This window comes from Phocoena phocoena, chromosome 6 (genome assembly GCF_963924675.1).
Source record: "Phocoena phocoena chromosome 6, mPhoPho1.1, whole genome shotgun sequence".
Classification (NCBI taxonomy): Eukaryota; Metazoa; Chordata; class Mammalia; order Artiodactyla; family Phocoenidae; genus Phocoena; species Phocoena phocoena.
Genome location: NC_089224.1, coordinates 13,729,222 through 13,801,310, shown reverse-complemented (window position 1 = coordinate 13,801,310; position 72,089 = coordinate 13,729,222). Strand labels below are relative to the sequence as shown.

Here is a 72,089-nt window from a genome sequence, read left to right as displayed (position 1 = left end):
TAACTACTGCAGAGCAGAATAAAGAAAAAAGAATGAAAAGAATTGAGGACAGTCTCACAGACCTCTGGGACAACGTTAAATGCACCAACATTCGAACTATAGGGGTCCCAGAAGAAGAAGAGAAAAAAAGGGACTGAGAAAATATTTGAAGAGATTATAGTTGAAAACTTCCATGATATGGGTAAGGAACTAGTCAATCAAGTCCAGGAAGTGCAGAGAGCCCCATACAGGATAAATCAAAGGAAAAACACACCAAGACACATATTAATCAAACTATCAAAAATTAAATACAAAGAAAAAATATTAAAAGCAGCAAGGGAAAAACAACAAACAACACACAAGGGAATCCCCATAAGGTTAACAGCTGATCTTTCAGCAGAAACTCTGCAAGCCAGAAGGGAGAGGCAGGACATATTTAAAGTGGTGAAAGGAGAAAACCTACAACCAAGATTACTCTACCCAGCAAGGTTCTCATTCAGATTCAACAGAGAAATTAAAACCTTTACAAACAAGCAAAAGCTAAGACAATTCAGCACCACCAAAGCAGCTCTACAACAAATGGTAAAGGAACTTCGCTAGGCAGGAAACACAAGACAAGGAAAAGACTTACAATAACAAACCCAAAACAATTAAGAAAAAGGTAATAGGAACATACATATGGAAAACTACCTTAAATGTAAATATATTAAATGCTCCAACCAAAAGACATAGACTGGCTGAATGGATACAAAAACAAGACCCGTGTATATGCTGCCTATAAGAGACCCACTTCAGACCTAGGGACACATACAGACTGAAAGAGAGGGGATGGAAAAAATATTCCATGCAAATGTAAATCAAAAGAAAGCTGGAATAGCAATTCTCATATCAGACAAAACAGACTTTAAAACAAAGACTATTACAAGAGACAAAGAAGGACACTGCATAATGATCAAGGGATCAATCCAATAAGAAGATATAACAATTGTGAATATGCACACAACATAGGAGCACCTCAATACATAAGGCAAATGCTAACAGCCACAAAAAGGGAAATCGACAGTAACACAATCATAGTAGGAGACTTTAACACCTCACTTTCACCAATGGACAGATCATCCAAAATGAAAATACATAAGGAAACACAAGCTTTAAATGATACATTAAACAAGATGGACTTAATTGATATTTATAGGACATTCCATCCAAAAACAGCAGATTACACTTTCTTCTCAAGTGCTCATGGAACATTCTCCAGGATAGATCATATCTTGGGTCACAAATCAAGCCTTGGTAAATTAAAGAAAATTGAAATCATATCAAGCATCTTTTCGAACCACAATGCTATGAGACTAGATATCAATTATAGGAAAAAACTATAAAAAATGCAAACACATGGAGGCTAAACAATACACTACTAAATAACCAAGAGATCACTGAAGAAATCAAAGAGGAAATCAAAAAATACCTAGAAACAAATGACAATGAAAACACGATGACCAAAAACCTACAAGATGTAGCAAAAGCAGTTCTAAGAGGGAACTTTATCGCAATACAATCCTACCTCAAGAAACAAGAAACATCTCAAATAAACAACCTAACCTTACACCTAAAACAATTAGAGAAAGAAGAATAAAAAAACCCAAAGTTAGCAGAAGGAAAGAAATCATAAAGATCTGACCTGAAATAAATGAAAAAGAAATGAAGGAAATGACAAATATCAATAAAACTAAAAGCTGGCTCTTTGAGATGATAAACAAAATTGATAAACCATTAGCCAGACTCATCAAGAAAAAAAGGAAGGAGACTCAAATCCACAGAATTAGAAATGAAAAAGGAGAAGTAACAACTGACACTGCAGAAATACAAAGGATCATGAGACATAACTACAAGCAACTACATGCCAATAAAATGGACAACCTGGAAGAAATGGACAAATTCTTAGAAAAGCACAACCTTCTGAGACTGAACCATGAAGAAACAGAAAATATAAAAAGACCAATCACAAGCAATGAAATTGAAACTGTGATTAAAAATCTTCCAACACACAAAAGCTCAGGACCAGATGGCTTCACAGGCGAATTCTATCAAGCATTTAGACAAGAGCTAACACCTAACCTTCTCAAACTCTTCCAAAATATAGCAGAGGGAGGAGCACTCCCAAACTCATTCCACAAGGCCACCATCACCCTGAAACCGAAACCAGACAAAGATGTCACAAAAAAAGAAAACTACAGGTTAATATCACTGATGAACATAGATGCAAAACTCCTCAACAAAATACTAGCAAACAGAATCCAACAGCACTTTAAAAGGATCATACACCATGATCCAGTGGGGTTTATCCCAGGAATGCTAAGATTCTTCAATATACTTATATCAATCAATGTGATACACCATAGTGACAAATTGGAGGATAAAAACCAAATGATAATCTCAGATGCAGAAAAAGCTTTTGACAAAATTCAACACCAATTTATGATTTGAAAAACCCTCCAGAAAGCAGGCATAGAGGGAACTTACCTCAACATAAGAAAGGCCATATATGACGACCCACAGCCAACGTCGTTCTCAATGGTGAAAAACTGAAAGCATTTCCACTAAGATCAGGAACAAGACAAGGTTGCCCACCCTCACCAGCATTATTCAACATAGTTTCGGAAGTTTTAGCCACAGCAATCAGAGAAGAAAAAGAAATAAAAGGCATACAAATCGGAAAAGAAGAAGTAAAGCTGTCACTGTTTGCAAATGGCATAATACTACATAGAGAGAGTCCTAAAGATGTTACCAGAAAACTCCTAGAGCTGATCAATGAATTTGGTAAAGTAGCAGGATACAAAATTAATGCACAGAAATCTCTTGCATTCCTATACACTAATGATGAAAAATCTGAAAGAGAAATTAAGGAAACACTCCCATTTAACACTGCAAAAAAAAGAATAAAATACCTAGGAATAAACCTACCTAAGGAGACAAAAGACCTGTATGGAGAAAATTGTAAGACACTGATGAAAGAAATTAAAGATGATGCAAACAGATGAAGAGATATACCATGTTGTTAGACTGGAAGAATCAACATTGTGAAAATGACTATACTACCCAAAGCAATCTACAGATTCAATGCAATCCTTGTCAAACTACCAAGGGCATTTTTCATAGAACTAGAACAAAAAATTTCACAGTTTGTGAAAACACAAAAGACCCTGAATAGCCAAAGCAATCTTGAGAAGAAAAACAGAGCTGTAGGAATCAGGCTCCAGGACTTCAGACTATACTACAAAGCTACAGTAATCAAGACAGTATGGTACTGGCACAAAAACAGAAATATAGATCAATGGAACAGGATAGAACCCACGCACATATGCTCATGTTATTTTTGATAAAGGAAGCAAGAATATAAATAGAGAAAAGACAGCCTCTTCAATAAATGGTGCTGGGAAAACTGGCCAGCTACATGTAAAAGAATGAAATTAGAACACTCCCTAACCCCATACACAAAAAAACACTCAAAATGGATTAAAGACTTAAATGTAAGGCCAAACACTATAAAACTCTTAGAGGAAAACATAGCAGAAGACTCTATGACATAAATCACAGCAAGATCCTTTTTGACCCACCTCCTAGAGAAATGGAAATAAAAACAAAAATAAACAAAAGGGACCTAATGAACTTAAAAGTTTTTGCACAGCAAAGGAAAACATAAACAAGACCGTAAGACAACCCTCAAAATTCGAGAAAACATTTGCAGATGAAGCAACTGACAAAGGATTAATCTCCAAATTATACAAGCAGCTCATGCAGCTCAATATCAAAAAACCAAACAACCCAATCCAAAAATGGGCAGAAGACCTAAATAGACATGTCTCCAAAGAAGATATACAGATTGCCAACAAACACATGAAAGAATGATCAACATCACTAATCATCAGAGAAATGCAAATCAAAGCTACAATGAGGTATCACCTCACACCAGTCAGAATGGTCATCATCAAAAAATCTACAAACAATAAATGCTGGAGAGGGTGTGGAGTAATGGGAACCCTCCTGCACTGTTGGTGTGAATGTAAATTGATACAGCCACTATGGAGAACAGTATGGAGGTTCCTTAAAAAACTAAAAGTAGAACTACCATATGACCCAGCAATCCCACTACTGGGCATATACCCTGAGAAAACCATAATTCAAAAAGAGACATGTACCAAAATGTTCATTGCAGCTCTCTTTACAATAGCCAGGACATGGAAGCAACCTACGTGTCCATCGGTAGATGAATGGATTAAGAAGATGTGGCACATATATACAATGGAATATTACTCAGCCATAAAAAGAAACGAAATTGAGTTATTTGTAGTGAGGTGGATGGACCTAGAGTCTGTCATACAGAGTGAAGTAAGTCAGAAAGAGAAAAACAAATACTGTATGCTAACACATATATATGGAATCTAAAAACAAAAAAAAAGGTTCTGAAGAACCTAGGGGCAGGACAGGAATAAAGACACAGATGTAGAGAATGGATCTGAGGACACGGGGAGAGGGAAGGGTAAGCTGGGACAAAGTGAGAGAGTGGTAGGGACATATATATAGTACCAAACGTAAAATAGATAGCTAGTGGGAAGCAGCTGCATAGCACAGGGAGATCAGCTCAGGGCTTTGTGATCACCTAGAAGGGTGGGATAGGGAAGGTGGGAGGGAGATGCAAGAGGGAGGAGATATGGATATGTATGTATATGTATAGCCGATTCACTTTGTTATTCAGCTGAAACTAACACACCATTGTAAAGCAATTATACTCCAGTAAGATGTTTTAAAAATAAATAAATAAAATAAAATGGCAAAAATCCAAAAAAAAAAAAAAAAGCTCACTAGGGCTGCTGTAAGGAGTGTGACTTGAGTGAAGGGTCATTATGAGGCGATTGCAGTGGTATAAAAGAGACAGACAAGATGGGGGTCTGGGTTGGTAGGCGGGGGGGGGGGGGGAACAAACAATCTAAACCTACTTCATTTGGTTCCATGGAAGGAAGGGAAGTGTATTCGTTTCCCAGGGCTGCCATGACAACAAATTGCCACAAACTTGATGGCTTAAAACAAGAAATTTGTTCTTTCACCATTCCGGAGGCTAGAAGTGCAAAATCAACATGTCAACAGGGCTATGCTCCCTCCAAAGGCTCTAGGAAAGGCTTTTTCCTCTTCTTAGCTTCTGATGGCTCCCAGCAGTCCTTGGCATTTCTCAGTTTGCAAATGCATCACTTCATTCTCTGTCTCTATTTTCACACGGCTTTCTTCCCTCTGTATCTCTTTTGTGTCTCTGTGTCCAAAGCTCCAGCTCTTTTCCCTTATAAAGACACCAGTTATTGGATTGAGGGCCACACTCATCCATTATGACCTCATCTTAACTTGGTTCCATCAGTAAAGAAGCTATTTCCAAAAAAAAGTCACTTCACAGGTACCAGGGGTTAGGACTTGAACATCTTTGCAGTGACAGAGTTCAACACACTACAGGAAGTAAAGACATCAAGCATACCTTCCAAGTTCCTATCAGGAGCAACTTAGTCAATGGAGACATTCAATTTACTAAATTGGGAAGAATGAAGGAGAAGCAGTTTGGGGTCCAGTCTGGGGCATGTTACATATGGAATACCAATGAATGTATATGTCAAATTGATAGTTAATATGAAAGTATTAAGCAAAGAAGAAAAGTCTGGGCTGGAGATAAATATTAAAATTCAAGGGAGTCAATGAGATTGTAAAGCAGAGTATCATAATGCAATACTATAAGCAAAAAATTTTTTCAACAGATTTTAATGCCATCAGAAAACATGCTTATTGACTGAAAGAAGAAATGCACAGAATTGTTACATTTGTGGCCAATTGTGTATGTGGCCAATTATGTTTTATGTAAAATATGACTATAAATATGCAAATACTTTTTTATATAGAAGAAGAAAGGAAATTGACAAATATTGATAGTGGCTGTCCTGGGTTTTTTTTCTTTTATTTATTTATTTATTTATTTATTTTTAGCTGCGTTGGGTTTTTGTTGCTGTGTGCGGGCTTTCTCTAGTTACCATGAGCAGGGGCTATACTTTGTTGCAGTGCCCGCCAGCTTCTCATTGAGGTGGCTTTTCTTGTTGAGGAGCAAGGGCTCTAGGCACACGGGCTTCAGTAGTTGTGGCACGAGGGCTCAGTAGTTGTGGCGCACAGGCTTAGTTGCTCTGCGGCATGTGGGATCTTCCCGGACCAGGGCTCGATCCCACGTCCCCTGCATTGGCAGGCGGATTCTTAACCACTGCGCCACCAGGGATGTCCCCTGATGGCTACTTTTGTTTTCTTATGCTTTGAAGAGTTTTTCAAATTTTCTACAATTGAGTATGTGTTTTTTTAATAAGGTTTTTTCAAAGACAAGCTGTATTCAGAAATTTAATGTGGCTGGAATATGGGGTGTGAAAAAAGAAAAGACTGAAGAAAGGTGAAGCTAAATGGTAGTTATTGAGCCTGGTCTAATTTGCTAAATAAAGCAATTTATTTTTCATCCTATATGCAACAGGGGATTCTAAAAGCCTTGAAAAATGGAAGCGGGATGATTATCTCATGGAATTTAGTTAGCTATTTTTCTGACTGTAGAAGTAATATATTCTCATTATAGACAATAAAAAATAGAGCTACAGGAAATTACACATCTACTGTTAACATTTTTTCAGTATTTCCTCCCAATATTCTTTTCTATACCTATTTTGCACAGATTAGATCAAATTCTAACCAGCTTCCTTTTTAAAATTCACCATAATATGATAAATCTTTCACAGTGAATTTGAAAATCCCTGAAAGTATAATTTTATTGACTATGTGGCCATACCATGGAGATAACATTATTTACTTACCTATCCTTCTACATTTGAATGTTTGTCATTTTTATTTTTAAATAAATTCCAAATAATGCTGCAATAAGCATCTTCATCCATAAATTTCTACCAGAACATTTATCGAGCACCAAATACGCATGGACACTGCAGGAAATATTAAGAAAGATAAGCTGAATGTCACCTCTCCCTTTCCACCTGGTCCTAGGGCTGCTCCTGGCTTCTGGCATGCAATAATGCCATCTGCCCATTAGAGGGAACTCTCTGCATATTTAAATCAGTCTCCTTGGCGCTGAGCTAAAAGAGCAAACTGGCCAAGCCAGCCATGAAAATGTTTTCTTAGCTGGGCAGTGCAGTTCAATCCCACTGTCTCACATTCCTGGCTGCTGATGCCCCTATAACTGGCGTCATTTTGCTAACCTAGTCACTAGCTCTTTTGACCCTAACCAGCCAAGCTCCACCTTGATGCTACAGCTTTAGGTGCTGAGATGCTCTGGAAGCCGGCCACAAGCACTCAGGTGCCCTCTGAAACATTCCATCCGTAAGACTTGAGCTTTCTGGAACCACAAGTTACCATCCATCTATTCTGCTCACCATTTCATCTTCAGTGTCTAGCTAGGTGCCAGGCAGATATTGGACATGTCATAAATATTATTGCGGGAATGACTGAACCAATCCTTTGGTAACTGGAATGACTTGACAAGAACAATGGCCTCCCTTGAGTTCCTGAAAGTTTGTCCTAGAAGTCAAGTCGGTCGAGTCTTCCTGCAGGATTCACTCTGTTGCTAGTTCTGCCCCTGACAAAGGACAGTTTTCCTCTCTGCAGCCTCATTTCCTCAGCTCTTATGATGGACAACTCTACCAGCTTTGAGCGCGAGGGCGTGTGAACAAACTCAGTCAGCTTGTTCATTAGTCATTGGGTACATCACATTCATACAACCTGAGAAGTATTTTTATAATGCAGAAGCCACGCAGTTAACAAAACCATCTAGAGATATTTTTTAATACAAATATCTATAACACACTCTTCTCCTCCTTCCCCACCCCTTCCTCTATCACATTCTAACAAAGATCTCTCTGATACACACAGGGAAGAGAGACTTGTTTAGAGTGTTTAAAAGTCCTGCAGGTGATTCTAATAGGCATGAATACACACACATTCACACACATGTACACTGGCATGCACCCCATGCCACCCCCATCCCCGGCATACTGAGAGCCATTACTATGGACTAGCTCTTCTACACCCTGGGTGCATATCAAAATCACCCAGAGATTTTTTTTTTTTAATTATGTTGATGCCCAAGCCAAACCTCAGAAAAATTAAATCAGAACCTCTCAGAAAGAGGCTTGGGCCTCAGGGTCTAGCCCCTGTCCACAGAACCTTCCAACCTAATGTGTACTACAAGGTGATTAGCACACAGTGACTACGCACAAAGCAGCCCAGAGCGCCGCCTAGTGAGGAAAGCACTGGCCCCAGTTTAGGAGAGAGTAGGCTTAGGTTTATACGTCACTTCTGGCCTCTGAGGTTTAGTCTCTTCATCTATGAGACAGCAATACTTTTACCGCAGAGAAGGTAGAGGGACCAAATAAAATGATGAGGCGGGTTATTTGTAAATTATAAATAGTTACACATTTGGAAAGGATTATTATGGGGAAATACCACATAAATATTTTAAAATAATTTTTAAAGTAATATTTTAAATTAGTTCAACCTTGAAATTGACTCAATATTTATCGTGGCGTCTGTAAGAAGATTCCTAATTTTTAGCGTTTCAAGCCTGTTGCCCGGTTTCCAAAGTCTTTTGTCACCTCTTTCTTCCCCAGCCAATGCATTCTCAACTCTGTTAAAACACTCACTGACATTATACCTCCAAAAAATCAGCGTATCTCCCACCGCCGTTTCATTCAGTTATTTTACATCATCACAAATTCCCATTATTTTCCTTTAATAATATTTTCTATTAAGATGCTAAAGCTAACTGAAGTCCTCTATTCCAGTAGCAGGCTTTTGAAGACCCAAAGTAAATAATCTTCCCTGAGGCTTTCCTGGTGGCGCAGTGGTTGAGAGTCCACCTGCCAATGCAGGGGACACGGGTTCGTGCCCCGATCCAGGAAGATCCCACATGCCGCGGAGCGGCTGGGCCCGTGAGCCATGGCCGTTGAGCCTGCACGTCCGGAGCCTGTGCTCCGCAACGGGAGAGGCCACAGCAGTGAGAGGCCCGCGTACCGCAAAAAAAAAAAAAAAAAAAGAGAAAGCTCAGTGTGAATGGAACGAGCCAAGATGTTGATGACAAGGAAAGGGAGCTCACTCCTTCATGCGTGGGACACAGTCCTACAATGAGGCAAGTAACCCCTCATCTCAATCCCAAAACCCCAACTCATGCTCTATCTACAAGGAAGAAAGAGCCAATGGATAGTTAAAGAATTATCTAAATTGGAGTGGGACAAGCAGATAAGGTTTTTGTTGTTGATTATGTTTAGGGTTTGATCTCCTCATAGTTTGGAGATGGTGGTTTTCGTGTGTTTGTTTGTTTGTAAGAATATATTCAGCCAGAGCCATCCAACGTTCCAATGTTATGATTAAATCAGAGAAAGTAAATCCACGTGGAAAACAGAAAAACTCTCTCTTTGAAATCTGAGTCTGCTGTTAAAACTGAGACAGAATACAGGCATATAGGTAAGCTCTAACTCAAATTTAAGAAATAATCAGCAATAAAATAAAAAGTTTCAACCCTACTGAATCAACTGGGAGATTAAAATACGAGTGGTCCTATTTTACATTAAGACATTTTATTTAGATTCATGGTGTAGGCAGTCTAGGTCAAGGGGATCTCCCTCCTCCCATAAGAATGGAGCCAGTAGAGGTCAAGCGATGTCTTATCCATCTTTATATACTTTACAACTCCTAGTACAATTGTGCTTCAGATAAGCTGCGTGTTAGAATTTCCTGGTGATTTTATTTAAATAAAATAAAAACTGTGTCCATGCCCACACCCAACTCTGCCTCAGGGCCCAGGTATAGGGTTTTGTTGCTGTTGTTGTTTTTGTTTGTTTGTTTTTTACTTTCCCATGTGATTCTCAGTTTCTGAGAACAACTATTCAGCTATTTTTCTCGGCTGAATTTAAGCAGAATGTGGTGGAAGAGTAGTGACAAGAAGCCAAGAAATCTGGATTCTAGTTTGGGCTCAAATACTAAGAAGCAAAGGACCTTTTGGAAGGCCAGAATTTTGCTCTGCCACATTTCCTTATCTCTGAATTTACAGGGTTGGTCTAAATAATATATAAGAAGACTGCTTCCAGCTCTCAATTTTCATTGCTCTGTTCAATAAATCAGGCTCTTAACAAATTCAGATTTGTCTTTTCTTAATAAGTCTGACTCAGGAGAATGTGGAATAATCTTTGAACTAGGACTGGCACTCGATTTTACTCAAGGCTGCCTCTCCAGTTCTTACCATGGTACCTGGCGCGGAGCTGATCCAATAAATATTTGATGGTATTTATTGCGATCAATAGAGTAGCTGGTATTTATCGCAAAAAGCAAACTGAGAATACCTGGCTCCTCCCCTTTTTTACAAATGAGCAGACTGGTATTAGAGGCTATATTTACATGGGCTATAGATGAATGGACATATAGATGAATGTGAATTCCAAACACTTAGCACCTGCTTTCTGCCTTTTACCCACCGCATACATGCAGACACTCTTCAGTCACATACTACACTTTGTGCGCCTCACATGGCAACTTAAAAGACAACAAAGTGGTGTGTAAAATAAGGTTCCACCTCTGGAACTAGAAAACAGTTATTCGGATGTTTAAAGTAACTGTTTTCTAGGTGAGTAACCTTGAACACATCATTCAAATTTTCCATCTTCTCGTGTATAAACTGATATCAGATTACCTTGAATCTACTTTTTTCTAGTGCCAAGAACCTACGATTGGGGGAATAAGCAAGATGAAGTTAACCACAGCTTTCTTTTCCAACATTTTTTATGTCCAGCGGCTAGGATTCTATGGCAATCAAATACGTAGATGGAAGAAGCCATGCTAAAATCAAGAAGAGTTTGTGGGTTTTTTTCCTAATAAACAACAAACTCTGCAAACATAAAAGAATGTCAGTAAGTTGATTACTCAGGCTGTCTTTTGCATGAGGAGACTAGAATTTGGCAAACGGTTCTCCGTCCTCCACAGATACTGTAGGGTGGACTGCCTTGTACACAGTGTGCTCGTCCCAAATCTGCCTTGATGCTGAGGAGATGTATATTAACTGACAGACATGTCTTTAGTGAGGTCCAGGAAGAAATCTTGCCTCTAGGACAGATTTTGTATTAGAAAAAATAGGAAGTGAAGCATCAAATACAACACTCAGATTTTAAGCAAGGGTGATTGAGGAAATGATGGTGACATGAGCAAATAAAGGAGCACTTTTGGTTTCAGTTATTTTAGAGTCACTGGCCAGAGATCATCCTAGAGGGATCTTAAGCAGCTGAAGGTCAAGATCAAGTACTGAGGGTCCATCCGTATATCTATAAAGATGTAAAAACTCTGTTACAACTCACTGTCTTTAGTTCACAGTCTCAAGCCAATAAAAGTAGGTTTTGAACTAATGAAGTGGGTTCCAGAATGGAAGCCAAGCTGTGTCCTCTATAAACCCAGGTATATCAAAGCATAGGTATATATTTGTCCTTACTCTGATTTACTCATTCTCCTCCCTCAACTCCTAATCCCTAGATTGAGAAAGGGAGAAGTCAAGCTGCACAAGGCTTGTAGTTTTCCAGGTTTACTCAAATCAAGTGACTGTTCAGCTTATTATTATTTTCAGATGATCTCCCAGCCTGGTGACTTTTAGGCAAATAGCATAAACCTGGAACAAGAGAAGCGGCAGATAAAAGACTGCACCACCAGATTTTCAGAACAAAACTAAGGGTACAAAGCAACATGAGGGTCTGGCCAGATTACATCACCCTTGCAGGCATAGGGTATTTCTTTTTTTTTTTTATTTAATTTTTAGTGGAGTATAGTTGATTTACAACGTTGTGTTAGTTTCTGCAGTACAGCAAAGTGAATCGGTTATACGTATACATATATCCACTCTTTTTTAGGCATAGGGTATTTCTACCCACCTACCTCAGCACAGAGACTGTAGAAGTGAAAAGGCAAAATGACCTCATCGAAAAACAAATACCGGATGCTAACGCACATATATGGACTCTAAAAAAACAGTATTGATAAACCTAACGTCAGGGCAGGAATAAAGACGCAGACATAGAGAACAGACTTGAGGACACAGTGGGGGAAGGGAAAGCTGGGATGAAGTGAGAGAATAGCATTGACATATATACTCTACCAAACGTAAAATAGATAGCTAGTGGGAAGCAGCCGCATAGCACAGGGAGATCAGCTCGGTGCTTTGTGACCACCTAGAGGGGTGGGATAGGGAGGGTGGGAGGGAGGCTCAAGAGGGAGAGGATATGGGGATATATGTGTACATATAGCTGATTCACTTTGTTGTACAGCAGAAACTAACACAACATTGTAAACAATTATACTCCAATAAAGATATAAAATTTTAATTAATTTTTTAAAAACCTACACTCCAAATGATAAAAATTTGCCACCTCTCCACAAAGTAACTCATCTCAACTAACAAAATTGGTTTGCCTTAGTAAAATTTGACATTTCAATGAAAAAAAAATGACCTCATCAGAAGAGGGAAGGACATTCTCCAATATATGAACAACTGAAGGTAGCAGTTCACAAACCAGGTAAAATCCCCACACACTTCTTCCCAGCCCACCCTCACATCCACTCCCCCAAACACGTATTCCCACATTTGATAACATAATTTGATTCAGACAGAAGGACTTAGAAAGAGGCTGCGGCTCCAGCCACATAAGAACGCACCTGGAAAATACCACCTTTATTTTATTTCTGCCGTACTAATTCTGTGGCACTACCCAGATTGGTGTGACCTGAGGAATCAGTATGAAAAACCATGTTTTCTGGAAAGAACATGTTTTTCAATTCCAGCTCTTTGGTTTACTAGCTGGAACACACTTTCTGGAACCTCATTTTTTTTAATCTATAAAATGAGAACGGGGTAGGGAGGTGGGATGAATTGGGAGATTGGGATTGACATATATACACTATTGATACAATGTATAAAATAGATAACTAATGAAAACCTACTGTATAGCACAGGGAATTCTACTCAGTGCTCTGTGGTGACCTAAATGGGAAGGAAATCCAAAAAAGAGGGGATATATGTATACATATAGCTGACTCACTTTGCTGTACAGTAGAAACTAACACAACACTGTAAAGCAAATATATGCCAACAAAAATTTTAAAATTAAAAAAGTAAAATGAGAACAATGCTGAGCTTACAGTGTCATTTGGGGGATTAAAACTAATGTACATAAATGTACATAATAGAAATGACCTTCCTGTGTGATTGCTCCCAGCTGCAGAATCTTCCACCCGCCATTATTTTAATGTCTGTCTCCACTGTGGTTTCTTCAGACACAAGCCTGGTCTTGTTTGTTTCTGATTTTCCAAGAAAGACCACAGAGTCTGGCACATTGTAAGTGGAAATGGGATAACAGTTGCTTTGAACTGTAGCAGGCTCTGTACCTAGTCAGTTTTACACTCTGAGGCCTATGGAGAAAGCTCACAGCTCTTAGCCCAGCATTTTAATCATTGTAGAACCCTAAGAATGATAACGAGCTAGGAGAATTATTATAGGAGAATTCTCTCTCTTATAGGAGAATTATTATTATAAGCTGTGTGGGAAATAGTGGGATAAATAACAAACAACTCATAATATTTCTGGACCTTTCATTAGATTCTGGAAAGAAAGGTATCAGTATTTCTGGGCATGACTTTTCTACATTGTGATTTTTAATGAGGTATGTAGCATCACCCCAAGAGATACTCCTGCATTTTTAGTAGCTTTTTATTCATCCACTTAAGGAAATACTTCATTTTAACTCAATGTGGATTCTCCCCTTGGTAGGGCTTTTTAGAGCAAGCTAATTTCCATCTACTTAAAATCATTTTGTCGCACTTATGCCTAGATTCAATTAATCTCTCAAAGAACTTTTCAAGTTCAGACTTTACCATTTAGTTCCATCAGTGAGATGGACCACTACAAATCAGGGGCTAACAAAAAGTAGAGTCTTAAAAAAATTGTTTTTAATTTAAAAAAAATGAAGCGTCTAGGAATGGATTCCAATTCCTTATTCACTAACACTTTAAAATACTGTTTAAAAATTCCCTGTCTCACTCTCCCAAAGTAGAGTTAAAATACTTTCACAAATACGGCTCATAAAAGCATTGTTGCTGACAAGGAATTTGAGTGCTTCCAAATCACTTTGGAAATATAAAATGTGACATAAATGCTTACTTGAAAAATGACATGTGACACAGTTGCTATTTTTACTACCTGTCTAACAAGAACCCACGCACACTTTTCTAAAATAGCTGAGTTAGAAGCCAAGAAGGAATTCAAGCCAAGATATTGAATGCCGCACTTTGATTTCAGAGGCAATGCATATTCGGACCCATTGCAATTGTTCTTGCCATCCAAGAATGGAGCAGATTCCTTGGGGGGGAAAAAAAAAAGCTCGCTAATCTGGAAGACCTCTCCCCTTAGACCTCCTTTGTTTTGTTTTTTTTTTTTTTTTGGTACGCGGGCCTCTCACTGTTGTGGCCTCTCCCATTGCAGAGCACAGGCTCTCGGGCACGCAGGCTCAGCGGCCATGGCTCACGCCCAGCCGCTCCGCGGCATGTGGGATCTTCCCAGACCGGGGCACGAACCCGCGTCCCCTGCATCGGCAGGCGGACTCTCAACCACTGCGCCACCAGGGAAGCCCTAGACCTCCTTTGAAAATAGAGGTTCCAACTCCAGACAGCTATCTCCAACAAGCATCATCACCAAAGGGCCTTTCTTCCCTTTTCTCCCCTGCTATGCAAATTCACTAAAAGTAGATATAATGCATGACTAACAAGTTCAGCAGCAAGCAAAGATCAAAAGGGCAATTGATGACATTAATGAGCACCTGTAGTGCCCTGCATGTGGTACAGACATCACCTCAAGGTAAGGATTTTCCTTTGGGATCCCAAAGGTCAAAATCAACAGTTTCTACATATTGATTAGAAGGGATCAATGGGAAAAAATTCTCTCATTTTTTCTCCCCTCACTTTTCCCCAAGTTTACCATCTGATCACCAAACATCAATTGGCCATTGACTCTGGATATAAAATGCTGGAACACATAAGCCTCCCTGTCACTATTCCCAATTAAAATTTACTTTATACAGTTGTAGCTGTATACTGTCTTCATAAATACGGGAGATAAGCGGAAGTGTGGAGAGAAGCCAGGAGTTCCATTGCCGCCAGTTGTCATTAGTGCAATCCAGACACCTGAAATGACCATGATTCCTGGTTGTTGGTTTTGACTTTGCTTGACCTACACTCTGGACCTGAGGAAGACACTCCCAAGTGAATGTCACAGAAGGATTCTCCCCAGAAGATCAGGGGGCTAAAACCTAAACTAAAGAAACCTAACCAAGTTGCCAATCAAAAGGCAAGGAAAAGACAAGGGTCAAAACCCTGTTTCCTCTGAGTTTAGGAAATCATAACTCTGATGCTTTCTTTGATTTCGTTTAAATCAATGTGTCTACTTATAAAGCACATACTGTTACTTGCTATTGTTCTACACACTGAGCGGCTGGAAGTGGGGGAAGATAAAGTAGCATTAAGAAGTAGTCTTTGACTTTAGAAGCTGAAAGTTTCCCTGCAGGAACAGGATTTATCCACGTGTTTGATATAAAACGATAGGAGCCAGGATAATCACTAAATCCCTCCATACCAACTGTAGTGCTGGAGGAACTTAGAGAAGAGAAGAGGGGAGGAATCAAAGTCTTCACAAGGAGGTAGAGACTGCACTGTGGTCCAGCAGATAGAACTTGGATAGGAGCTGAGTCATGGATGAAACATTCGGGAAGAACAAAATGCCATCACAGAAGAATTCTAAGCATGGCGCCCTCTGGTTCCACCCTCACCCCCAGCACCAGTTCATTAAAATCTCACTTTTGGAGCCATGATGTGGTAGAGAGCACCTTGCTTTGGCATCAGATAGGTGTATTTCCAACCCCAGCTCTGCCACTACGAGCCCTTTGAACTCTACTAAATTGTGAAACATCTATGAAGCTCTATTTTCTTATGTGCGATAATGGTATCTATTTTGCAGAGCTACTGAGATAATAAAACAAAGTGGGTACCAAGCTAGCTCTTAGACGTTCAAATAGTACTAGTTTACTTTCACCGTCGGAGCACACGAACAGTCATATCTGTGGTAGAGAGTGTTATTTATCCACCAATGTCTCTCCTTCTTCCACAGTAACAGAGTGGTGGCAGAGCCTGTGCATACCCAGCCAGAGACTGCACTTGCCAGCAACCTTGGCAGCTACTTGATCTGTGTGACTTTGTTCCTGCCAGTGGCACAGAAGCAGAAGGGATGTGCATCTCTTCCAGGCCTGGGCTTGAAAAGAGCCTGTCACTCTGTCCTCTTCCTGTGAGTTAGGAGATGATTTGCCTTGAAACGCAATTCTGACCATGCAGATGAGTAGTACCTTATCATGCAGCAAAGAAACAAGTTGCAAGGAACCTAGAACCACTCCCCCACTCCCCACAAAGTGACTATGCAGAGAACAGTCCACCTACCCTCCAGGATCAGTACAGAAAAGAGGAATAAACTTCTTTGCTCTTTTAGTCACTCTCCTCTTGGGTCTCTTGATATCTCCACTTAGACTTTTCACCTAAGTAGTACAAGATCTCATTTATCCTTTAAAAAGTGGTCTCTTTTTAGGTAGGTCAGATATTATCCCCCATTTGACAGATGAACAACCTAAAGCCAAGGGAAATCTAAGTCTATCTGCCATGTCAATGCTATCCTGTCACTGATTCCCAGAGCCTCAGTCTTTGCACGTGACAACTTTGTCCCTTCTTATGCCTGAGACTGCGAACAGAAGAAGCATTTAGATTTAGGTGTTGATGAAAGTTTGACAGGGTTGAATATTACATTTCAAATATAGTACCAGGAAACTAGATTTTAAATTAAGCAGCACATTGCAAGTGGTTTCGTAATTATCGCTATTATACATGTGTTGCTACTGAAAAATTTCAAGAAGCACCAGAAGATGTAATTGCAACACAGAGTTCTGGAATCCAGGGCAGAAATGTTTGGCATTGGGGGTAATTTACACCCGTAATGTAATTAAATAGGAGGCAATTTGCATTCAGATTTGCATGTTACAGTATTTTTTTCTGATTACAAATTTTTTTTTTAAAAAAGCTTTGGCAAGCTAGGAGGTTTCTGAGTGTTCTGACAATTAGTATTTTAGACAAATGACATTGGGAAAAAGGACTTTCTAATCTTTTTCTGGAGTCTTAGAGTTTGCCAAGGAAATAAGCTGTCTGTCAGATATTTTAATATGAAACATGCTGTGATAAATAACTGTTTTCACTCCCACATTATTTTTGTTCAAATGTATTTATAAAGATATCTCGAGGCTTCCGGGAAGATGGCGGAAGTGTAAGGCACGGAGATCACCTTCCTCTCCACAGATACACCAGAAATACATGTACACGTGGAACAACTCCTACAGAACACCTACTGAACGCTGGCAGAAGACCTCAGACCTCCCAAAACGCAAGAAACCCCCCACGTACCTAAGTAGGGCAAAAGAAAAAAGAATAAACAGAGACAAAAGGATAGGGACGGGACCTGCACCAGTGGGAGGGAGCTGTGAAGGAGGAAAGGTTTCTACACACTAGGAAGCCCCTTCGCGGGCGGAGACTGCGGGTGGTGGAGGGGAAAAGCTTCAGAGCCGCGGAGAGCACAGCAACAGGGGTGCGGGGGACAAAGCGGTGAGATTCCCACACAGAGGATCAGGGCCGACCGACACTCACCAGTCCGAGAGGCTTGTCTGCTCCCCCGCCGGGGCGGGCGGGGCTGCGAGCTGAGGCGCCGGCTTCGGTTGGAGCGCCGGGAGAGGACTGGGGTTGGCGGCGTGAACACAGCCTGCAGGGGGTTAGTGCGCCACGGCTAGCCGGGAGGGAGTCCGGGGAAAAGTCTGGACCAGCCGAAGAGGCAAGAGACTTTTTCTTCCCTCTTTGTTTCCTGATGCGCGAGGAGAGGGGATTAAGAACGCTGCTTAAAGGAGCTCCAGAGACGGGCGCGAGCCGCGGCTAAAAGCGCGGACCCCAGAGACAGGCATGAGACGCTAAGGCTGCTGCTGCTGCCACCAAGAAGCCTGTGTGCGAGCACAGGTAACTCTCCACACCCCCATTCCGGGGAGCCTGTGCAGCCCGCCACTGCCAGGGTCCCGGGATCCAGGGACAGCTACCCCGGAAGAATGCACGGCGCGCCTCAGGCTGGTGCAACGTCACGCCGACCTCTGCTGCCGCAGGCCCGCCCCGCCCTCAGTGCCCCGCCCTCCCCACCACCACCACCACCACCATCGGCCTGAGTGAGCCAGAGTCGCCGAATCAGCGGCTCCTTTAACCCCGTCCTGTCTGAGCGAAGAACAGACGCCCTCCTGTGACCTACACGCAGAGGCGGGGCCAAATCCAAAGCTGAGCCCCGGGAGCTGTGAGAACAAAGAAGAGAAAGGGAAATCTCTCCCAGCAGCCTCAGAAGCAGCGGATTAAACCTCCACAATCAACTTGATGTACGCTGCATCTGTGGAATACATGAATAGACAACGAATCATCCCAAATTGAGGAGGTGGACTTTCAGAGCAAGATTTATTATTTTTTCCTGTTTTTGTGAGTGTGTATGTGTATGCCTCTGTTGTGAGATTTTGTCTGTATAGCTTTGCTTCCACCATTTGTCCTAGGGTTCTACCCTTCCTTTTTTTTTTTTTAATTTTTTTTCTTAATAATTATTTTTTATTTTGATAAATTTATTTTATTTTACTTAATATTCTTTTTCTCTCTTTCTTTATTTCCTTCTTTCCTTCCTCCCTCCCTCCCTTCTTTCTTTCTTTCTTTCTTTCTTTCTTTCTTTCTTTCCTCTTCTACTAATTCTTTCTTTCTACTTTTTCTCCCTTTCATTCTGAGCCGTGTGGATGAAAGGCTCTTGGTGCTGCAGCCAGGAGTCAGTGCTGTGCCTCTGAGGTGGGAGAACCAACTTCAGGACACTGGTCCACAAGAAACCTCCCAGCTCCACGTAATATCAAATGGCGAAAATCTCCCAGAGATCTCCATCTCAACACCAGCAACCAGCTTCACTCAACGACCAGCAAGCTACAGTGCTGGACATCCTATGCCAAACAACTAGTAAGACAGGAACACAACCCCACACATTAGCAGAGAGGCTGCCTAAAATCAAAATAAGTCCACAGACACCCCAAAACACACCACCAGACATGGACCTGCCCACCAGAAAGACAAGATCCAGCCTCATCCACCAGAACACAGGCACTAGTCCCCTCCACCAGGAAGCCTACACAACCCACTGAACCAAACTTAGCCACTGGGGACAGACACCAAAAACAACGGGAACTACAAACCTGCAGCCTGCAAAAAAGAGACCCAAAACACAGTAAGATAAGCAAAATGAGAAGACAGAAAAACACACAGCAGATGAAGGAGCAACATAAAAACCCACCAGACCTAATGAATGAAGAGGAAATAGGCAGTCTACCTGAAAAAGAATTCAGACTAATGATAGTAAACATGATCCAAAATCTTGGAAATAGAATGGACAAAATGCAAGAAACATTTAACAAGGAACTAGAATAACTAAAGGTGAAACAAACAATGATGAACAACACAATAAATGACATTAAAAATACTCTAGATGGGATCAATAGCAGAATAACTGAGGCAGAAGAACGGATAAGTGACCTGGAAGATAAAATAGTGGAAATAACTACTGCAGAGCAGAATAAAGAAAAAAGAATGAAAAGAACTGAGGACAGTCTCAGAGACCTCTGGGACATTAAATGCACCAACATTCGAATTATAGGGGTTCCAGAAGAAGAAGAGAAAAAGAAAGGGACTGAGAAAATATTTGAAGAGATTATAATTGAAAACTTCCCTAATATGGGAAAGGAAATAGTTAACCAAATCCAGGAAGCGCAGAAAGTCCCATACAGGATAAATCCAAGGAGAAATACGCCAAGACACATATTAATCAAACTGTCAAAAATTAAATACAAAGAAAACATATTAAAAGCAGCAAGGGAAAAACAACAAATAACACACAAGGGAATCCCCATAAGGTTAACAGCTGATCTTTCAGCAGAAACTCTGCAAGCCACATGGGACTGGCAGGACTTATTTAAAATGATGAAGGAGAAAAACCTGCAACCAAGATTACTCTACCCAGCAAGGATCTCATTCAGATTTGATGGAGAAATTAAAACCTTTACAGACAAGCAAAAGCTGAGAGAGTTCAGCACCACCAAACCAGCTTTACAACAAATGCTAAAGGAACTTCTCTAGGCAAGAAACACAAGAGAAGGAAATGACCTACAACAACAAACCCAAAACAATTAAGAAAATGGGAATAGGAAGATACATATTAATAATTACCTTAAATGTAAATGGACTAAATGCTCCCACCAAAAGACACAGATTGGCTGAATGGGTACAAAAACAAGACCCATATATTTGCTGTCTACAAGAGACCCACTTCAGACCTAGAGACACATACAGACTGAAAGTAAGGGGATGGAAAAAGATATTTCATGAAATGCAAACCAAAAGAAAGCTGGAGTAGCAATTCTCATATCAGACAAAATAGACTTCAAAATAAAGACTATTAGAAGAGACAAAGAAGGACACTACATAATGATCAAGGGATCGATCCAAGAAGAAGATATAAATATTGTAAATATTTATGCACCCAACATAGGAGCACCTCAATACATAAGGCAAATACTAACATCCATAAAAGGGGAAATCGACAGTAACACACATACAGTTGGGGACCTTAACACCCCACTTTCACCCATGGACAGATCATCCAAAATGAAAATAAATAAGGAAACACAAGCTTTAAATAATACATTAAACAAGATGGACTTAATTGATATTTATAGGACATTCCATCCAAAAACAAGAGAATACACATTTTTCTCAAGTGCTCATGGAGCATTCTCCAGGACAGATCATATCTTGGGTCACAAGTCAAGCCTTGGTAAATTTAAGAAAATTGAAATTGTTTCAAGTATCTTTTCCGACCACAACACTATGAGATGAGATATCAATTACAGGAAAAGATCTGTAAAAATACAAACACATGGAGGCTAAACAATACACAATAACGAAGCGATCACTAAAGAAATCAAAGAGGAAATTAAAAAAATACCTAGAAACAAATGACAATGGAGACATGATGACCCAAAATCTATGGGATGCAGCAAAAGCAGTTCTAAGAGGGAAGTTTATAGCAATACAATCCTACCTTAAGAAACAGGAGGGCTTCCCTGGTGGCGCGGTGGTTGAGAGTCTGCCTGCCAATGCAGGGGACACGGGTTCGAGCCCTGGTCCGGGAAGATCCCACGTGCTGCAGAGCAACGAGTAGCCCCCGGCTCGCTGCAACTATAGAAAGCCAGCGCGCAGCAATGAAGACCCAAAGCAGCCAAAAATAAATGAATAAATAAATTAAAAAAAAAAAAAAAAAGAAACAGGAAACATCTCGAATAAACAACCTAACCTTACACCTAAAGCAATTAGAGAAAGAAGAAAAAAAAAACCCAAGGTTAGCAGAAGGAAAGAAATCATAAAAATCAGATCAGAAATAAATGAAAAAGAAATGAAGGAAATGATAGCAAAGATCAATAAAACTAAAAGCTGGTTCTTTGAGAAGATAAACAAAATTGATAAACCATTAGCCAGACTCATCAAGAAAAAAAGGGAGAAGACTCAAATCAATAGAATTGGAAATGAAAAAGGAGAAGTAACAACTGACACTGCAGAAATACAAAAGATCATGAGAGATTACTACAAGCAACTCTATGCCAATAACATGGACAAATTATTATACATGCACAACCTGCCAAGACTGAATCAGGAAGAAATAGAAAATATGAACAGACCAATCACAAGCACTGAAATTGAAACTGTGATTAAAATTTTCCAACAAACAAAAGCCCAGGACCAGATGACTTCACAGGCGAATTCTATCAAACATTTAGAGAAGACTAACACCTATCCTTCTCAAACTCTTCCAAAATATAGCAGAGGGAGGAACACTCCCAAACTCATTCTACGAGGCCACCATCACCTTGATACCAAAACCAGACAAGGATGTCACAAAGAAAGAAAACTACAGGCCAATATCACTGATGAACATACATGCAAAAATCCTCAACAAAATACTAGCAAACAGAATCCAACAGCATATTAAAAGGATCATACACCATGATCAGTGGGGTTTATTCCAGGAATGCAAGGATTCTTCAATATATGCAAAACAATGTGATTAACCATATTAACAAACTGAAGGAGAAAAATCATATGATCATCTCAATAGATGCAGAGAAAGCTTTCGACAAAATTCAACAGCCATTTATGATAAAAACCCTGCAGAAAGTAGGCATAGAGGGAACTTTCCTCGACATAATAAAGGCCATATATGAAAAACCCACAGCCAACATTGTACTCAATGGTGAAAAACTGAAACCATTTCCACTAAGATCAGGAACAGGACAAGGTTGCCCGCTCTCACCACACTTATTCAACATGGTTTTGGAAGTTTTAGCCACAGCAATCAGAGAAGAAAGGGAAATAAAAGGAATCCAAATCAGAAAAGAAGTAAAGCTGTCACTGTTTGCAGATGACATGATACTATACATAGAGAATCCTAAAGATGCTACCAGAAAACTCCTAGAGCTAATCAATGAATCTGGCAAAGTAGCAGGATACAAAATTAATGCACAGAAATCGCTGACATTCCTATACACTAATGATGAAAAATCTGAAAGTGAAATCAAGAAAACATTCCCATTTACCATTGCAACAAAAAGAATAAAATATCTAGGAATAAACCTACCTAAGGAGACAAAAGACCTGTATGCAGAAAATTATAAGACACTGATGAAAGAAATTAAAGATGATACAAATAGATGGAGAGATATACCATGTTCTTGGATTGGAAGAATCAACATTGTGAAAATAACTCTACTATCCAAAGCAATCTACAGATTCAATGCAATCCCTATCAATCTACCACTGGTATTTTTCACAGAACTAGAACAAAAAATTTCACAATTTGTATGGAAACACAAAAGACCCCGAATAGCCAAAGTAATCTTGAGAATTAAAAACGGAGCTGGAGGAATCAGGCTCCCTGACTTCAGACTATACTACAGAGCTACAGTAATCAAGACAGTATGGTACTGGCACAAAAACAGAAAGATAGATCAATGGAACAGGATAGAAATCCCAGAGATAAACCCACGCACATACAGTCACATTATCTTTGATAAAGGAGGCAGGAATATACAGTAGAGAAAGGACAGCCTCTTCAATAAGTGGTGCTGGGAAAACTGGACTGGTACATGTAAAATTATGAGATTCGATCACTCCCTAACACCACACACAAAAATAAGTTCAAAATGGATTAAAGGCCTAAATGTAAGGCCAGAAACTATCAAACTCTTAGAGGAAAACATAGGCAGAACACTCTATGACATAAATCACAGCAAGATCCTTTTTGACCCACCTTCTAGAGAAATGGAAATAAAAACAAAAAGAAACAAATGGGACCTAATGAAACTTCAAAGCTTTTGCACAGCAAAGGAAACCATAAACAAGACCTAAAGACAACCCTCAGAATGGGAGAAAATATTTGCAAATGAAGCAACTGACAAAGGATTAATTTCCAAAATTTATAAGCAGCTCATGCAGCTCAATAACAAACAAACAACCCAATCCAAAAATGGGTAGAAGACCTAAGTAGACATTTCTCCAAAGAAGATATACAGACTACCAACAAATACCTGAAAGAATGCTCAACTTCATTAATCATTAGAGAAATGCAAATCAAAACTAAAATCAGATATCATCTCACACCAGTCAGGATGGCCATCATCAAAAAATCTAGAAACAGTAAATTCTGGAGAGGGTGTGGAGAAAAGGGAACCCTCTTGCACTGTTGGTGGGAATGTAAATTGATACAGCCACTATGGAAAACAGTATGGAGTTTCCTTAAAAAACTACAAGTAGAACTACCATATGACCCAGCAATCCCACTACAGGACATATACCCTGAGAAAACCATAATTCAAAAAGAGTCATGTGCCAAAATGTTCATTGCAGATCTATTTACAACAGCCCAGAGATGGAAACAACCTAAGTGTCCATCATCGTATGAATGGATAAAGAAGATGTGGCACATATATACAATGGAATATTACTCAGCCATAAAAAGAAACGAAATTGAGCTATTTGTAATGAGGTGGATAGACCTAGAGTCTGTCATACAGAGTAAAGTAAATCAGAAAGAGAAAGACAAATACCGTATCCTAACACATATATATGGAATTTGGGAGGGGGGCAAATGTCATGAAGAACCTAGGGGTAAGACAGGAATAAAGACACAGACCTAGTAGAGAATGGACTTGAGGATACGGGGAGGGGGAAGGGTAAGCTGTGACAAAGTGAGAGAGTGGCATGGACATTTATACACTACCAAATGTAAAATAGATAACTAGTGGGAAGCAGCCGCATAGCACAGGGAGATCAGCTTGGTGCTTTGTGACCGCCTGGAGGGGTGGGATAGGGAGGATGGGAGGGAGGGAGACGCAAGAGGAAGAGATATGGGAACATATGTATATGTATAACTGATTCACTTTGTTATAAAGCAGAAACTAGCACACCATTTTAAAGCAATTATACTGCAGTAAAGATGTAAAAAAAAAAAAGAAAAAGAAAATAAACAATAAAAATAAAGTAATAATAATGTTTGATTTTAATATTAGGAAAGCTAAGAAATATATTTTGTCTCCAGATTGTCAAAGATTAAAATGAAGTGTATTATTTAGTGTCATTTTTGGCTCATTCTAATATAGAATTATCTGAACACACTGTATAATTTTATATAAAAAATAAAAACCATAGATTATAAAGATTTCTCTGATTCCCACCTATTGATAGTATCTGCCTATAAGTAAAAGATTTGAAGGGCATAAGCCTAAACACTCAGAGCAGATAAGAATCCAAGTGTTATGCTGACAAAGAAATTAGGATTTAGGGTGATTTTAAAAATATATATTGATTGTATCAAAAACCTGTATTGTATTTGAAAAGGGCTCTAGACATGGGATGATGCCCTTTTCACTGCAAAAAAGAAATACCTCAAATACCTCAGTCAGGTATTCCAGTTCAGTGTGTCTTAGTCTCCTGTTAAAAAAAAAAAAATAAGGAAGGAAGAAAGAAAGTAGAAAGAAAAGTGTAGTATCATCTCACTTGGTTGATGTGAATATGAAGTAGGATATTTACAGAAGTGTGCCGAGCATACAATAGGAGCTCAATAAATACTTGCTAAGTCGTTAAAACCTAAGTATAGGGAAAGGGTTAGTTTAACAGTAACTAACATTTATTGAGCACAGCTGGAAGTCAACTCCATGAGAGGGTACTAATATTGTCACCACAGTACTACAGATGAAGACACTGATGAATTGAAGGAATTGGTGGCTCTGTCTGAATTCACAGTGCTGGGAAGTACTGAAGGTCAGATTTGAACTCGGGGATCCAGACTTTCTAGGTTTTGTACGTAACTCTCAGGCTGTATTACATCATCCCATAAAGAGGCTTCCACTCCTGAACTGAAGTGGATGGAACTTCTGATTTGTGCTTTGCCAGATATATCATTGGTGGCCATGAGACAAAAGATTTGGTCTCTAGTAAGGTTGAATGTTTATACATAAAGTTACATGTTCTGTTCATTTGATTTGTCAACATGTAGCTCCTCAAACTGGTAACAAGAGAAGGAATGGAGATCAAAAAGAAAACAAAATGGAAGTAATCTAGAGCTATCATACGATCCTGCAATCCCACTCCTAGGCATATATCCAGAGAAAAACCTGGTCTGAAAAGATATATGCACCCCAATACTCATTGCAGTACTGTTTACAATAGCCAAGACATGGAAGCAACCTAAATGTCCATCGACAGAGGAATGGATAAAGAAATTGTGGTACATAAATACAATGAAATATTAGCCATTAATAAGAATGAAATAATGCCATTTGCAGCAACATGGAAGGACCTAGAGATTGTCATACCGAGTGAAGTAAGTCAGAGAGAGAAAGAGAAATATCGTATGATATCACTTATATGCAGAATCTAAAAAAAATGATAAAAATGAACTTATTTACAAAACAGAAACAGACTCAGAGAACAAACTTACGGTTACAGGGGGGAAGGGTGCTGGGGAGGGATAGTTAGGGAGTTTGGGATTGACAAAGAAAAAAAAAGTATATCACTATGTTGTACACCTGTAACTTACATAATATTGTACATCAACTATACATCAATAAAAAAATAGATTGAGTATTAAAAAATTCTTAATAAAATTAATTAATAAATAAAAAATTTTAAATGGAAGTAATCTGCCCTGTATGATCCATTATATGTGTTACCCTCAAACAGGAAACTTTCTCTGTCTGCTATATCTGTATGCAAGAAATTTAGGGGGGAAAGGGAAGGGTGTCCTGTTAAATACATCCACATACTCGGTCATTTGAGAAAATAAATGTTTCTGTTATCTTGACATTGAACTATATGCCTGAGATCAAGCACCCAACAGCATTCTGATTGAATCCGTTTATAATCATCTTAGTCCTTTTTACTGCCAAAGCCGGTGAGCTAAAGCACATCAGTTTACTTCTCTTCTACCCAGGGAAAATTCTTGTCTCTCTGACAAGTCTTTAAACTCCTACTGGAAGGGTTATGTGACACACTTGTCTTTAACCTTTCCTAGTACATGGGGAACCCCTACCCCATGCCCAGCACTGTGCCAAGCACTGCGGAGGTGAGGTTAGTCATCATCGTCATGGTAGTAGGAATAACCATCGCTGACTGAGCGCTGCCAAAGGCACTAAGCATTTCACATACGCTATTTCACTTAATCCTCGAAACCATGTTATGAAATAGGTACCATTATTATTGCTGTTTTACAAATAAAGAAAGTGAGACATAGCTTGGACTACTTGTCCTATGGAGAGTGGGGCTTTCCTTCCTAGACAAGGAAGTTCAAACACCTGGAAGGTTCTTCACGTGGTTGCCTCACAGACACTCCGCATTCAGCATGTACAGCAGGAGGGTCAGAGTGTGAGGGGAAGAAATTGTGAGGTGGAACAGAGATCAGAGAGGAGAAAGATGTGCCAATGCTGTCTCTGAAAAAAAGAGGAAGGGGCCGTGAACTCAGGAACGTAGCATCCTCTAGAAGCTGGAAACGGCAAGGAAATAGATTCTCCCTAGAGCTTCCAGAAGGAACACTGTCCCATCAACCCGTTGATTTTAATCCACTGAGACTGATTTTAGACTTTTGACCTCCGGAACCGTAAGATAATAAATTTGTGTTCTTTTCGGCCACCAAATTTGTGGCAGTTTGTGACATCAACCATCGGAGATGAATACAGAGGAGGACGCCACCATTCATCTGTTCCTCCAAATCCTGTCCTCGTTATCATAATCCCTGGCTCTCCTCACCCACCCTTCTGAATTGACATCTTCCTCCAATCTCATCTGGATGATTGCAATAGCTTGCAAACATATTTCCCTGCTTCCAGTCCCCTTTCACCATCCAAAATGTTCTGCCCCCTTTTGCCAATGTGATTTTTCTAAAGTTCGTCTTACATATATACACTATTATATGTAAAATAGATAACTAATAAGGACCTACTGTATAGCACAGGGAACTCTACTCAGTACTCTGTAATGACTTATATGGGAAAAGAATCTAAAAAAGAGTGGATAGGGACTTCCCTGGTGGTCCAGCAGTTAAGGCTCGCACTTCCACTGCAGGGGGTGTGGGTTCAATCCCTGGTGGGGGAACTAGGAGCCCACATGCAGCCCAGTGCAGCCAAAAAAAAAAAAATTAATTAAATAAAATAAAGTAAAATGAATGGATCTATGTATATGTATAACGGATTCACTTTGCTATACAGCAAAAACTAACAAACACAACATTATAAATCAACTATACTCCAATACAAATTTTTAACAATAAATAAATAAAATAAAATTTGTCTTAAATGCTTTGCCAATTCTCATTAGCTTTAAGATAAATGCAAAAGTCTTGCCACGACATAGGAAGCCTTCCATGGTCTCTTCCCTGCTTCTGCCTCCAGCCTGGGCTGCATGTCCCTCATCCTGCCCACCTCACCTAATATCTTCTTTCTATCCTGGGCTATGTGATCCCCCTCTCTCCAGCCTGGAATGTGTTTGCCTTTCTCCAGGCTGTGCTACATGACCCCATCTCTGTATCCCCGGCTACATACTCTCCGCTCCAGCCAAAGCTGCATGCTCCCCCTTATTCTGTTCACTTACAGTCCTTTGGGTGCACTGTGTCTACCCTCGCCTCAGTGCCTGTGGTTGCCTGTCTCCCCTTCTACATCTAGGCACTTCCTACTTATAACTCAAAAGTCACATCAGGTGTCACCCCCTCCAGAAAACTCTCCCTGAGGCTCTTCCACCTTTATCACCAATTGGTGAAGCACTTTGTTTATCTCTAGCTTAGCTAAAGGTAGTGGCTCCACAGTTCCCCCGTGGTAACTAGGTTTTTACGTGCCTGAATCCTCCATTAGAATGTGTTCAAACTGGAATTCCCTGCCGGGGAGTCGTTAGGACTCTGCGCTTCCATTGCAGGGGGCACAAGTTCCATCCCTAGTCAGGGAAATAAGATCCTGCATGTGGAGTGGCCAAAACAAAAAAAAAAAAAAAGGAAAAATACAAAAACCAAAAAACAAAAAAGAGTGTGTTCATCCAAGCTACGATTGTGTCTTTCATATCACTCCCCAATGTCCAGCACAGTGTCTGGTATTGAACAGACTGGTGTTTGTTGAAAGAAAGAAAAAAGGTAGAACTTCATTTACTCATTAATACAACAAACATTGGTCGGGCACCTACTATCGGTAAAATACTGTAGGATGCGCAAATACGTACAAGACTTGGTATCTGCTACTTGGAATTTTAAGTTTAGTGAGAGAGTTGAGATATTATTTAAATGTCCAGCAGGTGGTAGTACCTAACTAGACCACAAACACTGAGCTTTAGGGACGGAGAGGAAGAATTCCTCCCTGGAAAAAACGGAAAAGATTTGGAGAAGTAGAAGTTTCTGAGAGCCAAGTCATAGGAGTACAAACGAAACCAGAAACCCAGAAGCAGAAGGCTATCATTGATGTGGGATCTTCCATAAACACCTAAAGGCTTGATCACGACATGCACATGTCCCTTGTTCAAGAAGGCGCACGTGTCACTCTTAGGAGTTTCCGAGAAGGCAACAGATTGCTAAGGTATATTGACCTGACAGGAGGGAAGGACCACATAGACTAACAGGAAGCATAGCAAATTGTATTAAATGAGTCACAGTGGTTAATGAAGAATTTCATCACTAGGCATTCAGTTCCTAATAATTTTATGTAATCCAAATCCAGAAGCTCATTGCTATCATAACTAATACAAGATACATGTTGTTTCTTTTCAAGGTCAACTTTTATTCAGGAAAAATGGGAACAAGTTCTCTTCCTTGACCGTATCTGATAAAGCAGAAGCCAAAGCAGATTTATACAAATGAAAATAAGGGTGAGTCAGAGCACTTTATCCCATAAATAACAAAAATGGATTAAGGCTGACTTGTCTCTAGGCAACCTATATAAACACAGACACATAACCCTGATTTTAATATATAAGATAGATGATCAAGAGATTCACTTAAAATTATTCATGGCTGTCTCTTCAGTGTTCTAATAGATTTATAAAGCTGCTTCCTTGCCAGCCGTTCCACTGTAAGCCTTCCCTGATGAAGACTGGGGGACCAAGCTATTTCTTCTGCCGAGATTCAAATGCGTATTATTAGATCTCTCAAAGTAGATTTAGTTTCAAGAGTTTCACATCTACAAAAAACTGTGAACACATGTGATTAAAAGATTTTCTTTTTAATTTAAGTGAGTATAAATATATAGATATATTAGCAAATGAATATGATAAATCAATGTATAGTACAAATTAAAGCCTCCTAAAAACTAAGCCAAAAGTGCATGTAAACATGAATGAAAGATACCAGTTAAATTAATAGATAAATGATTAAGGATACTAACTATATTAAGGAACTAGAATGAATGAGTTAGATGTCCTTCAAATTACATAGAAAATTAATTTAGGATAAAGAAAAAAAAACAAAGACAAGTAATTCAAAGTTTTCATTTTTAATAGTTTTAATATCACAAACCAAGAAATAATGTTATCTGAAAAAATATTAAAATGTTTCATATTTATATAAATGCAGAAAAACGGCAGCAAAAGAATTCACAGCATATGTCCTGGATTTTTAAAAATATGATCTAACAGTTAAACAATTAGCTTTTAAGTGAAAATTTTAAGACGGACTGCATGGTCTTTGAAGCAGTGTTACACCGCAGTGAGGGTCATCTTCCCTCCAAAGTTGGACATTCAGAGATTCACATCTCATCCCCACCATGTCCTAGCTGTGTGTGGTACTTAGCCTCTCTGTGCCTGCATGTTCAATTGTATTTTCCTACAAAATGGGGATAATAATGGTGTCACCTCAAAGGGTTTTTGTGATGGTTAAGTAATTCAGTAAAATCTTGGCACAGTGCTGGGCACCTAGTAAGCACTTAATTAATACCAGTTATTGTTACTAATATTACTAATATCTGCCTACCTTTATTTTTTTTTTCATGCTGGTGGAGACAGGATTTGATGCCCTACTAAAGGAATTTGTTGTTGTTGTTTTTAGCAGTACTATCAGAAGATCTGAGTTCTGGCATTGGCTCCACCACTTACCAGATATGTGGCCTTGGACAAACCTCTTCAACAATTTTACCAAATGTAAAATGGAAATAATAATTTGTGTTCTACCCTGTCTACCCCTGGTACTCAGGCCAGATGAGATAACAGGGTTATGTTTTGCTTCTTTGACGTAGCGTGTTATTCACATGTAAAACCTCATGGTGGTGATGATGATGGCTTTGGGGTTCAGGGTACCATTAAGTGTAAAGGAATATACAGTATTCAGGCCTGACGAGTTCACCACTTCTGACTGTCACATCACCGCCTTCCACTCCACAACGACACTCCTCTCAGCAAACAGGAGAGAGAGAGGCAGTCAGAGAGAGAAAGGAATTAATACTCAGACCCAATTAGACTTTCCTGATCTATTATTATTACCCTTATATTATTAATTGTTATTATTATGTTATCATTCTTGATCTAAAGGGCCCTTAAAAATCCTCCTTTAAAGAGGACAATGAAAGTCAGTCTTTGGCTAGAACCCAGGTCTCATGGTGTACAGAACCGCATTCCTTCCTCTAACATAGCAAATTACATATTCAGATACATTTATTTTACAAAACGGGGTATGGAATTACATAAACAGAAAGATTCCCCTCTATATTTGAAGTACAGAGGAAAAGCTAGAAGAAAATACTTCGATTATTGTTTCTCTGAATTTTGTAAATTTCTACAAGTATATGTGAACTGTCACCAAAAAAAAGTGAGTAAAAATATTCTAAAATATATGATGTTCTTGGCAATCTGAACGAAAAGAGATGGCTATGACAGGGAGCCCATTTTCTGAGGTTAATGAAAGAATACTACTTTTCAGAATCGCTGAGATTATGGAGAAAGAATCCAGTCCTGGGACAATAAGACTTGTTAGGTAGGGCTTCTTTTTTCCTTTGTTTTATGTCCTGGGTTTAGCTCCTCTCAGAAATTTGTTCCAAAGATAACAGATCATTGATCTGCTCTAATTTTACAAGGTTCATTTTAATTAAGAGTTTCTAATAAAAGAATTATGTCTCTTGCTAAGTCAAGCCTTGGTAAGCTAGGGATTAAAATATGCCATAAATATGACACGGCTGCACTGGTGCAAAGTGATGTGCAGTGGGGGGTTTTAAAAGTTCAAGTGCGTATTATCAAGATCTGCCGCTTTATAGGTAAAGCCAACATGTCCGATTAAAAACATGCTAAAAATCAATACGACAGTGCTGTTTTATTAGGCATCTACTTAACTTTATTTTAAGACTCACTTTTAGCAAGGCTATCTCAAATACTTTTTAAGAATTCTAAGTCCTTCTCCTCTGGCTTTCGCAGAACTGATTCCCGGCAGTGAGGTGAAGGCATTACACAGCAAAAAAAAAAAAAAAAAAATAAGCAAGCTATGTTAAAGCTGAAAAATAAGTCTTTCCCCCCAGAAAACATGACATTTTCTGGTATAGAATTTCAAAACTGATTAAGTTTGTATTTGGAACAATATAAAGCCATAAAATGTTCTTAATTTCATAAATACTTCAATTAACTTTTCATAAAAAACAGTCACTCACAGGACTATAAGGCAATGTTCAACAACAACAAAAAATATTTGGCAAGGGAAACAAAGACCATTTCAGTGCTTATTATTAGAAAAAGGATCCTGTGTTTCAGACAGACTTGTTTTAATTGAAGACAATAGGGATATATACATCCCGATTTCCTGGCAAGAAACAGCCTCTTCCTGCGAGGATATTTTTATTTTGCTTTCAACATCTCAAATCAAAAAAGACCAAAAGCCAAGGCTTCTTTTAAACTTTGACATCCCGAAGCTCAAGTAGAAATAAGTATTACAGTGTTCATTTTCTCATGTCCCCATTCCAGGAGACTCAGTCCCGAGCTTCCTACATCGACAATCCCTTAAAAAAATCAGCAAGGGACAATTTATTTAAAAATTACTTATCATGAGTTCTAGAATATCTGATCCCAGGCAAAAGGATCAAGTTCAAGACATCACAGCAGATTGAGACAATGTACAGATCATCAAATCTGGGAGAGATTCAGCCCACCAATTTGACAGTGGTGTCTTCCATATGGAGCAGCTTGTTTGCTGCCCAGTTCTCACATCCTCCTTGCATTATTGTATATCAAAAAAGTATTCTTTAAAATGGAAGGAAATATGGAAAGGAGGAAGGAAATGCCCAGCTCCTTATTTTTCTAAACTTACTTTGATGCAAAGAATAAACCCCTTATGCAAAGAATACTTTCCCATTATCATTAGATAAGGCCTCACAATAGCTATCTCTTAACTACAAAGTTAATGTTTGCACTTCACCTACTGAAGGAACACACAGCATGCTGTGTATTTCCCTATGGAAATAAATCGATTCAAAACACACTGTAGCTTATGGTACAACACCCAGAGACAATTTCATTTAAAATGTCTTTCATTTAAATCATGTGTAACTTCCTTATTTAGAATAAATTATAAAAGTATCATAGTCAGACTCAACCGTGTTGTAAATTCAGAAAATTCCTCATGCTTATTTTCTCTCTTGGTAATATTTTCAGAAGATTCTGTAGCCTTAATGTCATTAAGGTAAAAAATACAAAAGCTTACATTTCTTTCTATGTAAAATATTAGGGTAGTAAATGTTCTTCAAAAATATGAGACAAAGAAGGAAAAAGGAATGTTATAACTTTTTTAAAAAGTTTGTATACTAAATTCACTGACCAGCATAACCTTCAAGTCACCTTCAGAAAGAGTGATTAAAGTGAAAAGTCTAATGTAAAATAAAATATTTTACTAAATGTGGAACTGGATCAGTCTTTTTTTATTTTTAATTAATTTATTTTTTATTGAAGTATGGTTGATTTACAATGTTGTGTTAGTTTCAGGTGTACAGCAAAGTGATTCAGTTATACATACATATACATCTATTTTTTTTTCAGATTCTTTTCCCTTACAGGTTATTACAAAATATTGAGTATAGTTTCCTGTGCTACACAGTAGGTCCTTGGAGCAATCATTTTTTACGCCATGTGAACTTTTTTCCTTCATAAGGTGACAGTTATAATTCTCTGCATTATCTTGTTGTGGCCAGAATGAACAATACTTCATGCGACATTGAAGTTATAATTTTAAGCTGTAGGCACTAACTGGATTTAGCCTCAGTATTTAGCCATTATTTCATTTGTCCGCAATGCTTTCTTCCTTCCCTGACCAGTTAAAAGCTGAACAATTTCTAAACCAGCTTAGATACAAGGCAAAACTAATTGTGAAGTTGGACATGTGATTCCTTGTAAATGTCTCTCTGCAGAGTCATCTCATTTTCAAAGCCCTGAAGAAAACTCACAGCAAATGGCAAGCACTACATAACAACTCCTGTTTTTATGCGGAGTTTTACACTAAAAAAATGCAAAACATTTTTTACTTGCAACAAACAGCTCCCAGGAAAATTTAAACTTGCTTTATGGTATTTCCTTTGTATAGTGTTAAGCATGAAATAATTTTAGATCAAGAATTTCTTTGAGTTGAGTAAAACAAAAGAAAACAATGTTGTATGTGTTCAAGGAAAACATGCACACAAATACATATGTGGGTGTGTCCCTCCTCTTCCAATGTGTTTTCTAAATCTTGGCTTATATAACCTGTACATATTTGTGTGTGGGGTAGTGGGAGTTGTGTGTTGATTTCCAATTAGCCTGGTTGTAGACTCCTCAGAGGTGTAGCATATCGAGTTTTCTGTCATTGTGCTGTTTCTGTTGAAGACCAATTTGTTGCAGTATTTTGGTATGCATTCTGATAAATGGTGATCTTCTATTAAAATATGGCATTTTTTTCTAAAAAAATAAATAACTCACAGCAGCAGCCTGCTCCTTAACCGTTTGCTCTCAGGGGCAGAAAGTGCCTTCAGTGCACGTGCAACCGGAAACTGACAAGGGTTTGTATATTTTTTAATAAAAGCAGAAAGTACTAAGTAACTAAGGCACAATTACTGCATAATTAGCCCTTGGCCTTATCTGATGATATCTTTCACAGTCCAACCTGGAGACTGGCAGTACTTAACAGAAGAACAGGAGATTTTCTTTTTTTTTCTTTTTTTTAAATGTATCCCTCTGAAACCAGAAAATCCTGTTTTTGCAATATGCACAAGTTAATCCCCTCACTCTGTCACCTGTCTCTCCCAACAACTTGAGACATGGACTCTGCATGCCTGAAAGATAACCTGTCTCTTAGCAAACTAGAACTTCCTTTCCCCACAGAGCCTGCAATGCTGCAGTTTCACATTAATAAGCCAAAAGGAACTCCCTAAATTAACCCGTTTTGTTTTAAAATACAAAAGGGCCAAGAGATTTTATAAAAATAAATACCTCTAGAAACCAAGCCTTTTTGATTACTTACTGATTGATAGGACCTCGTCATTTAATAAAACAAGGAGAAAGCTGTGAAGAAAAAAAGTCTGGGGTCTCTACTTTTCACAAGCAATCGTTTGTTCTCAGCCATAACAAGCATTTTGCATGCAATCACTTGTGCCTGTGGTCCTAGCAAACGTGGTCATTAGTTAGGCAATCTACTCTTCACTTTGTCTTGCAGTATTCTGAACTTTTTTACCCTGAATTGTCCCCAAAGCACAATGCAAAATAAAGGGACATTTTAACAGTTAGCAGTGCACCAGACAGCAAGAAGTCTGTGTAGGTTCCTTATTTAAATACACATGTTTAAAGATATAGAAAATCTATTCTAACTCAGTCATTAAAATCTCAGTGGAAGAAAAAAAAATATCTGGTTTTATTCAAAGTTATGGTGAGTAACTTGGCAACTTTTAAATTAATTTGAAATTAATTCAGGTGCTTTTCAGTCATCGCAGTCACAAACAGGGAGTACTGAACAGAAAGATGACAAGGCAATTGTTTTTGTTCAGACTTGTCACAAACTATATTTCCCTGGACTTTTCATCTCTGCAGATTTCGAATTCCCCTTTCCAAGGAATATTTGACCTTCAGATTTCAGTCCCTGTATCTCTTGATTTCCTACATCCATCATATGTTAGAAAACTGAAACTGGGCTACAAGTATATCATCTCTGTTACCTGACTTTAATTAATTTTATTTGTTTTCAAAATCTGCATTGTGCCCACCCTGCATTGCAGAGGAATCTTAGCATGAGATCCCACCTTGGCTCCTTCAGAGTCACTGCAAACTGGCTTTAATTGTATTTACTCGGGTAGAAGGGGGGAAGGAAACCCCCGCCAACCTAACCAGACAAGCAATGCTGGGCGACAAGCCCCCAGGGCGGCTGAATCTTCCAGCAAACCAGCCTGGGCGCTGTCCTTGGTGCTGCCGGCGCCATAGCGAGCACAAGCGCCTTACCTTCTGCCCCTGCGGAAACTGCGGACGTCCCCCAAACGTTAAGCAGAAAGCAGCGACATATCCCACTTTTAATACAAATAAATACCCCGGCCCAGCCTCTCTGTCCCCTTCTCGAAGACTTCAGGCTGACCGTTCTTCAAAGTCTTTTTGTTTTTTTCTTCTAGGTCCAACTCGGGGCCTGCGCTCGTCTCGGGCTGCTTTAAGACCGGGAGTGGGGGGAGGGGAGGAAGGCAAAGGGAGATGAGGATGGGGGAGGGGCGGGAGGAAGGGGGAGGGGAGGAAGGAGAAAGAGAAAAGACAAGACTGGGAAGAAAAAGGTCCAGGAGGAAGGGGCTCAGAGAGAAGGGAGGAGTGAGTGGGACTAAAGAAGTTTTAAAGTGGGAAGGCGAAGAGATGCCAAACAGAGGGGGTTAGTGATTAAGCACAGAAGATGGGTAAAGGAAAAAGTAATGGAGAAAGGGCAAAAGAAGAGAAAAACGTGAAGAGTGCAGAGGGCTTACAAACACACACACACACACACACACACACACACAAAAACAAAAGAACAAGAACTAAGTGGCTAGGGGGTCGCTAGAAAAGCGGCCCGAACGGTGGGAGAGTGATTGAACAAAGAAAGGGCGTTGGGTGAATGCTCCCACTGGGGGTGTAAAATGCAATCCGAAGGTGAAGAGAAATGGAGAGAGGGGGCTTGGGAGGGGACAGGTGGTCTGGCACCGAAAGAAGAGCTGGGGGGGAGGGGTCGGGGCCAAGGTAGCAAAGTCCGGGGTCCGATGCGGCGCGGGCCCACGTGGAGCGGGCGCTGAATCACTGCTGGGCTGTCTTCACCACCACCCCCCATCCCCATGGCCCGGTACCCGCAGTCCCCGCCTCCTCGGCCGCCGCCTCCACTGGGCGGGGCCCTGGCCCAGGACCAGCCGCCGCGGCTATAAAGGGGCTGCGGCGAGGGCAGCAGAACGCTGTGCCAGCCACACGCCCCGAAGCCTCCAAGATGAGCTACACGCTGGACTCGCTGGGCAACCCGTCCGCCTACCGGCGGGTAACCGACACCCGCTCGAGCTTCAGCCGCGTCGGCGGCTCCCCGTCCAGCGGCTTCCGCTCGCAGTCATGGTCCCGCGGCTCTCCCAGCACCGTGTCCTCCTCCTACAAGCGCAGCGCGCTGGCCCCGCGCCTCACCTACAGCTCGGCCATGCTCAGCTCCGCCGAGAGCAGCCTCGACTTCAGCCAGTCCTCGTCCCTGCTTAACGGCGGCTCTGGGCCGGGCGGCGACTACAAGCTGTCCCGCTCCAATGAGAAGGAGCAGCTGCAGGGGCTGAACGACCGCTTCGCGGGCTACATCGAGAAAGTGCACTACCTGGAGCAGCAGAACAAGGAGATCGAGGCGGAGATCCAGGCGCTACGGCAGAAGCAGGCCTCGCACGCCCAGCTGGGCGACGCGTACGACCAGGAGATCCGCGAGCTGCGCGCCACCCTGGAGCTGGTGAACCACGAGAAGGCTCAGGTACAGCTGGACTCGGACCACCTGGAAGAGGACATCCACCGGCTCAAGGAGCGCTTCGAGGAGGAGGCACGGCTGCGCGACGACACCGAGGCGGCCATCCGCGCGCTGCGCAAAGACATCGAAGAGTCGTCGCTGGTCAAGGTGGAGCTGGACAAGAAGGTGCAGTCGCTGCAGGATGAGGTGGCCTTCCTGCGGAGCAATCACGAGGAGGAGGTGGCCGACCTGCTGGCCCAGATCCAGGCGTCACACATCACCGTGGAGCGCAAAGACTACCTGAAGACAGACATCTCGTCGGCGCTGAAGGAGATCCGCTCCCAGCTCGAATGCCACTCGGACCAGAACATGCACCAGGCCGAAGAATGGTTTAAGTGCCGCTACGCCAAGCTCACCGAGGCAGCCGAGCAGAACAAGGAGGCCATCCGTTCCGCCAAGGAAGAGATCGCCGAGTACCGGCGCCAACTGCAGTCCAAGAGCATCGAGCTCGAGTCGGTGCGCGGCACCAAGGAATCCCTCGAGCGGCAGCTCAGCGACATCGAGGAGCGGCACAACCACGACCTTAGCAGCTACCAGGTAGGAACAGCGGCTGCGCGGCCAGCCTGCGCCAGCGCCAGCGCCGCGCGCCCCCGACACTCAGGCCCGCGCCCCGCAGCGCTCTCAGCCGCGCTCCCTAGCGGCCGCTGGCCGGCGCGCGCGCGCGCGCGCGCGACGCAGACCCAAATTGGAGGCTCAAAGCGTCCTCGCCCTCCCCATCCCCTCCACACGCCTCCCCCACGCACCATCCCCCGCTCGAAGACCCCTGACCATTTTCAAAACGTGCTTCTTTTCCTTAGGAGTTCTAGTTTTGCAAGCTTGCGCGTTTAAAGTAGGAGGTATACATTCGGGTAGTTGGTAAAGCAGCAACTTTAGGATAGCTGTGCAGAAACTCATGTATTCTCAACTTTTCCAGACGTGATCGGAAGAACTCCCAAAACTGGCTTCAGCCCAAAGGGCTCAGATGGGAAGGGCCAGGTCAGCCGTGGGGTTTCCCCATGCATGTGTGTTTCCTGCTGAGACCTGTTCTAGATCCGCTGGTCCCAGTGCGTGGTGTGCCCAGGAAATGTCTACTTGTCTTATTGATTCTGTTTGTTCGTTTGTTTGTGAACTCCTTAGATTTTTATTTTAAGGGGGGACGGGGTCTGGGAGCGGTACCCGAGGTTTGCAAAGCTGGAGGGAGTCGAGGGAGGGGAGGAAGAAGGAGGAGGTAGCAAGTGGTGCGCTAAAGAAGTGGCTGTTTGGAAGGGTAAGTCTGTGGCTGTGTCTCTTTCAGGACACCATCCAGCAGTTGGAAAATGAGCTTCGGGGCACAAAGTGGGAAATGGCTCGTCATTTGAGAGAATACCAAGATCTCCTCAACGTCAAGATGGCTCTAGATATCGAGATAGCAGCATACAGGTACCGTGCTCGCGGCGGACGTGGCCGAAATGGTAGCCGCACTGTAGAGGCCGTTTAGGCAGGAACCTTCACCACTTAAGTTAAAGCAAGCAGGTTGCAGGAGTCTTAAATCAGTGCCTGGTTTTCTTCTTAATTAAAAAGTAATTAAAGAATCGCAACTTTTTATGCAGCTTTAAAAGAGTAAACAGTAGTTAAAGTGTTTGAATAAAGTGTTTAGAGGAAGAGCGCCGATTAATTTCAGTGCTTATGCCTAAACTTTTTTATTTTAGTGAAACAATTGTTTTCAAATATTTGAAACAAAAACAGACTTTTAGTTTTTAATATTTCATCTAGTGCTTTCAGCTTTTCAACTGTGTAATGTCAAGGACAAACACCAGGACGTCCCATTTCTCGTTCAGTTACAGCTTACTATTGCCATCATCTGGCTGAGAATAAATATGATTGATACAATATGCATTTTTTAATTTAGATTTATGTTATAGATCTAGCTATACATCCAGAGAAAGAGAAGAGATTATAAATATATTAACTGATGTCACCTTGCTGTTGACTAAGTTCATAGGTGAAAATCCTTGACGAAATAGTTATTTTTTGGGGGGGGAGGGGCTGTTTTTATTTTTGTTTTTTTACCAGTAAGATCATTCATATTACAAGAATAAATTGCACTCAGCTCAGAGCCATCTGTCTTTTCCGGGAAGCTGAATAGTTATATAAAATAGACACTTTATGATTAAAATCGCAGACCAATTTATAACTCGATATGCACTTATTAGTACCTAGCTGTGATATATTAGCTCGAATTCTAATATATTCTAAATAGCTTTGTAAAATTTTTGAATGTTCGCTAAAAGACATTTAGTATACATCTTGAAAGTCCAAATGCTCAAGAACGTCACTTAAGGCCTTTTTGGCCTCTAGGGAGCTTCTCAGCACATTCATGTTGCACCAAATGGATTGCGGCAGAGCTGAGATTTGGTAGCTGGGTGTAGTGAGTGGACTGTTGGGCGTGGTTAGTTACTGCATTGGGTGACTGGCGGATTGTCCCTGAGCATCTGTTTCTGTCATTGAATATGACACAATATACTAGTGAAAGGATAGCCAAGTGTTACTTCAAGTGATTCTATTTATCCAAAGGTACCTACCACGTTACACATACTGGAATGAAGTTCAGAAGACCCGATGAGATTTTAATTACGTCTTGCCTTCTTTGATTCTCTCCTTAGGAAACTCCTGGAGGGTGAAGAGACCAGATTTAGCACATTTGCAGGAAGCATCACTGGGCCGCTGTATACACACCGACAGCCCTCCATCACAATATCCAGTAAGATTCAGAAAACCAAGGTAGAGGCTCCCAAGCTAAAGGTCCAACACAAATTTGTCGAGGAGATCATAGAGGAAACCAAGGTGGAAGATGAGAAATCAGAAATGGAAGAAGCCCTGACGGCCATTGCAGAGGAATTGACAGTTTCCATGAAAGAAGAGGTCAAGGAAGAAGAGGCTGAAGAAAAGAAAGAGAAAAAAGAAGCCGAAGAAGAAGTTGTAGCCGCCAAAAGGTCTCCAGTGAAAGCTACTGCACCTGAACTTAAAGGAGAGGAGGAAGAGGCCAAAGAGGAAGAGGAGGAAGAGGAAGGAGCTAAATCAGACCAAGCTGAGGAAGGAGGATCTGAGAAGGAAGTTTCTAGTGAAAAAGAGGAAGGTGAGCAGGAAGAGGAAGGAGAAACAGAGGCTGAAGGTGAAGGAGAGGAAGCCGCCGAAGCTAAGGAGGAAAAGAAAATGGAGGCCAAGGGTGAAGAAGTGGCTCCCAAGGAGGAGCTCGTGGCAGAAGCCAAGGTGGAGAAGCCGGAGCAAGCCAAGTCCCCGGTGCCAAAGTCACCAGTGGAAGAGGTGAAGCCCAAAGCAGAAGCTGCAGCCGACAAAGGAGAACAGAAGGAGGAGGAAGGGAAAGTGGAGGAAGCAAAGAAGGAAGAAGCAAAGGAAGCTCCCAAGGAAGAGAAGGGAGAGAAAAAGGAGGAGAAGCCAAAGGACATGCCAGAGAAGAAGAAGGCTGAATCCCCAGTGAAGGAGGAAGTCGTGGAGGAGGTGGTCGCCAAATCAGTAAAGGTGAGCTTGGAGAAGGATGCCAAAGAGGAGGAAAAGCCACAGCAGCAGGAGAAGGAGAAAGAGAAGGAGAAGGAGAAGGAGAAAGCGGAAGAGGTGGGGAAGAAGGAGGAGGGAGCTTTGAAGGATTCCAGGAAGGAAGACATAGCCATCAACGGGGAGGTGGAAGGAAAAGACGAGGTAGAGCCGGAAGCTAAGGAGAAGGGCAGTGGGGGAGAAGAGAAGAAAGGGGTTGTCACCAATGGGCTAGACTTGAGCCCAGCAGATGAAAAGAAGGGTGGTGATAGAGGTGAGGAGAAAGCGGTGGTGGCCAAAATGGTAGAAAAAACCACCAGTGAGGGGGGAGATGGTGCTACCAAGTATATCACCAAATCTGTAACCGTCACTCAAAAGGTCGAAGAGCACGAAGAGACCTTTGAGGAGAAGTTAGTGTCTACTAAAAAGGTAGAGAAGGTCACTTCACACGCCGTAGTAAAGGAAGTCACCCAGAGTGACTAATAGACGAGTCCATCGCAAAAGGTTAAGCCATATGACAATTTCAAAATGCATGTGATTGGCAGCTTCAAAGCAGAACGGGTTCTCCCATGGGGGCTCCAGACATTGTATTTTACTTTGTGCAATATGAGGGACCTGCATGCAAGCTCAGGGGGCTCCCTCCCCAGTGTTTGGGCGATTCGAATGCATGACATTGTATGTACCTGGGGAAGTGGCCAATTTCCTAAGCTGTTGGAAGGGGGGCACTTGGGGGGATGTCTTGAGGTATATTATGCAAAGAACCAACTGAGCCAAAAATAATAAATGAAACACAGAACTCTCTTAGCCTTAAGAAAGCTATATATGAATAATTATGTTTACCTCACTGGTGCATTTAAAAAGGACTTTTGTTCATGGGAGAACCTCGTTGACATGCAGTTTGCAACTTTTCATTGATTGATGTTAAGCGTCACAGCAGTAGTTGCTCAATAAAGGTCATATTGGAAACATAGTCAGTTGCTTGGTGTCATGTCATTTCAAAGTGAATTCTCCACCACTTGACCCTTTCTTTCCCCAGAGCAGATTATTTGGGGGATTATAAGCAACTTGCATTTCTTATCACTATTTCCCTGAGAGCGGTTACTGGGAAAACATAATTGACAAAAACATTTTCAGGTGTCAAAATCTTTACTTAGCCCAACCTTCATCCCAAAATTTTTAAATTATATTTTTGAAATAAAAATAAAAGCATCTGGGCTTCCCTGGTGGCACAGTGCTTGAGAGTCCGCCTGCTGATGCAGGGGACGCGGGTTCGTGCCCCGGTCCGGGAAGATCCCACATGCCGCGGAGCGACTAGGCCCGTGAGCCACGGCTGCTGAGCCTGCGCGTCCGGAGCCTGTGCTCCACAACGGGAGAGGCCACAACAGTGAGAGGCCCGCGTACCTCAAAAAAAAAAAAAAAAGGCATCTGATAAAAAGGGGGGGGGGGGCATGGAAGTCTTCAACCTCCAGGTGTTTAGATCCCAAACTGGAACTCAGAGAACCTCAAGGTGAGAGGGGGCAATAAAGGAGCCTTAACTTGCTCCTATGGGGTTGGGACACAAAGGACCTCATGGCATTTCTATCAATGTGTCCAGAAGAAGCAGGACTGGAACCTCTAACAGTCTTAACAAGAAACCTCCAGCCTCAGATGCATGGTTCTGGTACACACACACACACACACACACACACACACACCACAGCACACATGCACACAGGCTTATCTGCTGCACTGAGTCTTGATTTGGTCGATGGAGGTTTAGACTTTCAGTGTTCTACTAATTGGGGGAAATAATTTAAAAATAAAATATTCTACTTAGAAAAAGAAAAACAGGATTCTGTGATATAAGCAGTAAGTGTTTTTAGATTTTTTTTTTTAAAGGCCTGGGAAAAAGTTTTTTTAATTTTTTAAATTTTTAAATTTTTTTTAAAATTTAAAATTAAAAAAAAAATTTTAAAGGCCTGATCTTGACCAAGGAAATAATACAATGCCCTTTTCAAAATGTATCTGTTCTAAATCTTTAAAACCACTAATAGTATATTTGTTCCAAATATACTATTTCTTTTAACAATAAGGATCATCCCAATAATACAATCTTGGATGCTCTTTTTAATGAATTTTCAAGATATTCCAATTTTAATCCCTAAATATGCCCAGGAAGTTTGTTGCTAACGTCAATAACTGTAATGAGGTTTCCCTATCATTAGCCCTTTGCCAATCCTCACAGTTTTTGCTAGATCAGTATATCATTTATACAAACTCTTGGTTACATTTTTTTCTTTAAAACAACCATGTTTTATGTTAATACAATGATTTTTCTAAAGCAATAATATCCATAACATCCAAAGTGAAACAAAAATTTTAAATATAATCAGCAAAAACTTACTCTAGTTATGTAGGATTTAAAAATCTGAAAAGAGCATATTGGAAAGATACAGCATAAATTCTAGGATGGAGGGGTCAGCCAAAGAGGCACTGGTGGGAGAGACAGTCCCAGGAACAAAGAAAACAGAAATCCTCATGCAGTCACAGGGCTGACTGAATTTGAAACTTTGTATCACTTCATCGACCGTTCAGAAAAAGAGCATACATTTGCCTCACTCTGTAGCCCTCAGAGGAAGAAGCACTTTGATTGACAGTCCCACCAAGACTGATACCACTGATACAGCAGCATTTCCCCAAAGAAAAGTCTGGGAGCTATTGCCTGAAGTAGGAATAGAGGCTGGATCTATAGGATAGGCTACTTGAATTTTAAAATACCTACTAAATATATAGCCATTACTATAAAAATACTCACCTGTCTACACCTAAAACTCATTATCAGTGCTGGCTCCTGAGTGTAGAAACCCCTTTTTGTAACATACAGTGTCTAAAAATGACAGGATCAATCAGCAACCACCCCGACCCCCAAAGGCCAGCACTAGAGACTTATCCCTTCAGCTCCTAATTTTATTTTCAATCATCTCATTTTCTTTCCTGGGAAGGAAAGAATTTAGTAATATTTCTAAATACTCCAAAAGACAGACCATTGTTTTGCCCTCTGTAAAAATAATAGAACAGCATGCCTTTGATAAGCCAAGCAGACATTTGTAAATATCAAATTGCTTGATTGGTTCATAAACTTAAGAAATATTTACTGTGAACTATGGCTTGGGTATACAAGGATCTTCTCTTCCAGAATTCACTGATTCTATTGTCAATGCCAATTATTGCACTACTATTTAAAGAGAGAGCAATTTGCAGTTCATGTTTCCAAATATGTTGACAGGGAGAGACTAGGCACAAACCTCCAAGTGTTTAGGAAATTAGAATACCTTTTCTCTGCCTACAGTCAGCCCCTGGCTGCCGTGACGTTAAGCCATTGAAAAATAGTATTTCTACTTTTCCAGTAAATTGTCTTCAAGATACTATTTTGTTTCAAATCTTGTAAGAAGTGCTAAAGCTAATTAGTTCTCACTCTTCAAACATAAGGAAACTGAGTCATAGAATTTTTTTAACTTTCTCTAGGTCACACAGCTAGTAGATAAAACCCACATAGTCCAGATCCAGAGCACATATTCTTAACCCCCTGCACTACATTGCCCCTTAAATCCATCCATCACTGGCCACCTCAATTTATAAGGAGGTTCTGCTGCATTCACTTTTTTTCTTTCCAGATTGAAAGAAAGAAAATAGATCTATGCCATGCATCTTTCATTTAATATGCTTACAAATCTCCTCACGAAAAAAAAAAATGATGCAATGGCAGTTTGCATCATGAGAAGAATAAAACATCCAGATATAACATAAGTGGTGGTTCCTTCTACCACGACAGCTTGCAGTGTACAAAAATGTGGCAACCACTTTCCCGTGGTAACTTTAATATTCAATGGAAAAGGAAAGTGTTATTTCTAGCACCGCCTTCTATTGCCAGTCAGTGCAGAGACAGTATTCAAACATTGGGATATTCATTTCCACAACAAATAGGTTGGTCGTTCCAGTTTGGAGCAAGTTATTTTTTCTTGGTGGTTTATGTAATTTGTCCAAAGGAAAAGAGGAGCTATTTTTAAGTGAATTATTTTACCGAGTCTACACAACATTCTTCTACCTCCAGGGCTCCTCTGCCCTTAGAAGTGTAAAGCTTTGGCAAAAGCACTGAATCTGAGTTCAAATCCCAGGTCTATAGACAGTAAAATTGTGTTGTTGGTTCATTATATGTAGCTTCTGCTACAGACTGAAGTTTGTGTCCCTTAACTTTGTATGTTAAATCTTAATGCCCAATGTGATGTTATTTGGATGTGGGGCCTTTATGAGATGATTAGATCATGAGAGTGAGGCCCTCATGAATGAGATTAGTGCCCTTGTAAAAGAGACCCCAGAGAGCTCCCTTGCCCCTTCCACCACATAGGAACATTGAGAAGACAGCCATCTATGAACCAGGATGCAGGCTTTCACCAGACAGAGAATCATGGTACATTGATCTTGGACTTCCCAGCCTCCAGAGCTGTGAGAAATAAATTTCTGTTGTCTGTAAGCCACCAGTCTATGACATTTTGTTACAGCAGCCCAAATTGACTAAGACAGCTTCCACTTCCTTATCTATAAAATACAGGTGCTAACATATTCTTCAAAAGGCTGCTAAGGTCATTAAATGAGATAACATCTGTGGAAAGTGCCTAGCACTGTAACATGTATGTAGTAGCTGATCAAAATCATTTGTTGAATGAATTGGAAAAGGTACAGAATTTACTTAATTTGAAGACATTAGTTAGAACATCAGTTTCCTTATACATTATTTCAATACAGAATGCATTGCGATGAGTTTACAAAAATAAGTATATAATATAAATAGATATGTATACATATCTATAATATGTGTATACATTGTACCATACTCTGTAATGTATTCATTGTTCATATAGAGAACTTGGGTGGACAATAATTGCATTTTGCACTGCAGTAAGCTATTGAAATTACTTAGACGTCCAATAATCCACCTACATAATCATGGGGCTTAAAATTTTCTTAATGCAAATTATTTAAAACAATATTGAGAATAGGAGAGAGAAGCAGTTTTGCACTAGGCGTAGGAAGACAACTTTCTTTTTTGTTTTTGGCCGCACATCATGTGGGATCTTAGTTCCCCAACCAGGGATCAAACCCACACCCCCTGCACTGGAATTGTGGAGACTTAACCACTGGACCACCAGGGAAGTCCCTAGGAAGACAACGTTACATCCCCAAATCCATATTGATTGTGCTCAACACCATCATGCAAGGCTCTCAGAGTTGTCTTCAATTTCTTATCTAAGGTAGTTTGAACACCATCACATCATACCTTCAATAAGTTATTGAGGACTTCCCTGGTGGCACAGTGGTTAAGAATCCGCCTGCCGATGCAGGGGACACAGGTTTGAGCCCTAGTCCAGGAAGATCCCACATGCCGCGGAGCAACTAAGCCCGTGTGCCACAAGTACTGAGCCCTCATGCCACAACTACTGAAGCCTGCGCCCCTAGAGCCCGTGCTCTGCAACAAGAGAAGCCACCGCAGTGAGAAGCCCGCGCACCACAACAAAGAGTAGCCCCCACTTGCCGCAACTAGAGAAAGCCCGCATGCAGCGACAAAGACCCAACACAGCCAAAAATAAATAAATTAATTAATTTTTTAAAAAAAGTTACTGAGTCATTTCTGTATGTCTGGTTAGCTTTCTTGTCTTAGGAGAAAGCATAGTTTTCAAAAATTAACAGGTGACTTGATCAAAAGCCCTTTCTGGGGGGCTTAGGGGTAGGGTAATTGTTCTAAAGACCTAAATAGGAAGTTAGACAACTTACACAGGTCTCCATGCCTATAGCCTGGTTTGGGGGTGTGTTGTGGGGAGATTGGGGGGGGGGCGAGTGGACAAGAGCACAGAATTAGGGTCCAAGAACTTGAGTGACAATATTATCTCCAGAAGGCAGACACAGGAGATTCCTGATTCTAAATTAAGATCATAGGATCACAAGTCAAAGGCCAAATGCAAATATCCTAGGTGCTATCTTTTGGCATTCTCACATTCATAAGAGAGCAGGCCATGACAGCTAAAAGAAATGAAATTAGCCTCTTAGTCTAGTTGTTTCTCATCTCGTAAAGGAATTTTAGTGAGAAGAGTGAAATACCACTTCACATTAGGGCTTCTAAATATTCGTTGTTTTTTTTTGTTGGCCACGCAACTTGTGGGATCTTAGTTCCCCCGACCAGGACTGAACCCAGGCCACAGCAGTGAAAGCCCCAGAGTCCTCACCAATGGACCACCAGGGAACTCCCTGAATATTCCTAATTTTAATTATTTATAATCACGGCCAGAAAACCACAGATAGGTTGGAAACAGAGTAGTATACCAGGAAGAGGTTTCTCTGCCCTTAGACTTGGGAAGCTTGGACCTCAGTGTAAGTCACAATACCCCATGCACCTCCCATTTTAACATGGAAAACTCGAGAATGGTTTGAATCCTAAGACAATGCTTTTAAATATTTCTCAATTTAGACATCCAAAATTTACCTGTAACCAGAAAGAATATTTCAGCTAAATGAAACTTTGCACTTGAAATATCATGTGTTAATAATTAGAAGAATAAAAACTTACAAGTTAGTAAGTTACATCCGTGTAAATATGTGAATATTCAAAAGAAAAAGAGGCAGCAGCCCTCCCTTTTCTCCAGATTTCATTCTGATCAAGGCTGCCTAGTTTTTTCTGGACTGGCTTTCTGAATGGCCTAAATAAAACTACAAAGGTAAGATGGTATAACAATGTCTGGCAAATATTAGGTGCCTAGTGAATGATTAGTTCTCCTTGCCATTATTATTATTATTAAATAATAATTATAAATAAATATCTTAAAATGTATTAATTTAAATGCAGTGTATATCAAATGATCGTGTCTATAAGAGATACACACAAAATTCAATCTATAGCAAAACTTCAAGAGGTACAAGTGTTAGATACACTTAAACTTTACTTAATATTTGTTACTTAGAATCATAGAATCTTGAAGGTTGCATTAGCTTCTGAGATTGAACTCCCCTTTTTCATGCCTGAAAAGTAGTTGCCTATCCTAGAACTGAACATCTGCAGTGACAGGAAAGTTACTTTGTTTTGACGCATCTATCAGGAAACTTTGACTGTTGGCAAAGCCTTCTTTTCACTGTTCCAATATCTGACCCCCTACAATTTTACCCACTGGTGCAAATTCTGAGAAGTTTTAGGAATCACTATTCCTTTTTCCCCAGCATAGACATTTAGAGAGGTGAAGGCCCGTGTCCGAATCCAAATAGCTCATCACAGTAATAACAACTGTTGAGTTTATTACGTATCAGGCCCTTTGCCTATAATGAATCATTGAATCCTTACAACAAACATATATGCAGGAATTATTTTTATTGCCATTTCTTGCAGAAGTTTGGGCATAAAGATTAGAACTCAGGCCTTTCTCTTATCAGACCCACGTCGTTTCCACTTCATACTTTTATAGAAAAGATAGCAAATACTATATATTCTGTACTTACTTATCCCTGGAATAAGCCTTCTACCTATGAGGACTCGCCTGCCCAAAGCAGTCCCTGTTATCGATTGTTCCTACATCACATTCGTCATCACTTCCCTTGGGTTATAATCTGGGTTCCATTAGTCTGTGCCTGATTACATAACTTTATTTTGTGGAATCATATTCACTAAATAAAATATGTTAATATTTTATTGATGCGTGAGGCACTTCATCTATTTTTCCATTTCTCAGACTTTTAAGGAGGCAATGAAGAAACAAAATGAATGTTTCTTCTATGAGTTAGTCACCTACAGCATAGAACTGGCTCTGCAGGGTACAGCAACGTGTATCTGCCTATCATCTTTGACCAACAATTTGTTCCTCAGTGATAGCAACAAGGAAAATATTTCAATTGGATTAAAGTGATTAAATACCAAGTGAAATTATTCCTATGCATCAGCAGTTAGTTTTGTACATTTTAAATAAAGCATGCCTTGAACATAACATGTTAGAAATTTGAACAGATTTGGACATATCACTTCCACATCCCACCCAGTATAATGTTATTATCATAGCTTGAGATGAAATTTCCTTTGCTGGGCATTATTGCCCAGCTTAATAATCACCATGCCCCTGTGAAAGCAGTTAACCATGTCCACCCCCTGAGTTCGTTCCCTTGGTCTGTTAGAATGAACGTTATAACTAGAAGCAAATCATGTGTCCGTGACAGTTGGAGAGCTGATGCCCATCTTTATTCTTTATCAGCCACCCATGAAAGAGCCACCAGTGTTTCTAAAGTTATCACTTTCTCATTAGGAATTAGCAAGCTGCTTCGGCTCATGTTCTTAGTGAGGGATTTGTTTACAGTTCTCAGGAAGAAACGTGGCTCTTAATATCCTCATTAAGAGAGGCAACATACAAGGCCCATGGAGGAAAAGCGAAAGAGCTTCCAAAGTATCTATCTTCTCCTCCAGTTTAGTAGAAAAAAGTAAACTCTTAATAGGAAAAGGAGGAAGACTTGTCAAAAATGAGAATAGTTGATAACATTAAAAACTTGTACCTTGCCCACATTAACGTTCAAAATACCATGTGTTATCAGAAAAGGAAAAAGATACATAATTCACTGCCAAGGTAACACGCCATCCCGTGCCGGACTTGTGCCGGACTTGGCATGCCGTTGTGTGGTACATTTCACGAATCGGAGAGGAATACATCCCACTGGCACAGTATCCCTGCCCCTTTTGCTGCCACTTTAGAGCAGGACCACTAACTGGAGGGCTCCTCCTCCAAACACGCCCCCCCCCCCAACCTCCACTTGTAATTATAAAGGCAGTGTCTGAAAAGTCACATTTAGGCTCCAAAAACTTGAAGCTTTTTCCCATTTCCATTGTTTTTGGAGACGCTGGCTCACAGAACCTTGGCTTCATGTTATTTATTTGGCTTTTCCCCCAGATCTCTGCAGACAACCAAAACAATATATGAAGTACAACACAACTTTTGAGAACACAGTTTTTGGTGTCTGTTCGGACCTTAGCTGGAATCTCAGTTCTGAACTTGTAGCTGAGTGAGTCAGGGGCCGGTCAGGAGAGCAAAAGCACAAAAATATACTAAGGGTTTCAAACAGAATGGAATTTAATGCAGGAAATGGCACCACAAAGTGAAAGAAAAGTTGACGAGACAAAATGTGATATATTAGTCGGCTTGTTTATTACATATAACAAAATAGCATAGACTGGCAGCTTCAGAAACAGAAATTTATTTTCTCACAGTTATAGAGGCTAGAAATCCAAGATCAGGGTGCCAGCGTGCTCAGGTTCTGGTAAGAGCTCCCTTGCTGGCTTCCTTACAGACAGACACTTTCTCACTGTGTCCTTACATGGCAGGGAGAGAGAGCTAGCTCTTCCCAGTCTCTTCTTTTTTTTTTTTCTAACATCTTTATTGGGGTATAATTGCTTTACAGTGGTGTGTTAGTTTCTCCTTTATAACAAAGTGAATCAGCTATACATATACATATGTTCCCATATCTCCTCCCTCTTGCATCTCCCTCCCTCTCACCCTTCTAGGTGGTCACAAAGCACCGAGCTGATCTCCCTGTGCTATGCAGCTGCTTCCCACTAGCTGTCTATTTTACATTTGGTAGAGTGTTTATGTCCATGCCACTCTCTCACTTCATCCCAGCTTACCCTTTCCCCTCCCCGTGTCCTCAAGTCCATTCTCTACGTCTGTGTCTTTATTCCTGTCCTGCCCCTAGGTTCTTCAGAACCATTTTTTTTATTCCATATATATGTGTTATAAGGACTCTAATTCTACCAGATCAGGGCCCCACTCTTACAGTCTTAATTACTTACATAAACCCCTCTCGCCAAATGCAATCACATTGAGGGGTTAGGGCTTCAACATAAGAATTTGGAGGTGACACAATTTGGTCCACAGTGGAGACACCGAGGCAACCCAGAAATTAGCAACAGAAAGAAGCCATTATCACGTCTGGGACTGGAGGGACACCAGAAGCAAACATTGTTACAGGAGCCCAGAAAGCAGGGCCAGCCAGTAGGAGCTAGAACCATGGCAGCAGAGGCAGCCTGGTAAGAACTGAGACCCTGGAGGGAGGAGTAGTCCAAGGAAGATAGATTCAAGAAGGAGATGCAGCCACCTGCAGGGCCAGGATGGCAGGGAGAACTTCTCTGATTCTCCCCTCCCCTCATGCTCCACTTTTTCACTAGTACCTCCTACTGGCCAATGCTACCTGGAATCTAGTCATCAAGGGAGCCTGGGACATGTACTTTCTTGCCACACAGAATAGAGGGGACATATATGGAGCTGAGAACAAACTGACGCAGGAATGGCACACTCACTGTGTGACCTTGGACAACTCACTTTTCTGAACGCCAGTTTTCTCATCTGTAAAACGGGGCCAATAATAAGACAGTTATTTTGAGGATCGAGGAATATAATTCTTGCCAAGTATTTAGGACAGTATAAATTCTCCACGAAAAGAGCTCAATAAATGCTGCTTATCATTAGTCAGGGGACGTTTATTTTAGCTCTTGTGTTAACAATGACTCTGACCAATCAGGAAGCTATGGTCAGTAGAACAGGATCAATAAACCAGAAAGATCCAAAAGTTGGTTTGAACCAAGCCATTTGTAAAGCAAAACTTCTAGGAAGGTGAAAATATCTGCAAAGTGTCTGTCCCAGCTTCCCTTCTGCATTCTACTTCTTTTCTCCTTCTTATACACATCCATTTGATGCCCCTGTCTTCCTCTTCCCTTCTTGTCCAAAGGCTGCATGATTGTGAACATGTGTGCCTGTGTGTGACTGTCAAGATCATTCATTGCTGGATCAATGGATCATTCATCTATTCAGATTTTCCCCCACTTCCAGTCTCAGACGAAGAGAATGCATAGGCTCTCCATGTAGATAATCTTCTTTATGAAATGGCTCACCTAACTCAGGAATGAGGGATTAGCAGGTGTCCTTTGCTGATGAAGGACAAATAATGGACACTGGAACTACTCAGCGTATGCCCCGTCAGCAGGCACTGCCGGTCAAGGGGAAGGTCATGTCATTCTGCCAAGGTCACATCCCTCCCTACAAGGAAGAGACAATGCAGCGAAGAGGGCAAAGGTAACGCACCTCAAGTAGTTTGTGTCTCACTCTCTGGACAATTCTCAGACCAAAAGAGGCCCAAGGCAGAATGCCACCAGCCAAGCAGAGGCTCCCAGGGTAGGCACAGGCTATCCCCCACATGAATCAAGGTGAGGGCATCTGATCAGCTTTGGAACTAGAACAGTGGTAGGAACTGGAGGCAAATGCAGTAAGTAATCAGGACACAGCAGGATCGTCGGCACAGAAGGTCCCTAGATAACAGATTTAAAATTCAGTTCTTTACCTACTTGAAAGTGATGCTCAAGCAGGAATCCTTTCAGGACTTCCACTCCAGGAAAACCAGAATCTTGTCGAAACCAATAGCGTTTTCTTACTCCAGGCCTTCCTTTTTCACATGAGCACATGTGGTGTGGTCACCCAAGAGGCAAATGAGGCCTGAGTATTTCTGCCCCCCAAAAAACACAGAAGGTCAGAAGGTATTCTGGGGAAGAGCCACACCAAAGACAGCTGTTCACGTGCATCCCTGCAGCAAGGCCAATGATTAAAGCACCTAAAATGCACACATTTCTCTACAGTTCAGAAAGCAGTTTCAGATGCATCACCCTGCTTAAGCCTCACAAAATGTAGAACAGATGTTACGATTTCTCTGCAATTTGCAGAAAACAGAAGCTCAGAGAAGTGATTTATCTCCATGAGAGAGAAGCCATGCAGGACATTTTTTAATGAGAAGATATTTTAATTTTTAAATTCTAAGTGTAACAAATAGTCCTTGTAGAATAGTCACCCGTCTTCCTGCCATCTTAGATAACTGTTTTATTTCAATGTATGTCCAACTTTTTCTATGCGCAAATTTGATATGGCTGTGATCGTTCTGGAAATACCATTCAGCAACCCACATTTTCAGTAACAATATGTTATAAATGTTTGCCCATTTGAAGTTCATCATCATGACAAGATATTTCATGGACCCCTGGTATTCATCATATCCCCCCATCCTTCTGCAAACACCTCCCCCCGTCTATGGCCACTGTAACCCATTTATTCCAGTTAATTCAATAGTCTCAAAACCATAACACTACAGCCCCAAAATGTTCAGATTACGAAAATAAACATGTTCGGTTGACAATAATGATCTTTACTATGATACTTATTGTTACGCTTGACCCTTTTTTGAAGACCAAGCCACCAGTGTACAATCAACAGATGTTTACTGAGCATCCAGTTTATGCAGGAGACGTATCAGCTCTAGGAATCAATGAGTTGATATTCGATTCATCCCACTTAACTATGAGTCAGTGTAAAGCAATCTGGGGTGAGATTGGTTTCCGTTTACAAATTGGCATTAGGCAAAATAAATATAAGCAGCAAAGGTCGCAATGTAGGCAAAATGGGTTTGAGAAAAAAAATTCAGGGGCTTCCCTGGTGGCGCAGTGGTTGAGAGTCCGCCTGCCGATGCAGGGGACACGGGGTCGTGCCCCGGTCCGGGAAGATCCCACATGCCGCGGAGAGGCTGGGCCCACGAGGCATGGCCGCTGAGCCTGCGCGTCTGGAGCCTGTGCTCTGCAACGGGAGAGGCCACAACAGGGAGACGCCCGCGTACCGCAAAAATAAGAAATAAAATAAATAATCTAGGCAAGAGATTTTGGTACCTAGAATCCAAAAGTAGCATGGTGATGGTGAGAAGTGCCAGGCCACTGACCATATTTTGAAGGTAAATTCCATGTGATTTGCTGATGGAGAATTAGAGAGAGTAGGAGAAAAGAGAAATCAAAGATGATGCCAGGGTGTTTGGCCTGGGAAATGCGAAGTATAGAGGTTCCATCTATTGATGTGGGAATGACTGGGGAAGACTTTAGAAAAGCGCAGGGGGGTTAAGGAAGAGGACGGGAAATGGGACATTGTTTGTGTCACGGGAAGCTGGCTGCTGTGAGGCATTAAAATGCAGATGGCAGCTCATGGGAAACCAATTGCTATAAACCCTGTGCTCTTACTTTACCTGTAAAATGTGTGGAATACACGTCGTCCCAGCTCTCAGTGTTAGGAGAAAAGGTGTGAGTGCTTTCGAAAGTAAAACACACGATCAAACCAAAACTTGATGCTGATGCTAATTTTTTATAATCATTGAAATGAAAATCTCAACAGTGAAGAATGAAAGGAATGCACAGAAGGGGAATTTGTCCCCATATGGGTAGTAGGATGAGAACAGAGGAGAAAACAAGACTGACTGCGGGTAGATGTAAAATGAATGTGTTGGCTTTAACGGTGTGATGTGGCCTTGGATATGATGACATGCTTGGGCTGCGTGCAATCTCCAAGTGATCAGTTAAGTCTTTCAAAGCCATTTTGTTATTCTGATGCTTCATGATCAAGTAATTCCTGGCAAAACAAGGTCTGCTTTTATTCCTCAGCAATCGTGATCATCTATTTGATTGCTCTAAAAGGAAATGGCTGGCTATATTTCATGGTCCTTTCATGGACCTTATTTCATCGTCCAGGGAGCCTCATGCTCCAACTCCATGTCCCACATGTCTTGGGAGAAAGGGACTCTCACAGCAGACAGAGCTCCAGACTCCATGTTGCTAGAGTGGCAGCTACGTCCTTCCAAGATGACAGCATTGCATGGGTATCACCACCTCGCTCTCCAGGCTGGAATGCCGGCTCCCCCTCTCTAGGGGAAAGAGCACAAAGTGAATTCTCAGTGTGTAAGTTCTGATTTACTCAACTTAGTTAAGTGAATTGAAAACTAGGCAGTTAAATTCAGCTTGTTTATTTCAAAGGCAGGCAAGTATCAGTTAAAAAGAAGAAAAATTCAAGTGGTTTCTCGAACTGTGCTTTTTTTTTTTTTTTTTTGCGGCACACGGGCCTCTCACTCTTGTGGCCTCTCCCGTTGCGGAGCACAGGCTCCGGACACGCAGGCTCAGTGGCCACGGCTCACGGGCCTAGTTGCTCCGCAGCATGTGGGATCTTCCCAGACCAGGGCTCGAACCCGTGTCCCCTGCATTGGCAGGCGGATTCTCAACCACTGTGCCACCAGGGAAGCCCTGTTGTCTTATTTTTAACAAGAGAAATTTCCTGTGCATTTTCTAACCACCACTGTCCCCCACCCCCCCAATTCTGGAGAGAGGGCAAGAGAACACTCTACTGGTAACTTTTACTTGGGTTCCCCTCTGAGTTCGCATCTCTCCAACACAGGGGCCTGGGCAGCCTCTACCAGTCAGGGTAGGAAGGCCTTGACTCAGCAGGCCTTCAGAGGGTAGTGCATGCTGGCCCTCAATATTCCGCACTGGCTCGTCTGCCTAAAGTCTGTCTGGGGTAGTGAGTGGATGTCTAGAAGACAAGGACAGGACGTGAGATGAATCTCTCGCCCTCGCCCAGTACTTCGCTTGTTACAAGCAAAGGAAGAACACTGAGCCTCTTCTTGCTTTTGTTATGCAGCAGTGACCTACTGCCTTCTCCGCCTCCCCTCTCCACACCCACGTGCATGTAGCTGCGGGGAGGGGGTGGGGGTGAGCTGCAGACCTAAACTGTTTTCCTTACTAGAGCTTCTCACCACCCGCTCCTGAATCACTTGAGTATCTGGTTAAAATGTAGATTCTAGTTCAGCAGGCCTGGCGCGGGGCTAAGACTGTCTTTCTCACAAGCACCCAAGCGCTGCAAACGCAGCTGGTCCACGCTCTACTAAGGAGTCTGGACCACGCGGCTCCATGCACGCCTGTGCTGCGGTACCTTCCGCGTGGTACCCTCTCCCCAGCTTCCACACCTACTGCAGCATGGCCACCGCCTCAGCGTCCGGCTTCTTTACCTTAAAATCGGATTTCAGAACGCCTTGAGCTCCAGGCCAGGCCTCAGTGGGGAGGGGCCACTGCTGAGAGGGACCGCGAGTGCCCCCTTCCTTGTTCGCGCCTGGGCTTCCGGAGACCCCCGCCTCCCACGATCTCTCCGCTAGCAGAGAAGAACCGGCGACAGAAGCTTCTCGAAAGAACCGCCCACCCTCCACCCAGCCCCACGCCCCTCCTTGCCGGGGCCGGAGCCCGGAGGCGCGCGCTGAGTTTCTGGCGATGCTCCGGGTGGCGCCCGCCCGGGGACGCAGTGGGCGCGGTGCCGCAGCGGACCTTTCTGCCGCGTCCTCCGGGCGGGGCAACCTGGGGAAAGATCTAGCAAAAAAGAGGATTCCGGGCGCCTCCCCTCTTCTTTTCCCCGCTCCATCCTCAAAAGACTAGGCTTCCTGATTGAAAAAAAAAAAAAAAAAAGTGTCACCCAGTCTGCTGTAAAGTATTTTAAGTCTCCGAACCTTACTATTTACAGGGGTGGCGTGGAGGTGAGGGTCTTAATTGCGAAAGACTTGGCCGCCCCGGCTTTTTGCACTTTTGCAGAGATCGCGTTCAGCAGGGTGATGCAGGCTGCCCGCAGGGCAAAGTTTCACGCAGAAAGAGCATCCTTGGGCTCCGCCTAGTCACAAGGCGGTAGAAGCAGCTTTTCAGGCCTTTGCCCTACAACTCCCCCGCCTCTAGCCCAGCCGGGGAAAAAACTGGACCAGCGGCGTCAGGAGGCTGCGGTGGCTCCAAGGCAGAACTGAATGTGCAGAAACCCGAGGAAAATCAATGCCGTTAAAAAAAAAAAGGAAAAAAGTGATAGCAGAACGTTTTGATTTTTCAAAGCCCTTCAACTCAGCTCATTAGATTCTCACAGGCTAGGGAGGTTTGTTGTCGTTATAAAAATGTTTTAATGTTACATATTTCCAGTGTAATCCTAAAACACCATCAGATGCTCTCAGTCCTGTCTGGAAACACCCCCAGCTCTCCACAGAGGGGGCCCCAGCTTGGGCTGGCAGGAGTCCCTGGGGAGGAAGAAATGGGGGCCGATCCTGGAGGCCTTTCTTCTTCCCACCACACCGCGGGCAGGGGTGGGAGTGTCAGTGCATCTTGCTGCCAAGGGGGTCAGTCCTGGGAGGATGAGAAAGACACCTTAATCTACAAACAGACCTCCATCTCCTCAGGAAATTGTTTTGCCAGTGGGTTAAAGGAAACACTCTTCTACTCATTTTGTTTAAATTATCCCTGAGTTTGAGCAGTGTTGTTTTACAGGTGGGCAGGGGAGGGGTGCAGGGCTGCAAGGCTTCTGAGTGCAACAGCAAGATGTCTGTCTCGCCCCTCTCAGAATAACAAGCTGAGGATACCGGGTCCAAATAATAACCACCCCCCCCCCAATAAAAATGGCTTTGCCTGAGGAGGGGCCATTTGTTGAAGGGCCGTGCCCCGGAGCTGTGCCCCCACCCCCAGAAGTGCCCCATGGATGCTGTGGAAGCTGAAATCAGCTGACTCCCCATCCTTCTCCGAAGTGGTTAAAAAACTTTCAGAAGTGGTTAAAACACCTTTTTTTTTTTTTTGAAGTTAAAAACCTTTACTCGTTTCAGAGATAGTTACATTACGACGTTCATGTTCATAGTATATAACAGTCCAATTAACACTTTCACCTGTCCTGTGTAAGGAAGTAAGTTAAGCGTTTCAAATTCAGTGCATTTTCCCAACAATAAATAACACAAACTGTCCTAAATGTTTGTTTTACATTTATTTCAGTGCATGTTTCCAGATATTAAATGGAATGAAATTAATTATATTAAATGGTTATATGGTTATATCAATCATAGTATTTGAGCATATTATGGAACCTATATCACACAGATCAACTCACATCAATACTATAATTCACTCTAAAAGAACATCATCACAGGTACACAAAATAGAGAACACAAATCTGCTTTTTTATAATTTCATACTATCTACTTTACACTAAAAGATTTATCATAACGAAAACACTTTCAGAAGTCACACTTCCTGGTTTCTGTTATTCAGGTGGGGCTGGGAGGAATTGAGGGCAGGACAGAAGGGAAACAGAACAAGCTGAGTCTCTGGCTCCTATATCCTTCCTTACCAGGTGCTCTAAGTCACCGACGTGGCCCTGGTTCACTTTTCAGGTCCCTCCCGTGGGCATAGGACATCAAGTGCAGTGTTGCCAGGGCTCTTGGTCTTCAGAACCCCGCCAACCCTGGAGGCCAGCTGACAAACACTGAGCGTCTGTGTCCTGAGAAGGTGGTGCATTTTACTCTCATCTCAGAATCGCCCTCTGATTTCACACTTCTGACACCAATTTTTCTGTCTTAAACTGAGAATGATTTGTGACTTACAGTTGAGACTCTCTCTCACACATATTCTCTTGTGTGTGTGTGTCTAGGTGGGGAGGAGAAAAAAAGGAGGGGGGGCAATCTCTCTCCCGTGTTTTTTAACCTCTGAAGTAAAAAGGTGAGATTCTCCAGTGAATAAATGACTTGAAACAAACCAACAAGTCAGAATGAACAGATTATTCCTTCTTCTCAAGCCATGATTAGGTAAGATGCAGTTAGAGTTTTTAATGTAGGGTCTCTGTCTTTACTAGTGCACTAGATATAGAGCAAAAAGGGAATATTCACTGTGCTGCATCAAAGCATCCTGCTAGTTTTTGTTTTTAACAGTCATATCAGGAAATGGTCTATACTCTACATGAAATTAATACAGTTGTGGGCGGTTATAGACTGAAAGAATGACACTTAGCTAAAAGCAAAGGGATTAATGGCCATCAATACACAAATAAAAATGTCTTTAATAGCTACCAGAAACCTGAGCCTCAGGTACAGCGTTTCAGTTTTTTTATAAAGGCATTTCATATTTAAGACTACTTGTAATCCATATAACTTTTGTTTATTAGACGTGTCCCGTTTAAACTCATGTGTGTATTAGAAGCTAAGGTATTCCAAAAAATCTAAGGTGCCAACTTGGATGGGTTTGACTATCTTACAAAACAGAAAACACTTTTATTTTTCTATCATAACTTACCTTAAGTCATGTATTAGCTGCCATTATATTTATCCCAGTTAACTAGAATAAAATAATACATATTTCAAATGAATTGATGCAGGAAAGCTAAGGCCTTGAAGTACACTATGAAGCTTTACAGAAAAAAAATGTGGGGATACGTATCGGGAACTATTAAAATGTACATAATACCCTTTGAACATATAATTCCACTCGGGAAATTACTAAAGAAATCTTTCATTAGAAGGACAAACCGAAGGTATCCATTAACTAAGATATTCATTGCCAGGCTGTCTATAATTTTCACAAACATATTTTTAAACTTAAACTGGGACACATGATCAAGTAAGAATGAGTACACAGAAGAGAACAATGGGGAAGAATATTTGAAGCTGAAATGGTTTCAGAATCTTTTGAGTGGATGATTGCTGTTCATAAAAGAAATAATCACATGCCCACGATCTTATGGTAGCCTCCAGTGATCTTCATAGTTGATGCTCCTGTCCCTGTGTAGTTCCCTCCCACGAAGGATCAGACAGACTGGTCTCTATGACAAGTAGAATACAGTGGTACTGATGGTGTGGGTCTTTCTAGACTAGGTCATCAGAGACATTGCAATATCTGCCTTGCTTTCTTGGATGCCTTGCTCCAGGGGAGGCCAGCTGCCATGTTGTAAGGATCCTCAAGCATCTCCATGAAAAGGCCCACATGGAGAAGAAATTACCAGTCCAATGGGTGAGCCACCTTGAAGTAGTTTCTGAAGGCCTAACCAAGCCTTCGGATAACAGGAGCCTCACACAGCATCTGACTGCAACCCCTTTAGAGACCCAGAGCCAGAACATCCCAACCAAGCCACGCCCAAATTCCTGATCTGTGGAAACTAAGAAATAAGTGATTGAGATTGTTTTAAGCCACTAAGCTTTGGAGTTATTTGTTATGCAGCACTAGGTAACTAACACATACTGCATGTTAATTTCATGAAGTTACATAGTTATCCAAAAAAAAATACTGTTTACACCTTCCCCCCTCCATGCATTCATTCTGTCAGTAAAAAAATATCTCAAAATTTTTCTAAATCATCCCACATCATGCCATCTCTACTGCTACTGCTCTACGTCATCACACCATCTTCTCTTGTTGGGACTAAAACAGCCTTTAAGTTAGTCTCTCTGACTCTTGCTTCTCTAAAGTCCATTCTCTGCACAGGAGCCAGAGTGGTCTTTATAAAACAGAAATCAGATCATGTTACCATCTGCTGCTTAATCCCTTCAAATTGCACAAGGAATAGAACCTAAACTCCTTGATCTATAAACCCCTGCATAATATGTCCTTTGCCTGCCTTTCTCAGTTCTATCTCCTCCTCTCTCATTCTTAATGCTCACCAATGAGCTTAAGGCATTTTCCTGGGTTCAAACAAGCCAAGCTTCCACACTTGCTGTTCCGTCTACCTGGAGCGCTCTTTCTCCAGATCATTGCATGTCTGGTTCAGAGCTAATGTCACTTATTTATTTGTTTATTTGTTCATTGCCTGTTCACACACACACACACACACACACACACACACACACACACCACTTTAGTCCCTGAAAGCTGGGATATTGTCTGCCTTATTCTTTGTGCCTAGAACAGTGCCTGGCACATAGTACATGATTAACACGTGTGGAACGAATGGACAAGCTGTGTCAAATATACATAAATAGAAATAAAGTCTAAAGAAGAAAATACAAATGAAAATAATGATGACTGAATGGAGAAAATATGATTTTTTTCCTTTTAAAATTTGTTTTTAATGTTGACATTTTATTATTTTTTTTAAAACTCTCCATATACAAATAGTTATCTATGTTGAAGTAGAATTAAAAGGCTACCAATAGTCACTTTCTGGGGCTGCTGAAAATTTTTTACTTCTCATGATGCTTTACCTTTTATCTTTTTAGCTCTCATATAAGATTCTTCACTGGGAATTTTCTAGGGGATCTTAAACTGAAAATGCCAGTTCTGATGAACATTTTCCCAAGAGGAAAACATCCTGAATTCTGCACTGGAAGACCTTTCAAATATGAATCATGGCTGGAGCAATTCTGATCATTTACACCCAAGGGAGAAAGAATAAGTTGTTCATCCTGGCCATGTGCATGGAAAGTTCTCACAAATAATAAACCTTTTCCATTCTTGAAATATTTATTAAGATTCCCACTAAATGCAAGGCACTTTGCTAGGTATGGTGGGAGGAAACAAAGACACTTATTTGTTTAGTCACTGTTTACTCCCTTCCCAAAATGACTTGAAATATCTTACAACAAGAAGATATGCAAGAAGGAGTAGGAGGAGAAGGAAGGAGGAGGAAGAAAAGGAAAAGGAGAAGAAGAAACCATTGAGGACCAGTTAAATGTGAACACAACTAGAAAATTGTTACCAGGTAGAAGAATAACACCATGAGAACTGTTACCAAACCAAACTTGGGTCTGCTCTCCCAAGTTTTGCAGCAAAGCCAATCTACTCACACCAGGTTGTGGTGAAGGAAAGTATAGCGTTTATTGCAGCGCCAAGAAAGGAGAATGGGCAGCTAATGTTCAAAAAACCTGAACTCCCCAATGGCTTTCAGGAAATGGTTTTTAAAGACAGTGTGAGGGAGACGGTTATAGGATGCATGATCCACTCGTGGACCTTCTTTTGATTGGGTGCTGGTGAGGTAACAGGGTGATGTTTTGGGAACCTCAATCATCAACCTTCTGGTTCCAACTGATCTGGGATCTACATGCTGGTGGTCAGCAGTTAACTTCTTCCACGTGGCGGGGGTTTTAGTGTCTTCAAAACAACTTAAGGATATGGCTCAGGATATTATCTGTTTTCCTTGAGGAGGTACTTAAGTTCTTTGACTTTGTTTTATGGCTAAACTATTATTATTTTGTCCTGTTTGACTGCTTTCCTTTGTTTCTGCATTTTCCCACTTCTCTGATTAAATTTGTTCTTTGGAGCTCAGGGGAGACCGAGGAGGCTAAAGCTTTTCTACAAACAAGAGGTGGGGGACAAGAAGCTGTGTCCCCCAGGAAGGCCCCGCAGGGTCCTGCACAGTTTGAGAAGCACATCCTGAAATTTGGTGATCCTTGAAGATAAAGTTCAAATACATCTCTGTTTAAAATTTTTGCAGAGGAATTTATAGGGACATAAATAATCAAAGGAACTAAAGAAAAATTTAAGCATTCTAAGTAAACTTCAGTGGAACACTGTGAATGTAGAAGTGCCCTTGAATTGTACAAAGACTGTAAGAATTCCAATAATTGTGTGAAAACCCCCAGGCTGCTGTCACAACACAAGCCTGTGAAAATATGCTCTGATTCCATGAGGATGCCTCCCAAGCTGGACTGCAAAGGAGAGTCAATGCAATATTTGGTTAAGAGCATGGACTTTAGAGCCATCCATCCTGGGAGGTTTGAATCTCAGCCTACCACAAACTAGCTATGTGACCTTGGTCAAGTCACCTAAAAATTCCTCATCCATAAAATGGGGAGGATAATCATACTGGACTGATAACATCGTCATAAGAAAGAAATTGATGAGATAATACGTATAATGCACTTAGATTAGTGCCTGGGACACAGCAACTGGTCTGACAGCACTAGAATCTCCATGTAGGGAAAAAAAGCAATCAATTTAATGCTAGGAATGAAACTTTACACGAAGTTTAGCAATTCCCTTTAAGTGATGGACTTTAGTGTGGACATAACAGTGATACGCATGTTTCCTATTCAGCCGTTTAGCCTGATCTTCTAAAAGTTTTCCAGGAAATTTTGAATCATGAATCTAGAGTGGATTTGAGAAATCAAGTGCTAAAGCCTTATGTAGCTAAAAAGATTGAAGCCAGAATGGGGATGCGGGTGGGGATGGCCAGCCCTCCATAACAAACAACACTAGAATTGGAATAGACACTTGATTTTTGGTTCTCTGCCCTTTCCACAAAGTGTTGACTAGACCAGGACTGATTATTGAACACTCTTGGCTTTCTAGTCATCCCGAAGGCATTTTAGTCTATCCAGAAGTTACTCATTCAATCGACATTTATTGTGCTCTACCATGGTAGGAACAATGCTGGATGCTGGGGAGCAGGAGGTCTGATTGCCATGCCTCTGAGGATCACTCTACAGCAGGGGACGCGGACACTAAATGATCATGGAAATAGATACCGATTATGACTGTGTAAAGCACTACATGTTCTTATAAACACATTTAATAAAGAAATTTGGCTCAGTCATGGAAGGCTTCCCCAAGGGAATGACAACTGAGCTGAAATCTGAGCAAGTCTGAGGGAAAAATAGAAAAAATGAGTGGTCCAGACAGAGAAATCAGCCGAAACCTTGTGGCAGGTGGGAGAACAGAGGGCCAGGGTGGCTGAAACACCAGTAGTAAGGGAGGGGTAAGGGGATATGCATAGGATGAGGTTCGAGATGTAGTTTGGGGTCAGGTCGCTCCAGGCCTTGAAGATCCCCTTAAAGATTTTGGGTTTTATATGAAAAGAAATGGGAAACTATTGGAGGGGCATGATCACAATGCACTTTTCTAAAGATTAGCTTACTCTAGTGTGCTGACTGAAGGAGGACGAGACATTGGGAGGTTCCTTAGAGTGGTGGCAGTGTAAACAGGAAAATGTGGATGGATCCAAGATACGTAGGCAGTAAAATCAATAGGACTTGGTGATAGATTAAACCAGAGGGATTGGGGAGAGGAAATGGGAGATACGACGTCATGCCCAGTCGCTGGTCTGCAGAATTGGATGGCTGAGGAGTGGTGTCATTAGCTAGGGGAGAGAATACAGAACGAGAACTAGAGTTTGGGGAGAGCAGGAGAGAGAGGGAGACTGACCAAGGTACCACATTTGAGGAAATTGTTTTTAAAGACTTCAAATCCATTTAGTTTAGATTTTTCAGTATTTTATTATGGCACACAGGATAGAGTATGGTACAGTGTTCTTACTTCAAGAAATTCTCAAACCAACCAGCTCTTTCCATTTGGCTACTTTTTTTTACATGTAATTTGCATATATCTGAGCTTTACCATGTGCAGCATCCCATGTTTAATGAACACAAATGTGAAAAGCTTGGCTTCTGAGGCAACTCCTAGTCTTTACAGAAGTAAATGTACTGAGAATCTTCGTAATTCAAACCCATAGCATCACGGTAGATAAAGGAATACTTTACCTATTTGCTTTGGTGAGATACATTTAACTAGAAATACATAGTGTGATGTCATCAGGTAACTTTAAATGGAAACCACTTTGCTTTCAGATTAAATTCATGACCTTGAAGAGTTGTCTAAACAACAAATATTGAAAAGAATTAGCTGACAAAGCAATTGTGTAAGAACAGAAGCAGAACAGCGGATAACCAGTAATTTCGTCAACATTCCACATCAAATGCAAGAGCGAGAGCTTTCATCACTTTACAGTGAACAGGGAGCATGGATGGGGTGTGTATTTGATGCAATGTCCAACCAGTTAGAGCTATCATTGAAATCCGAATATTTCCCAGTAAAGACATGCAGAGCGATGGCAATGCAACGTACAAGCATATAATCCCCCCTTTAGTGACTGATCACAATTTCGTTATCTGTTATCTGTAGTGCTTAAAAAGTTTAAAATAGGTGGCATAAAGGCTATTAACTGGAGGCAACACAATTAAGCTAACAACACAATCATAAGCTCAGGATTGCAGGCAACATGTTTGCAATGGCAAATAAACTTTGATATTCTTACTCCATCCAAAATTATACAGAGAGAATAAATTATTCCTTCTGATTGTATCATTTGCTTGGGTTTCAACTGCTGCTCATGACAATATATTTTAAATGTGGTTATAGTGCTAGGTGGGTTAGGGTTATGGGATTCATATTCTATCCATACTGCATTTATTATTACATACTAGTGTTAAAGTTACCTGTTTACCATAGAGCGTATATTTATCACATAATTTCAGAATGGCCTCCAAGAAAGCCACTCCCAACATTATATAGGACACCTATGGGGCATAGTATATAGCTATTTATCAAAGAAAACCCCAGAGATTCTCATTTACTCGAGCTTATTATCAGTAAAATTTTTGAGGGGAGAGATTTCATGAGTGCTCATGGCCTAGTTGCATCCTCAGAATTACCAATTAAGGGGGGGGGGGGAAATGCATTGTAATTGTTAAAATTTTGACTTAAAAAAATTTGGAGGTCAATAGCCCACTTCTATGTGTCTTATATTGGTGCCTTCTTTAAGATATTCGAATTAAGTCAACAACCACAGCAAGGAATGTCATCCAGTGTAACTTTATTTACTATTTATTAGCACATAATTCAAGGCCTTTAATTTCTAACCACCAAAGGTTCGAAGGACTATTTTTTTTCCATGACGTTTAACATTAACATTAGTGAATTCATTTATTCAGGGTTTTTTTTTTTATTGTAAACATCTGAATTTTTCACATTGCCATAGATCCTGAACTCATAAGCGTGGACCATGCACAGGCTGGCAGCAAGCCAGGAAGCCACTCTGCAAGCAAACAGATACTCTGCGGAAGGAGAAAAGTCATAGCACAACGTTTAATGCCCAACCTAAGTCATCTCAATTATACATATATTGACTTCTTAATTCATATAGTATCTGCAACTCAACTGGTTGGTTGGTGAGGGGATTGACCTGATTTCAGGAGAATTATTCCTGGAATAGTTAAGGAAAGGGGGTTCAATCTTTCTTCTTAGTGGCTTGTTCCTCCCCAGCATCTTCATCTTTTTTTTCCTCCTCCTCAGCTTCTTTGGTTTCTTCTGCTTCTTTGCCTTCACCTCCTTCTTCTTCCTCCTTTGCCTTCTCAGATTCTTCCTTGGCAGCTTTAACATAAAAAGCAAATGTACAAACTCCAAATGCAGCGTGAGTCCAATCAAAACATTTCTGCTAAGGTTTTGTGGAGAAACACAGATGTCAAAATACTTCCCCCAAACCTCTCAGCTCCTTTCTCCCAAAATACACGCAACTGACAATGCCTGCCGGGAATAATTTGCCACTGAACACATATTTAAATAGAATGAGATTATGTCTAGGTACTGGATGCTCTGCTCTCCTCCAGGACCTTGGTTTTCTTTTATTGTGTGTTTGGTGTTCATTTTTGTTCTTTAGGACACCAAATGACTGAGTTAAACGAATGGATTTTAAAATGTTTAATTAGGAATAAAAAGACAGCAGGAGGAGAATTTTTTTTTTAAGTTCTTTTCAAAAAAGTACAAAGCTAATTAGAGATGTGTGTCTCTGGGAGGCCAGCCAATCTGAGAAATGACGTGCTTATTACTAAAGGTCTCTTGAAGCAATAGATCAATGTATTATTTAAGATTCTAAACTCATGTATGAATAAAACTTCCTTGGCATAAGCAAGGCTTCATTTATCTTATCAATGTCCTAACAAATATTCATGCCCCGGCTGAACCTGGAGTTGCAGTATGGGTTTGGTTTGGTTTGATTTGAATCCTACCTTCTTCCTCTTGGGCTCCCTCCTCTTCAGCCTCAGCTTCAGCCTCAGCCTCAGCTTCAGCCTCCGCCTCAGCCTCAGCCTCTTCCTTCTTCTCCTCCGCCTCAGCTTCTCCTTCAGAGGGGGGCTGGTCCTTGGCTTCCTCAGCTTTCGCAGGCTCGATGGTCTCCTCCACCTCGATCTGCTCCTCCTGGACGTGGCTGGTGTAGTAAGATGGGAAGGAGCGGGCGGACATCAAGTAGGAGCTGGTCTGTAAACCACCATAGGCAGATCGGCCAAAGACCTGGGAGCTCTGGGAGTAGCCGCTCGTTATGCTGCCCACGCTGGTGAAACTGAGCCGGGTCTCCTCACCTTCCAAGAGTTTCCTGGAGGAGGCAGGGAGAGGGTGGGGTTAACAATCATGAACACAGGAAGTGTGCTCAGCCCAACACCCAACACCTTCCCCAGTGCCACCCTGAAAGCCAAAGGCAGGGTTGGAAATTATCAGAACTTAATAACTGGGGATGTTGTGACTGAGACCAGGAAAAAACCAAAAACACCTTAAAATAACCCTGTCTGTTAGACTTTAAATGTAATGGGAAACTAAGAACAGGTCTCATTATTACAGGATAAATTCTTCTTGGAAAAGGCCAAAAGGTGAACACAATCATTTCAAAGGACTATTTTTGAAGATTTCTGATTCAACAGAAAGGAAGTCTGATTTCCTTCCTAAGGTTGAAGGGCTGCTACCTTTGCCCCTCCATTTTTACCTGTAAGCTGCAATCTCAATGTCCAAAGCCATCTTCACATTGAGGAGGTCTTGGTATTCCTTGAGATATCTTGCCATTTCACCCTTTGTGGTTCTCAATTCATTTTCCAATTTGTTGATTGTGTCCTGTTGGAAGACAAAAAAAAAATACAAGCGTAAATCCTTACTGCTATTACTTTACTATAGCTGCAAGGGCATAGTTTTAATTAAAATCAAAATGCACACCTTAGATAAAACCTCCCCTGAAACAACGGCCTTTTCTCTTTTTAAACCTTTCTTTGCTTGCCTAAAAAAATCCAGCTTCATAAAGCATGAGATGAAAGCAAAAAAATATTTTAAAAAAACTAATAGAAGAATTTTTTTTTGTTTTTGTTAATTACTGCAGTCTAGTGATTATCATAAAATGCCTGCAAGGAACTAAACAGATTTGTTTTTTTGAAAACTTTGTTTCTCATTCACTGACTAACTCTATCCAGGTTACATACAAGAAATCCACTTCTTTATAAGAGAAGGAAGTAGATAAATTTAATTTTTTTAATTTTCTCTAAAATATTTTCTATGTATCTATATTATTTTCTCTTCTCTCCAGAAAATGGAGAAAAAGAAACGTTTTACTATGACCATCATTACCTACTACACTTTTGACTGTATTCCTGTCTACCTGCTATGCGAAGGGAGCGGTTGGTAAAATTAGTCTGAAATCATGCTGGTCACAGAACTAATGGGAGTTCGTCGCTGTGTCTATTAATCAGGTGGTCCAATCTGCGCAGCAAAGCAACTTGTGGTGAATTCAGGACAGCAGAGAGGCAGGCCAGAGGCAACGCCCTGCTCGCATCCCTTCTCCCACCCCACCCAACCCCCTGCAGGGCTGGGCAGCTTTAATACGCAACGGATATTCAACTGCACCCTGCACGTCTTCGCAGACTGCAGTGGCGCCCGCACCCCGCCCTCCAACTGCCCCACCCGCTCCCACACAGCCTCCAAGGAGCCAAGTTCTACCCCCTAACAGCTGCATGCAGATGCCTCATTTCTAATCTCCACTTTCTAGGCGCGCCCTCCACTCTCCCCCCACCCCCCGCCCATCCTAACTCGATTCTGCAGCCCCCTCCCCGCCTCCACAGTGTTTTTTGCCCGGTGCCATACCTGCATAGCACTAATGTCGGCGTTCTGCTTGTCCTCCAGCTCCTGCAGCTGCTTCTCCAGCGCTTCGTTCATGCCCCGGCATGCTTCGATCTCCAGGGTCTTGGCCTTTAGCAGGCGGCGGCTCTCGGACACCTCGTCCTTGGCGGCGCGCACCGCATCGGTGTTCTTGGCGGCGCTCTCGGTCAGCACGGTGAAGCGGCTCTTGAACCACTCTTCGGCATTCTGCATGTTCTTGGCGGCCAGCTTCTCATACTGGGCGCGGATGTCCTTGAGCGCGGCGGAGAGGTCGGGCTTGGAGGACACATCCATCTCCACGGAGATCTGCGCGTACTGGATCTGCGCCTGCAGCTCGGCGATCTCCTCCTCGTGCACTTTCTTCAGAAAAGCGATTTCGTCCATCAGGCTGTCGATGCGCTTTTCGAGCTCGGCGCGGGCGAGAGCCGCTTCGTCGGCCCCTTTGCGCGCTTCCATCAGCCGGCCCTCTGCGTCCTCACGGCTCAGCACCTCCTCTTCGTAGCGCGCCTGCAGGTTGCGCAGAGTCTCCTCCAGCCCTTCGCGCTCGCCCTGCAGCGCCTGCTTCTCGTTGGTGGCGTCTTCCGCCGCCAGGCGCAGGTCGCGGATCTCCTGCTCGTACAGCACCCGGAAGCGGGACGGCTCGGAGTGCTTCTGGCGCAGCACCAGCAGCTCGGCTTCCAGGACCTTGTTCTGCTGCTCCAGCTCGTGCACGCGCTCGATGAAGCTAGCGAAGCGGTCGTTGAGGTCCTGCAGCTGCGCCTTCTCCTGGGTGCGGATTGACTTGAGGTCGTTGCTGATGGCGGCTACCTGGCTCAGGTCGAGGTTCTCGAGACTGGGCAACAAGGAGCCGGAGCTGGAGGAGTAGCTGCGGCGCACGGACAGCGAGGAGGAGACGGGCGCCGAGTAGCTGGAGTAAGCGGAGCGCGCGGTGCTGTAGCCGCTGCGCACGCTGGAGATGTGCACCCGGGGCGTCTCCACATAGCGCCGTTTGTAGGAAGTCGAGTAGTACGGCTCAAAGCTGAAGGAACTCATGTTGGCGGTCGGTGCCCCTCTGGCCGTTGGCGGAGATGGGGGCCTAGAGAGAAGAACGGGGGAGAGAGGGAGAGGGGAGGATGGATGGCTGTGTGCAGCTCGGCTCTGTCCTGCCACCCCTATTTATACTCGGAGAGGATTCTGACGCAGCCTTAGATCGATCACTGCGCGCCGGGCCAGAGGGGGCAGAGCGCTGCTGCAGCCGAGGGGAGGATTCTGCGCAAAAGGAAGGCGGGGGCGAGCCACTGGCCGCGAGGATGCTGCGGCTTCGTCCTCTGCACTTTTCTCTGAAGGCTTCTGTTTTCTGTGAGACCCCGTACCCCCTCACTCATTTCCTTTCCCTACCCCCACCCCATCCTACTTATTCCTTGATCCCTGTATCACTCGGATTCGATCGTGACCCCAATAACAAGTTCTCATTCCCTACTGACACCTTAGTTTTCCATATGCCTGGAACCTCGGAGACACCCTCCCCCTCCCCGTCGCTCCTTCCCCACCAGGGGTCATCATCCCCCCGGTGTTTACGGTGACATTGCAGTGCCTCCAGGGCACTGGAGATACAAAAGATTGTCCCAGGTTGCATGTATGCGGCATATATGGAGGAAAGTTTTCTATTTCTTTGTAGCTGTTTCTGGCACTTTCTTTAATTTGTGTTCCTTTCTCCTGGTTATTTTTCTTTTTCCTTAGTGCGCTCCTTCTACACACACACACACACGCACACACACACACGTGGAACTGGGGCACTGCAGGTGTTGATTTTAGCATTTCTAAACCCTTAGAGCAGTTCCTATCAGCCTTGTAGTGTTACTAGATTTTCTCATTTCTTTCCGAGGAACGAAGCCTCGCATACTTTGGGCGTGTTGAAGCGTGTAGGTGGAGGAGTTTGAACTAGCTGCGGAGAAAACCGATTTGCAAAAAGACAGCAGCCAGCACTGCAGCGGGGAACTTCAGACTGTCACACGTTGCCTGTATCTCCTTCATCAAGATAAATTCCTGCTCGACACCGACAACTCCATCACATTAGAAGCCCCTTTGCCTCTTTTTACACCCGTGTAGCGCCCAACCTGATGATTTCAACAAGCCACGCAGGTGGCTGATTTTCAGAGGGAAGCTGCTGCTGCCTCCCGGAGCGCGGAGCGCGGAGCGCGTCTCCAGGGAGCAGAACTCGGACCAGAGACGTCTCGTTCTGGGGCGGGCAGAAAATAGCCGTGTGGTTCTTACCCCCGAGTCACTCTGATAAACACATAACAGGCACAGTCCGAAATCCATGGATTTCTTTTAGGGAACACCCAGGGAGCTGAAACAGTGTGCACGCCGTAATGCACATTGATACAGCCCTGCGGTTTACAGAGCGTTTTCACGCGCATGATGTTAGGGAGTCCTCCGGTTGCAGCGAGGGATTGCAGAGATATACACCTAAGATCTTTCTAAGCAAGCATTTAATTTTTGTTTTCTTTGGGTAAGAGTAGCATTTGAGGTGCAGCATACTGATATTTTTTTAAAAGAGGCAAACGAAGGGGAGACATGAGAGATTTTAAACAGAGAAGCCGGCATCGCTTTCCCTGTGATGCTGAGAGGGCGAAGGACTTGGAGCAGATACCACAGATGCTCCCGGAGCAACTGCAATCCCCTCCCCGCGACAGGAGGGTGGGAATGGGATACGGCTTAACTCCTGAGGTCCTCTGTACCTAAAAAACCTTTCCTTCTTCGTGGTAGAGGAAAAGACTGCAGCAGAGAACTTGCATGGGGTTTCTAAAGAATCTTTAAGGTCTCAAATAATGAGACTTTAGAAACATTACCATTGGTAGTTTAAAACTATCAAGAGGTCCATCCACACTCAATCATTCTAGGATTTCAAGCTGAGGCTGTCCTGCATTTTGCTTGGCCCTGGCAGCACTCATTCTGATGACTTTTTACAGTCTATACATCTTTGGTCTTCGCATTGATCAGGGATTCAGCGGAGGGAAAGGCTTCTCGGGGTGGTGGGAAGAAGCTAAGTAAGCCATATTTTTGTCTGCTCCCAGTTACCCATATGTGGATGACAAGTGGCAGAATGGATTTTTTTTTTTAACCTGCCCCATTAAAACCACATTGTTTCACACTCGCTCTGTGTGAGTCCACACTCTTAGGTATTCACGAGTTCATTTCTTTTGTGCCAGCTCCCTTCCCTCAGTTTCAGGTCACCCTCAGAGATCTTAAGCTCGTCAGTGTTTTGGCCAAGACTCCTGGCTGAAGACTGACTGCAGAGGAAGCTGCTCAGAAAGAGGGAGGTGGCTGATAGATGCTGCAGGGGCTGTGAGATGCTGCAGGAAGAAGAAACCTGAGGGCCTCTGCTGCTGTCCTTTGGGCAGCTGAAAAGAAAGGCACCCTGGAGTGTGAAGGGTAGGAATGGGAGCGCAGGGACCCTTGCCTTTGTTGAACCTGGTGAACAGGGGGTGG

At 41.9% G+C, this 72,089-nt stretch overlaps 2 protein-coding genes across 2 annotated transcripts; one reads left to right on the top strand and one right to left on the bottom strand.

Moving 5' to 3' along the window:
- The first annotated feature begins 37,183 nt into the window (after nt 1-37,183).
- NEFM (neurofilament medium chain) lies at nt 37,184-41,746 on the top strand. The gene is made up of 3 exons (XM_065879453.1): nt 37,184-38,290; nt 39,027-39,151; nt 40,375-41,746. The coding sequence occupies exons 1-3, from the start codon at nt 37,211-37,213 to the stop codon at nt 41,744-41,746; spliced, it is 2,577 nt and encodes an 858-aa protein (XP_065735525.1). The 5' UTR covers nt 37,184-37,210.
- A 23,758-nt stretch (nt 41,747-65,504) lies between these two features.
- Nucleotides 65,505-69,723, bottom strand: NEFL (neurofilament light chain). Its single transcript, XM_065879321.1, has 4 exons — nt 68,604-69,723; nt 67,462-67,586; nt 66,716-67,077; nt 65,505-66,080 (listed from the first exon to the last, which is right to left on the bottom strand). The coding sequence occupies exons 1-4, from the start codon at nt 69,648-69,650 to the stop codon at nt 65,938-65,940; spliced, it is 1,677 nt and encodes a 558-aa protein (XP_065735393.1). The 5' UTR covers nt 69,651-69,723; the 3' UTR covers nt 65,505-65,937.
- Nucleotides 69,724-72,089: the final 2,366 nt, after the last annotated feature.

Bases quoted from the DNA above. Each gene is read 5' to 3' on its own strand.
- NEFM (XM_065879453.1), top strand. From the start codon at position 37,211: ATGAGCTACACGCTGGACTCGCTGGGCAACCCGTCCGCCTACCGGCGG. The intron at 38,291-39,026 runs GTAGGAACAGCG...TGTCTCTTTCAG, and splicing joins ACGACCTTAGCAGCTACCAG to GACACCATCCAGCAGTTGGA. The intron at 39,152-40,374 runs GTACCGTGCTCG...TTCTCTCCTTAG, and splicing joins ATCGAGATAGCAGCATACAG to GAAACTCCTGGAGGGTGAAG.
- NEFL (XM_065879321.1), bottom strand. From the start codon at position 69,650: ATGAGTTCCTTCAGCTTTGAGCCGTACTACTCGACTTCCTACAAACGG. The intron at 67,587-68,603 runs GTATGGCACCGG...GTCTTCCAACAG, and splicing joins CCGACATTAGTGCTATGCAG to GACACAATCAACAAATTGGA. The intron at 67,078-67,461 runs GTAAAAATGGAG...TGCCTCCTCCAG, and splicing joins ATTGAGATTGCAGCTTACAG to GAAACTCTTGGAAGGTGAGG.